Source organism: Fusarium subglutinans (genome assembly GCF_013396075.1).
Source record: "Fusarium subglutinans strain NRRL 66333 chromosome Unknown NRRL66333_c0000265, whole genome shotgun sequence".
Lineage (NCBI taxonomy): Eukaryota > Fungi > Ascomycota > Sordariomycetes > Hypocreales > Nectriaceae > Fusarium > Fusarium subglutinans.
The window spans coordinates 1-59097 of record NW_023502328.1 but is presented as its reverse complement, the minus strand read 5'-3'; the positions used below and the strand labels follow the sequence as shown (position 1 = coordinate 59097).

Sequence of the window (59097 nt, the reverse complement as noted above, 5' to 3'; positions counted from 1 at the left end):
ATAAGTTAAGAAATAATATAAATAATTAATACTTAAGGTTTTATATTTATATTATTACTATCTTACACTCTTAGCTTATTACTATTCCAGGCTACCTAGGTATAAGTAAAAATTCCCATTAACATCTTAATAAACAGGAAAAGGGATTACTGTTCTAGATATCCACCTGTAGCTTATATACTATCTCCTTCAAGGTCCTTACCATTGTAGTTAGAGGTAATATCACACGCTTATCGCATGCGTTGAATGGCTGGAACGCAGACAAGCCGTGTACCTGCATCGTAGCAACCTGAAGATCACGAAGAAGTTGATCAACCACATCCTGGGTGGGATACAGCGGGCCACCAGGCTGAGGTCCTGGGTTGCCGAGGTTGGGATAGTGCTTCTGTAAGTAGTCCAGAGTCTACTGAACCTTTCCAATACTTTCCAATATCACCACAAAGACTTCGTCTCCTAGCCAGTAACCCATCATTGCAGAAAATGGTTGTTCTAATGAGTGAGTCAGTATTGGTGATGTTGTGTCTGGGAAATGAATCTAAGAAGATCTCAGCCTGAATCTATACTACCACTGCTCCTGTAACATAGTATTTCATTCATAATTGTTCACTGTTTAGACTAGAGTCTGCATTTCTCTGCTCTGTTCTGTTCCAGACCTTTGTAATTAATACTTGTGGACTACTCAGTAAGTTATATTCTTAGTTCGTGCAAATGCTCACTGTTTCCGGATAACAAAGACACAAGTTATATAATCATGTACCTATGAAAGCGCAACATAATTCATGTGATTGGAGAACTGCCACCCTTACCATCATTCTATTCTGTCCACCCCTGCGTTGTTCAGTGATCAATAAGAGAAACTCCCATTGCCAAGAACACACATGCTCAAACAATCGTCTTCCAAAGATAAATGACACTATGAAGCTTGTTCCGGCTCTCCTCTTACTTCCCTCATATAGTGTTCTTGCTCTTCGGGGTGTTCATCAAGGATCGAATCCTCAGCTTGTTCACCTTACCTTCCATGGTGATTTGGCTTCTTACTCTATGGCTTTCCCTGCTGATGGCAGTACTCGCAAGACTGGTAGGCGTTTCTGTTAGCACATCCTTTCCGACCGCTTACCCTATGTGCACTCTTCATATCATAATCTCAATGTCGATGTCATCGACAACTCAGACTACAATGCTCTTGAACAGTGTTGCTTCGCCATCGAAGGCCAAGCGAAGTTGATCCCCAAAGTCAGCCCGAAGGATGGCTCCCAGCACATCCTCGTCAACCCCTCTCGAGTGATCACTGCTGTCAATTGCACCGGCAGTTGTGTTCCTACGTACGGTAAGTACACCAGATCTAAATCCCGTGATCCGGCATATCTGACGAGGATCAATGGTAGGCGAGTGCTATGGTACACGCGGGCAGCCTGTAGGACCTTGTTGCAACGGCATGTGCATGGCCAATCGTTGTCGACCGTGGAACTCTACTCTGTCCTAGGCAATTAGCCAACTGGAGATATATATGGCGAGAGTTCTTCGTGGAAAACGGTTATCATCCGATGAGTAACGAGTGTCGTTTTGGTCATTCTTCTGTTGAAACCTTTGAGTTGGTACGTCAGTTATGGACTATCTTTAACGCACGTGGAATCTAAATTGGCCAGACTGAGAAAGATAGTGTAACATAGCTTCGCTGTCACCGACCTCTTCGTATCACGTCAAGCATCAGACCCTAAGTTGCGGACACGATTGAAGCACAAAGTAAATTTCAAGTCTTTAAATCCAGAAAGGTATCTCGTAAATATCGTACAGTTGTCATAATCGTTCTATCATCAACTCCATAGCAATGCACCGGTCCAGTGACTGTCCAAGCTCTCTGGAAAGCCTAGCCTCCGCAATGCGTGAGCATGTTTTTGTAAGGTAATTTGCAATCTTTGTGGAAATGAGTATTAGGTACAATGAAAAAGAGGAATGAAGTGCCGCCAGCCGTTATCGTCTCCGACTAGAGCCGTGGTGCTCAGGAACCCTTGTGGTTTGAGCTGAGGCAAGGTCAATGCCCTCTCTCATCAGTTTCTGTCTGGTACTGTTGGGATGCTTCTGGCCCATGAAGCCGTCCACCAAGGCCGCACCAAGAGCAGCTGTTGCAACTTTGGCGCCCTTGGGGCCGAGCCAGGGACCAGAATCACGACCAGACTTCATCGCAGCCTGAGCACCAGCTGTGAAAGCAGTACGGGCACCAGCCTGGACCATGGGATTCTGCCACCATGCATTTCGTGGCTTAGTGGTAGCGGGCATGGAGCTGCGACGTCCGGTAGGAGCGCCGCCGCGGTTCTTCTGTGTGGTTGGAGGCCGACCTCGATTTGGAGATCGAGCAGGATCTCGCCCACGGCGGTCTCGTGTTTGAGACCGTGGGCGTCGTCGACTGGCAGCAGCAGCAGCAGCACCCGCTCCCGCTCCCGCTCCGGCAGCTCCAAGTTTGGCACCGTAATGATCATCTTCCGAGTCAGAGTCGGAGTCTGGATGTCTTGACTTTCGGCCCCGTCCTTGCGACGTAGACCGAGGGGGCGGTGGCACTGATCTTCCATGGCGCCGAGGCGATTCCGGATCAGTATCGCGATGCTTGGACCTTCGCTGGTCTCGAGGATCATCGGGGTAAGCGCGTGAAGTTGGTTCTCGGGCATATGCATCACGATCGTAGGGATGCACTGGTGGAGCATCGCGTTCGAATCGAGGGTCTCTGTCAGGGCGTGCGTCCCGCTTTCCACGGATTGGTAACTCCCGTTCCCGATCCCGATCCCGCCCTGAGCGAGGCTCGCGTGAAGACTGGCGAAATTCTCGCTCGGGGTAGTGAGAATCGCGATCGGGGCGAGCTGAGCGAGCCTTTCGGCGAGGTGAATCTGGCGGAGGTCCGAAGGGTGGGGGACTGATGTCTCGGCTTCGTCGATCAGGCCCGGCACTCCGTCCGCGGCGCTCCGGCTCGTATCTACGGCGGGGACGGCCTTCGGCTCTCCGATCATCCTCTATCATAGGATCATCAGGGAACCCTGGCCTGCCAGGACTCGGAGGGCGGCGACTCCTTTGTGACTTGTAGCGGCGGGGAGGTGACGCATCTGTCGCCGGCTCTCTTCTGACTTTGCGGGGAGGATGGGCATTTCGGTCGTCGTAAGGGTCATACGACCTCCCGGGATCTGGCGCTACGTAGTCATCGTCATATCCGTATGGGCGCGCTTGTTGTCTGGACGGGCGGTAGTAGGCCATATGTGTAGCAGTGGTACTTGTGTTGAGATCTGTGAGAGCGGAAGATGGAGGCTCTATCCGAAGATCTGTTTGTGTGTCTGAGAGGTGAAAGGGCTGATAGGTTGACGTTGTTGTAAGAGAACAAAGGTTTATGTAACGTAGGTAGGTAGTCAAGAACTTGTGAGTTGCCTAGATGTGCATTTCGATAGTGGAGGGGTAGAATGTTGGGGATAAATCCTTCTTTATGTAAAGAGGTGCCTGCATAAAACACGTAATGAAACAGGTGACAAGCAGTAAGAGGAGGGAGTAAAGGAGAACTCCGTATTCAGGGATCATCAAATAAAGTAGGTCACAACTTGGGTCATGGCGCGGCTTGAATCTGAACCGGAAGTGAGACTGTCAGTGAGTGAGTGACCTTGGCGCGAGGATCAAAGGGCTGAGTCCCTAAGAGGAGGGAGGGGGCGCTAACTAGATCTTCTCTTCCGTCATTGAAGAGGATGCATTAATTTTCGCACATATAATCAACATGTAGCGTTATAATTCGCTGATGTGATGCATAAAACCAAGGCCCGAAATATGGCGTCGAGGTGCATTACCCGGAGAAGAATACCAGCCATCCAGCTCGTAGCTTGACAAGCTTTCGTGGGGAACTCGGCGTGGGTTCCATTGAAGACCCTACATGTTCGACGTCATAAGATCCAACTGCTCAGCTGATTGACGTCACTACTCCAAGGGTCTAGTCTCTCTTTAACCCACGGAAAATGACGGACAAATGATTGGAAAGATGGCGAGCGATTTCTGGTCGACTCCTATCAATCCGCGCATCTAATAGGCACAGAATATCAACCGAAACCCTCTTTTGAGAGGGAGTTGCTAATGTCTCATGAGGCCATCGGTGCGCTGCCTCTCATGACCCCAGCTTCATACGGAGGATGGCCGGACTCTCACCGGCAATCAACCCGCCTTGCGCGACCCTTGGACGAATGTCAGATTGAAACGTGTGCTTCATCCTTCAACGGGAGTCGTAGCAATTGTTGGCCACCGCCTTTCATGCCATCATGACGCTGCTGAGCTTCTCTTCGGCCTCCGAGTCCGTGATATATCTATTGAACCAGACAGTAACATCGATGCTGCTACATCATCAAGTACAATAGTGGCTATAAGAGATCGTGTATCATATGACGCTCCCACACGACGATGACAGTCATAGACACATGTTTAGTCGTAGTGATATTGAGAGACATTGAGAGATCCCATCGCAGACAAGCAGGCACACTGCGAGATTAGGGATTCAGCTCAGATTCCAGACCAGATAGCTCCCGCTTGTCAGAACCAAAATGGCCGCTGTTTGATGGACTGGGGTTGCATGTGTTGTATCGGAAGTTTATCACGGGATCTCATCGGCAATGCCAATCCAGCTGATCCCACTTAGTTAAACTTTCAGTTTGACGCAGAACCAGGGTTCATCCATGCTGTACGGCAATATGCTGGGGGTTTGATGCAGGCAAAAAGCAAGCTGATTGCGTGTATAACTGTGTTACCTGGTTCTCGTCGGTGTCGTATCGTTAGGCGCCTTGTCCAACGCAGTGGCAACCAGCCATTGACCCTTGAAGACGACGGGCTCGGGACTTACAATTTCCGCTCGCAAATGATGGCGGTGAGAGTCGTCGGTCAAATTCATCGTCATACACAAATATGAGATCAACAGAGTTGTGGTTCGAACAAACCTGTATGAAGCTCGGGAGATCGAGAATAGTCATCTGGGGCAGAACAAGGTTGACCAGATCGGGATAAGGACGAGAGGAATGGAGGGTGGGGAACGGAAACCTGCAGACCAAGAATCCATCCTGACCTGGGGAAATGGCGGGAAGAGGTTGAATTGAAGTGCCGGGGACCGGCAGTCACTGAAACTGAGCCATGAGGTCCAGCGCTTTGAGGCCAGAGTTCATGCTGTGCAACTCAGAACGTTCAAAGAACTCCATGTTGAGCCAAAGATGCACGTTTTGTGCTGGGTCTTTTATGAGGCCTGAGTAACTCTAAAAAGACGGCGTTATTTGGGTCAATATCTCTTTGTTGCCTGTCTCATGAACACGTAGCATCGCTCATTTTTCAGCTCGACTGCTGTTGCACGAAGCAAGGGCAAAGTAACGTTATGAGAATAGAGGCACGAGAACACTAGGATAAGTCCGAGGTGCAGTGACTGAGACACCCTGGACGATATCAACAGTCATTTCAATTCAGCTGTGATTGTTTTGGGAGCTTGTGCCTTTACGGCGATCTATTGATGCATTGCATCGTGATTAGCACCATCACCATGACAGTCGCGATAGCATAGCAATCATACAGCGATTCAATTGAGTTTCGGTGAACGGCGCCAACACAGATCGCACACCTCCGGCCCGCCTCTACCGGAACAACTCTCGGCCCCTGGATAGCTCAATTCAAGATCATCAATCTCCAGGCGTTTCGTTCACTAAAAGCTGTTAGCAGGCGAAACTGGGATAGGTGATAAAGCTCGGAGGACGGCGCTTTTCTGGGGCTCTTGGCCCGTTATCTTTTGCGCTTATCACACTTGACATGCCTCAAGGGTCTTTCTTTATCGACGAGTGAGCACAGGCCAATGTTCAATTAGTGAGCTACTTACCCGCACGGTGTATCAGAGTTTCAGCACTAGCCCAGCACGCGACAGTACATCCAAGCTGGGAAAGGTCATCAGCCACAAGCTGAATCGACCGCCCGTTCCGTTAAAAACGGTAAGAGGCTTCTCCAACTTGCTAACAGCGACCGCAAAAGTTCACATCTTGAAGGGAAGCAGTCGCGACAATTCAAGAAGCAACACCAGAACGCCAATATTATAATTCTAAGGCGCAATAGAAGAACACAGCATTGCACCCAGTTTCTAGAAAAAAAGGTGCTTACCGCCCTGTCCTAAAGATGTTCAGCTCCCTCCATCCACATTAACCTCGAACCATTGAAATTGCCATGCTAGCTGTCTCAGCTCGTCCGTGTTGCCATGTGTAACAGACGCAGCAATGCAGATAAGCACAAGATCGATGCTACCTCCTTACACCATTCAAATTGGAACTCCCGACATTGTGATTGTGACTGTGACTGTGCATTGTGTCTTCTGTAAGCTGTGCTCAGCTTTCGAGTCATTTCCATCCTCGTCGCACGAAACAAAGCCCCGCGCGAACTACAGTTGCTGGAGCCGCTTGATCATCATCATTATCATCAAAACAGCGGATGTATGCAGTTGAATACGTTTGAGCTACAACATGGCACCACATGGTCCAAGCCACAACGCGCCCAGGATTCGCTCGCACAGTCCGCTCCACCTCTTTTCGAGGCCCACTAGTGACTTTCAGTGACTCCATACCGTTAGAACGGAGGAGATCAAAGAGCTAAGAGCAAATTCGAGTCTTCTGGATGGGCAGCTCGTCTCTGGGTGGCGTTGTACCCGCGCCGCCGCTGTCGCTATCGAACTCCACCTTACCCGCGCAATGGCTTGCATGCTCTTTTGCAGTTCCTGGGTATCCGTAGCTGTTTCTGACACTGCTCGTTGGCTGCTGGGCCAAGCGGCGGCGACGTTTTGGGTAAGGGTTTAATCGGACGGAAATTCAACAATGGGCAACAAAAAAATTTGAAAGGACGAAAAAACCGGGGTCAAAGGCTCAAAATCGACTGAGATGAATGTAGTGCCTCGGCCGATTCGTTCTTGCCATTCAATTTTTTGCGGAGCATCTTGAGGAAGGAGCTGCCCATTCACTGGAGACTGGGCAACCGTTACTATCACGAATTTGCCATCTGCAAATTTGCTCTCTTCTCTTTTTCCTTCGCGCAACATCGCGAATCACTTCTTGCCTTGGCTGCAACGCTTTGCTTACCTCTCAAGGGTTAGTTGAGCTGTATGTACCACTAATATCTCTCTGCCGTCTTCTTCTTCGCCGTCGTCTCTCCAGGGTCTCTCGCGCAAACTCTCGGGCTTTCACCAGCTGCAAGTCAAGTTCAACGTTGGCTCCGAGGGCATGAAAGAAACATATAGTAGAACTGCTCCGAGCTTTATTTGATCAACCTTGCTAGGGCTTATATCTTTGCTCTGGCTCGAGTATTTCTTTGGACCTCCCATCGGGCCCTTGATATCGGGACGCTATTCTCTTCCCCGATACGGCACCTTCGTCCGTCGGCGCATTACACCCTCTATTACTCGACAGATTGCGATCGGGACTCTATACGTTTCCGTCACATCTTTGGCTACTATTTCAGCCGTCAATTGCATTTACAAGTATATACACCGCGTCCGAATTGCATTGCATTGCATTGCATTGCATTACATTGCTGGCTTGCCTTGCACTACGTACTAGGTATACCAGCCGACGCCTCTTTTGTACTTCCATCGGTAAGCCTCTTGTCCGTTGCCTTCCCTGGGTCTTTTGGCGCCCTTGCGCATCAATGTACAACCTCTTCTATGTATAGTTTTAGACATCGCGCCAATGCACCCTTGTTCACATGCACCCAATTCCTAAAACCCCAGTTCCCAAGTTCCCCAGTCTCTTATCTCCCCCAGTTAAGATATCTGGGCTTGGACCCCATTGCCTATCCCACCACATACATAACCTCCGTTGTCCCTCCATTAGCCTCCTCGGCCGCCTCCGACCCTCTTTATCGGAGACATACCGTTGGCTATCTATCTGTCTAGACTTGGCCAATACAGGAGCTAACTGTAAAAGAGTCTAGGACATTCGTCGAACCCTTGGGATCGCCATTAGTTAAAGACAGCTGCCTCCCGTCTGTCAATTCAGCTTTCAATCTCGAGCCTCGCAGCACGCCGATCACACTTGTCCCGTGGCTTTTGGGTTTTGCTCAATTTTTGAATACCTTTTTGTCACATAGTCGTTGTCAACTCAATCTTCAAGATGGGTTGGATGGATAAGACCAACCGCAAGATTGCGGCCAGTCCTGTTGGACGTTGGTTCCAGCTTGAGGGTTCCGGCCATGTAAGTCAAACCGGCCACCTCCGATATCAACTTCACAGCTAATGCTCTCTCCAATTAGCCTCGTGAGCGCAAGGGCTCTCTCTTCTTCACTGAGATCCGAGCTGGTCTCGCCACCTTCTTCGCCATGGCCTATATTATTGCTGTAAACTCTTCGATTGTTTCTGAATCTGGTGGTCCATGTGTTTGCCCTACTTACAAGGACGGCGCTTGCGTCCCCGACGAAGCTTACCAGCTGTGCGTTGCCGAGGTCAAGCGTGATGCTGTCACTGCTACTGCTGCCATTTCTGCTCTGGCTACTTTCTTTATGGGCCTGCTTGCCAACCTTCCCGTCGGTCTCGCTCCTGGTATGGGTCTCAACGCCTACTTCACCTACACCGTCGTTGGCCCCAGCGGCTCTGGCCCCGTCCCTTATGAGCTTGCCCTTACAGCCATCTTCATCGAAGGTTTCATCTTCTTCGGTCTTGCTCTCTTCGGTATGCGTCAATGGCTTGCTCGCGCTATCCCCCGCTGCATCAAGCTCGCCACCAGTGTCGGTATCGGTCTCTTCTTGACGCTCATCGGTCTCACTTATAGCGAGGGTATCGGTCTGATCGTTGGTGCCGTTTCAACCCCTATGGAACTCGCAGGTTGTGAGTCGCAATATCGGGACCCTGACACCGGTCTGTGCCCTTCTTCGCAGAAGATGAGAAGCCCTACCCTGTGGATCGGTATCTTCTGTGGCGGTATCTTCACCGTGTTGCTCATGATGTACCGCGTTAAGGGTGCCATCATTGCTGGTATTCTGCTTGTCAGCATCATCTCCTGGCCACGAGACACCCCTGTGTCATATTTCCCCTACGACGCCCTTGGTGACGATCGATTCAACTTCTTCAAGAAGGTTGTCGATTTCCATGAGATCAAGAAGACCCTTAACGTCCTCCAGTTCAACATTTCTGGCCACAGTGGCCAGTTCGGTCTTGCGCTCATTACCTTCTTGTACGTCGACATCTTGGACTGTACCGGTACTCTGTATGGTATGGCTCGTTTCGCCAACCTAGTCGATCCCGTTACTCAGGACTTTGAAGGCTCTTCGATTGCCTATATGGTTGACGCCCTTAGCATTTCCATTGGCGCTGTTTTCGGTGTTCCCCCTGTTACTGCCTTTGTCGAGTCTGGTGCCGGTATTTCTGAGGGTGGAAAGACTGGTCTGACTGCCATGGTCGCCGGAATCTGCTTCTTTATTTCCATCTTCTTTGCGCCCATTTTTGCTTCCATCCCTCCTTGGGCCACCGGCTGCGTTCTGATTCTTGTTGGCTCCATGATGGTTGGCGCGGTTACTGAGATCAACTGGCGTTACATGGGTGATGCCGTTCCTGCTTTCCTCACCATTGCCATCATGCCTTTTGCGTACTCGATTGCCGATGGTCTGATTGCTGGTATCTGCACATATATGTTGATCAACACCGTCGTTTTGGTCATCAAGGTTGTTTCCGGTGGCCGTATTGTGCCTCCCAACTATGACGAGAGAGACGGGTGGACTTGGCGCATTCCTGGTGGTTTCTTGCCCCCTTGGTTGAACCGTCTGGTCCACGGAAAGAAGGACTTTTGGCGTGAGGAGTTCCCTCCTGCCGCCAATGACACTACCGTGAACCAAAATGCTGTTCCTGAGGAGACTGGTTCTGATCATGGTGGATCTGAGGGCGGTAAGGTCCCTGAGACTACTCTTCCCCGTGAGAAGGAGACTTGAAAGGATATGGAAGAGATTATGGTTACTTCAAAATGTTAGTCTGTTGAGTGAAACGTAGGAGAATCTGGAAGATATACCCAAGAAAACAATAACACAACGATGTTCTGTTTGATATACTCGACCTGTCCCTGCAAGTGATGTCTCGGAAAGATGTGTCGCCCCGATTTCCGACTGCCCGGCCAAATCAAGGCCCGTCAGTCCCTGGCCCGGTTTCTCGAGGTTGTTGAGATTCGACTTACCTAAGGCGTACATGTCTAGGAAGTGCTGGGTGACACTGGTGTAAGTAGCATGCAATGGTGTACGTGGACGATCCGTTGCATTGTGTTCTGGGAACTGAATGCAGAGCGGACAATATACAATCAGATAAGCACGTATGGTGAAACGAGTAGCACCAAGGCCTTCGTGTTTTCATATCTGAGGAACTGTCAAACAAGGCGTATCTACAGCTGGGTTTCATTCGAGTTCAACACAAATGAGCCTTATCGCACAGCCTGTATCCTGTCCTCATAGCAAGTCGTCTCTGAGATCTTCAAGTCATAAATCATCGCTGTTCGCTAAATAGTTTCGCTCGTTAAGCCATCAAAGCAATGTGCTTCAGTTCCCTAAGACATGGTTAGCATCGATCGTCGGTGGTTGGAGAGGTCAACGTACTCCTGCACTTGGTGTCCAACTTTCATGGGAGGATACTCAACCTCTTGTCCTTCGTCTCTTCCAAGCTCTTTCTGTCGCTCTCTAACTTCCTTTGCCCTGGCCACGAGCTTGGGAACGGGGTTGAGGTCGACGTCACTGCCAAGATGCCAGAATAGGGTACTCGAGATTCTGACCAGAGGTCTTTCAGGGAAGTCCAGCTTCCTCTTCTCAATGGTCTCAATAGTCTTCTCGTTCACAATAACCTCGTGGAAACCAGCTTTGATGAGTCCACCAGTGATGTGCTCAATCTGCTTGCCTGCTTGAACGAGGAGGTAGTTTCCTGGTGGAATCTTGACGGCAATACGGTTTCCGGTGTTGCGTGCCCAGATGTGAAGACCAGGGTAGCGAGAGCGACCATGGATGGTGAGGAAGTTAAGATCTGTATGGAAGCCGGCCAGGATGGTGTTCTTCTCACCGTACTTGACCAGGTCCGAGGCTGTCGGGGCAAGAAGATGAGGTCTATTTACGCATGTGAGCTTTGGGGGCTGCTATGATATCTTGAGGGTACTTACCCGTATTTTCCAGCATCACTGAAGAACTGAGCTGGTAGATCTAGACCAACGGCGGTCATCTCTGCCAACTTAGATACACTATGACATTGATCAGCACTCGAGGGCTCATGAGAGGGAGTATCAGGGACTTACGCGCTCTTCATGGACGTCCCCCACTGGTTCATGGCTGGCTCCCATCGGTCCCTGATATGAGGGGCTTCAGGGACCACGTTTGGGGCGTTCAATCCAGGGAACTCGGTCTCAAAAGGGGGTTGCTCGCTCATCCTCCAGAAGAATCTGCACTTGGGATCAGGTGAGTGAGCTGAGATATCCAACGGTCTTTGTGAAGGGTCGAGTCTCTGAATGACATCAAGGCATGGCTCATCAACAGCACACTTGGGCTTTTCAGTATTCTCTAATGTGACACCGATTTGATAGCTCAACTCAGGCTTCTCATCTTTTCTGAGGACCTCTTCAGGTTGAGCAAAGTAATCTTCAAGGATGTCGAGGAAAGTAGAGTTGTCCTCCTCTGAGACTCTGCTGTCGTGAAGGACGAGAGCACCGTATGTGATGAGGGCGTTGGCTGCTTTTCTGCATTCTTCTTGAACAGCCTCTGAGTCTAGGGGATTGTTTAGGTAGACATCGAGGTCAATCACGGGGAGATCCATGGACTGTTCTGTTGAAGCCATTTTGTGAGGCAGTTCGTCTAAAGTGACTGAGATACGCTGACAGGTAAGATAAGCAAGCAGATGTCGACACCACGATCAGCCCTCAAGCTATCCAGATTTCGCAGCAGAATATATATGAAAAAAAGGAATAAAATGAGGATTCAGTGAAACAACAAAAATTCTTTTCTTGGTGTTCCACTTTGGGAAGCTGTGACGGATTGAATCTGTGTTCTTTGGGAGAAACGTCGATTACACGAGCTTTGATTGGTCGGGAGCTTGTGGTCCAGAGACGGAGTTGGCCGGTCCCCGATAGAAACTGATCATGAGGGACGGACTTGGGCGGATTTAAACGGACTTGTCATGAGATGTTACATCCAGACGCCAATTGTATTATCTATTATATACAGACAATTAATTGAGAATAAGCTCTTGCCGTATTTGTATTCTTGGCCCGTATCCCCGGAGGAGAAGAACAGTGAGCCAGTCAAACTGGCTTACTATCTCTCGCTACCTAGAACAGGCGTTAAGCGGACATGGCATATCTCAACTAACAAACAACCATTTGGGCTTCAAGTTGTGAGGATTATGTGTGTGAAGAGGATGAGACTCTGATAGTGACCGCCCGTAACATAAGACATAGGGTTATGGTTGTTCTGTGCTATATCACAACCTTTCAGTAACAGACATAGACAAGGCGTATCCAGTCTTCTGCCACTCATTCCTTGAAGGACAAGATGCTTGGACTAATCAACTTACTTTCTCTCAAGCCTAGCCTAGATCGTCAAGGCCATTACAAAAACACAAACATGACACAAACAAATGGTTCAAGGAATCTATTTCCATCTCACAAATAAACTCGCCAGGCCGTCGAGGCAATGCCCACCTCCGCTGGTAATATACACCTCTTTTCCCATCCGATCCTCCTCTCGCTCTCCATAAATCTTAATCTCTCTCCCTCCTCTCTTACGAGCGCTCAGCCTCAAGTTCCCGCTCAGCCTGCTGGTAGTACTTGGCTGTGTCGACACCATGCTGGTTATGGTTGACAAAGTTGAACCAAGGAATTGTGCTAAGGAACAGAGCAGAGTATCTGCTCTGTCGGGCAGCAACACCTTGAAGATGAGGGCTTAGCCGGCTGACGCCATATAGAGGCTCGCCCTTCTTAACCTTATCGACCATCTCGCGCATATCCATCTCAATCTCGCGGGCGTTCTCAGTAGCGCCGTAGAATCGAACTATTCAGATTAGTTTACCCGGCCGGTATATCATTCGGCGTTGTAGACGTACGGGCTGATCGCTGGTAGAAGTACAGGAAACCACCCAAGAGACCAACACCACCAGCCAGTCGCATGGCCTTGGGGAAACCACCCTTTCCTACATGCGAGGGAGCGAACTTCTCGAGGGCGTAGAGAGCAGTGGGAGCGAAAGCAGCGGCGACCGTGCCGGCGATGTAATCGGATGTACGGGCATAACCCACGACTCGCTTGAAGTGACTGTCGAGGATCAGCAAAGCTCAACCCAACCCCAATCCAGACGATTCGATCCTCAATAGCATTTCAATCCATTCGTATCGTCGTTGCTGGGTATCGGAGGGGTTCAGGTTACGTACGGATCGTTGTCAATGAGCTATAACATCATCAGTTAGCAACTGCGATTGCTCCATCAATTGAAGCGTCACTTACGGGATACTCGGTCTGAACGACCTTGCTGGTCCCGACAAAGGACGGGGTCGACTGCTTTGTCGCTGTCTCAGCCATTGTGTGATGCGTCGTCCGTGGCAGTCAATTCCTTGAATACTATCACCAAGGCCTTTCGAGGTCGTCGGTTTCGGTACATTCAGAAGCTGGAAACAGAGTGGATGCCTGAGGATGCTAATCACGTGCTTCGGCCAGCTCATCGAAGTTGTTGAGGATTGGTCACGTGGTGGGTAGTGGGGTTGAGGATCAATTAAGCTCTCGACGCGTCTCCCCAGTTCGAGACGCGTTAAGCCATTGAGTTCCCCAGACTTCAGCATACAATCACAATACAGAATGCCTACACTAGACTCGGATCCCGCCAATGGGCTTGATAACTACGATGTTGACGACTTTTCTGACGATCCCTTTGCATCTCCACCACCAGAAGCCGCCAACAAGAAGCGAAAAGAGCCAGATTCTGGTCTCGGTATTGATGAAGAGGTTGATGTCAAGAAGAGGGCGCGAGTTCCCAATGTGAAACTTGACGAAGAGAGGTATAGATCCATAATACTGCGTAGTCTCATGCGATTCTAACATTATTTAGATTGCTTGGACCGAAGGGTATTCCCAAGCTAAGGCAAAGGGCGAAGGATCTCAAAATCAAGGGCAAAGGCCATGAGGTATGCCACTATCTGCCAATAAGCACAGTAGGAAACATGTTGACAGTCAGTCCAGTTCTCTGACGCCTCTCGACTTCTATCCTTCTATCAACTATGGCTAGACGACCTCTTCCCCAAAGCCAAATTCCTCGACGCTCTTACCATGGTCGAAAAAGCCGGCCACAAGAAACGAGTCATGATTGCACGAAACGATTACATAAACGAGAGCAAACCCAAAGACAGAACTGCAGATGACGACGAGGGAGAGGATGACTTGTTTGGTGAAAACGATACATCAAGACCTACAGAGCAGGAGGATACAAGACCAGCAGAACCCGCCAGACCAAAAACGCCAGAGCAAGACACAGGCGTACCAGACGACGATGATCTTTACGATGCTACACCACGAGCCGCACGACGAAGCGCAGGGCCAATTGTTCCCATCCGCAACGACGTTCCAGAAGATGATGATTTCGAGGCTCTTATTGCCGAGGCAGCAAGCCACGACGCTGCTCAAAAAGCGAAAACAAAACCTACACCAGCAGAACCAGATGATGATGACTTGGATGCACTCATGGCTGAGGCAGAAGCCCAAGATACGGCGAAGAAACCAGAAGCAGCACGGGTTGAACCAGATGATGATGATCTGGATGCCCTGATGGCAGAAGCTGAGAGTCATGATCAGACGAGCAAAGAGAAGAGTCAAGGGTCAAAAGACAAGGAGACGAATAATTTTGATGATGATGAGGCAGCTATGCAAGAGATGGATGGGTTATGGTAAAGTTCCAAGAGGGACTATGATGGTTTGGCGTTGGGCGTAGGAGTGAGCACGAGTTTCTACCTCTGGTGGATGTCATTGAACATTAATTGGGTCATATACCAAGGACATTTTGTCTTCCGACTAGCATTATTAGCAATTATGTTGTCAATATCGAGAAACATCGATGTTCGACTTGAATTGGATACTGGAAGCTATCAGACGGATAGATAAAATGATGAAAGAAATCGAAGACCACCAGTATGAACAATTCTAAACGAAGCTGAACTACCAAAGAGCGACCATCATCGATGGTGTCTCCTCTTCATTGCGCCACTATTTAGAAGGCTGAAGGTGAAGGTCTTTACGCTCAACATCAGAGTATAGAATACTAACATGACTGCAGACAGGAATACAGAGGGCCTGGCAACACTCAAATCGGCATTCAAGGCAAAGGCAAGTATCACGAGAATGGAACAGATATTGTAGGTCATATGCTTCTTTGAGCGTTCATTGTATTGTTACACAAAAGATTTAAGTGTTGGGCTTTATTGCCAGTCCCCCCTGGGACGTTGATCCTTTTGCGCCTTGCACCGATTTTTTTCCCAAATCAAAACATTATCACATTACGGTAGATCATCATGGATATAACTCTCATAATGTCCGTGCCCGGTTGTTCTCTTCCTCCAATATCACTGACAAAGCAGCCTTCTTCTTGCTTGGTTGATGTAAACGTAGTGGGGAGCGAGTCTCAGAGTCGAGGACTTGACCAGTTTCACGCTGAATTGGGGCCTCCAGGTAGTGCTTGATAGCCCAGGCGAGTGTCAACAGTAGTTCACGCGACGGCAAAGTAATCACGGACAAGCACCTTACCAACTCGTCTTGGCCGCGCGAATCCTCGGTCTCGCGCTCCGCATCCTCGACCATGGAATCGCGTCCCTCAGACACCAACCGCAATGCCACCAACGTCGCATCCAATAGAGGACGCGCCAGGGAGGGGCTGCTGGATAGGATTTTCCGAAGAGACTTGATTCTCAAGTTCGTAGATGCGGAACTCGTCGCTGAGGATCGCAGCGGCGTCGTCGGTTGGCTTCTGGAGCTCCGCCGTGATACCGTTGTCCGTGTCGTTGATGAAGGTGTTGTACAACTCGTCGTTGAAGCTGTTGTCGAGGGAGAACGGGGACGTGTCAAACTCCAGATAAGGCTCGTCAGAAGCTGAGGAGAAGGGCGAAGAGAGATGCCCGTTTTCGATGAGATAACGATCTGTGTCAAGGGACGTTGACAGAAATTCAGAAGCGCCATAGCTGAAAAGAGTGTCATCTGAAGTGGCAGGAGCCAGGCCAATGTTGGCAGAGTCAAGGTTGTGGGTAACTGGGACTGGGACATCTTCGACACCTCCGCCGACATGTGACACTGCAGGTCGGACAACATCGCAGCAGGACGTTGTGTCAGGTCGGGAGAGGTGTTTTCAGACTGTTCCAGGGTTGTCTCCTTGGCCGGCTCCTGTTGAAGGGTCTCTTCAGATTCTTCGGGAACGGGTGATAGGCAGGGGGATAGTGCCATTGGGTCTACAGTGGCGTTGGGAGATACCATGGTCTCCGCTGGCTGATGTGTTGTTTGGGGGCTGAAGAGCTCCTGGGACAGAGGGGGAAGACCATTGGCCTTTCTCATCTGTGCAAGCTCATCCATGAGCCTGGCGTTCATCTGCTCAGCCTGTTGGATGGCAGCCTCGAGGTCCTTGTTCCTCTTCTCGAGCTGCTCCACCTCCTGCCTCTTGCGTTCACGAGAGGACTGGGCTGCGCGGCGGTTCCGTAGAACGCGCTCAACTCGGCGCTGCTCCTTTTCATCAGCGGTCTTTGCTCGCTTTCTGTGTGGGGAGTTAGTGGAACCGTTGGTGACATTATCTTCAGTTGTCGTTGGTTCATACCTAGGAGGGAGGTTTGTCTTGGGCTCGGGAAGGACTTGACCCCATGACTTCCTCTTCTTGGTGGTCTTCTTCTCAGGGGCTGGAGAAGGGGATGGTGTTGATACAACGCCCTCCTCCTGCTTGATCATTGGTAATAGAGAGTCATCGTTGTAGGACTTTGGTGTCAACATATCCATGGGGTTGACTGTAGAAGCTGCGCTAGGGGTGGTGGCGGCGAAGAGTGATGTGTAGGCGTCTTCAGGAGCTGATATGAGAGACTCGGCTGGAGACTGGAAGAATTGGGAAGCCGGTGACCCTTGTTGCTCCATGTTTGTGTGTAATTAGGTGATGTATGGTTTGGTTGAATGGAGAAGCTGGAGTTGGTTCTATCTGGAATTCAGATACAGCAGCGGATATTATGGGGATAAGTAGCTGTTATCAAAGATGTATGAGGCGCAGGCAGCGATGTTCCACCATCACAAGACTTGGCCAAAGTGTGAGTCAGTGACTAGACTTTGATAACGTCTGCCTTGATCAACTATGAGTCAGGTCAGGTGATGGTTGGAAAGGAGCTTCAAGAGGAATAAGGACAGCGTGTTCACTCTGTATTAGCGACCTTGATTTGCTGGGTGCTTGTCGGTTTGGGAATGGAAAGGACAGCTTGGTAGGAGCGGACAGGCCCTCTTTATCTCTTGAGGACACGTTGAGAGTTTGGAGGGGCACGGCTCGGTAGATGCAACTGCCTGAGGCACCAACCCCTGAGATGGGGTACAAACCAAGACCACCCCCTGAACTCGTTTTGAGAGCCCAAAGAGGGAAGGTGCTCTCGGATAGGACCCTTCTGGTGCCGGGATGCACTCGGGCTGGCTTGGTGCACTGGTACGTACTGTACTTCGGGGGGGCCCCTCCTGGAACAGAACAGGCTTTCAGGGGGCGCAAGTTACGCCACCGAGGGACACGCACCTCGACTGCAGGGGGGCTTAGGAATCTCCCCCACAGCGCATGCCGCAGGTCTCATTGGCGGAATACGATCTGACACAGCGCTGTCCGGGCCTGTACGGAGCCCCATCGACCGTTCGAGTTTCCAAAAAAAGGGGTTGATCAATCGGAGGCCGTGAGACCTTTTGGTTCAGTTCAGTTCAGTTCAGTTCAGTCCGCCCGTTGAGTTAGTTACTTTACAGCAGTCGAGTTGATGGGCCTGCGGTGCCAGAAACGCCGTTCTTTCTTTGTTTAGTAGGTGACGGACCCTGTAGCTCCTTGTGCCTCATTTTGAGGATGGTGCGATGATCGATTTGCCGAGAGACTGTACTCGGTATGTACATAAGGTACTCGTGGGAGGGTGCACGAGAATAATGATGATCAATAGGTAAGGTAGCCAACTCAAAAAGCTGATGAGGCTCGTGTAACAAATAACAACAAACCCCGTGTTGGTGGCTTTTAATTTTAGAGAACGAGAGATGCGCAAGATAAGCACAAACAAAAACAAAAACTGCCGATTCTCATGAATACGCTTCAGCCATTTCTCCCTGTGGGTGGTGCAGCCCGCGCATTCCCATGGAGGAGAAAAGGCTATTGAAATGTCGTGATCCCCTCTTCTTGAGAGCAACCACTGATATGGATCTACACCATCAACTCTATTCCGTAGGTACTAAGTTATTCACACTTTACAGAGTCTAGCATCGCTCTATAGCATGTTTGTTTTCCCCCCAACAAACAAGGCGACTTATTCTGCACAATGACGAGATCTCAAAGAATGGATACTCCAAAGGAAAATGGGCGAAGGAGGTCGAAGGAATGGATCCGACAACCACACAATTCTAGGTGCCTCCTAAGGTACTGTACTGTAATTCCTCTGCCTAGCGCTCACGATATGGAGAAGTCCTAGGCTTTGACCTTGGTTTTCGTACACAGTCAGCTATTGTCAGCTCTCCACCAAACCCACCAATCCACCCAAGCCACGCAGGGAGAAAATCCACAGACTCAAGTCCATTCATGCAGGGCATCATCATTTCTCTCGTTATCGTCGATGATGCCTGTCAAGGGAGAAGAACAAGAAAGAGAGAGAAAGCGGTGTTGAGAAGCCATTAGCTCTTTGGGGTCCGTCCGTAGGAATGTGACCGAAGGAAGCCCAACATAACCCCAAAGGCAAATGGTATTTTGACAATCGACCATTAAACTCAAAGCAAATGATGGACAGGCCAATTAAACAGCTCAGTTATTATCATGACCCCTCCTGTAATGAAAGCCTCGTAAACAACGGAAACAATATCACAGCGCCTCAGGAAAGATTATCGGTGTTACGGCTGCTACGTGACAGACGAGACTCGTAACGAAGCATTTGTCTGCAGCCTTCGTAAGACGACGTCGTCTCTTCTCTTCTCTTGTCTTGTCTTGTATGCATCAGCGGCCATGTCCTAACTTAGAAGCTGGGCTGACGCTGACTGACGGACGCCTCATCGAGTGGAGTGTTGCTTTCTCGTGTGTGTTCCAAGAAAAGAAACTGCCTGAAGCTAATGGTAACTAAGCTGGTGCTGCTGCTGCTGCTGCTATTGTACCGCCGGTCCTACCGGGGACTCATCCGCCATCCACCGAAATACCACCTCCTCCATTTGTTTCGCTGGCTCTGGAATCTCAAGCCTCAAGGCCTCCATATTATCCACCAAATGCCCCATATCGCCATCATCGACGGTCGCTCATCTTGGCTCTGTTTTCTTTGATTGCTGAGATCATTGGGCCCTCAGAGCTTAGGGTTGAGGCTACCAGGTTTCAGAACTATTTTACATATTTTACTTTTCGTAAAGCTTTACATTTTGAGTTCAGCTTACGCAGGGACAAACTGTCGAGCGATGAATGTAACAGGAGAACCTTGATAAGTCGGTCTGATATGCATTGAGATTGGCGATATACTCGCGAATCCCCTCACCAGATTCTCCACTGCTGAGATACCTTGGGATGCGGTGAACAGACTGGTATCTGCACTTTGGGTTTTGTTGAGCTCCTCTGGTTGCTGGAATTGTTAAGTCGGTGAATCAATGTCTCAAGTAAAGTCCAGCTCAGAGTCTTCAAGCCTCAATACCGAATTGAGACGGAACATGCAGATTTTCTCATTCATCGATTCCATTCTCCAAATTCAAATTCAAAATGAAATTCACCGGTTCTTCGGTCGAGCTCCCTTGTAGGTACCTAGTGCTACGGATCGCCTCCCCGCGACCTGGAATGGAACGCTACTTTAGTTCTCTGAGACCTCCCAATGCCAATGCCATGCAGCTGGGACCTCGCTACTAAATGGGGCCCCTTTTGCTTGGCGAAACTTGAACTGAACGAGACAAGACAAGACAAAGATCTCGTTCGTCTCGAGCGGGAAGGGAAGGGGATGGATCTAGGCGAATCTACCAGCCGCCCAACCCATCCCGTCAGCTCAAGGGATTCCCTCTTGGAGACACGGAAGGGAGAGACATACCAACGGTTATAGGTACCTAGCAAGGGGGTGTAATAAAACTTAGGACCTCTATCTTAGGTGACAAAAGTCTTCAGATCAGCTTAGATAAATTTAGTATAGATTTAGTATAGCTTTGGTAAATCTTAGACTAAGTAATTTTGGTACCTCAATTTAACGTCAGAAGTCTTCTTGCACCCCGAGGCCTAGGTAGGTAGGTAGTCGCAGGGAGACAACGTTCAACCTCTTCTGCCTCTGCCGGGTCTGCCCTCGTTTCTGGCATGTCTCAGGAGTACCAGTTTCACTGTAAGTGATCTTCCCGTTCCCTGTCCTGCCCTGACCCGTCAGAGATGTCGTTCGACCCTGATCGTCAAAGAGCCCCCTTTCCTAATCCCTCGAGCCCAAGGATACCGATGGTCTATCCCTTTTTAGCCTGCCCAGCTCGCCTCTTGTCCCTAGCTTCCATGATAGTTCTTCCGCCGGAGACACAGGCCCATACCATAGTCGGACCATAGATTCGCGCGCCAGTGATTGAAGGTCTGGACGTAAGAGCAGTTGGTGGAGACTTCATTCCAAAACGTAGCGTAACCCCTGGTTTGCAATATCGGGCTCATCTGAGCTTAATTGAACCAATTAATTAATCTCAAACTTGTGCTCTATTGCCGGGACCGTATCGAATATTATCTGCATCTGTCACCTAGGTCCTACGCCATGTCCTATCAAAGAATCTCATCTCATATTCGACGCGTTCCCCATTGTGTCAGGTTGGCCGGCCCCGTACTTTTGTTAGTATCGGAAGACGATGGAAGCACAGTGAAACCACTTCCTCTCACTATGATATGAATTGCTCATCTCCAATCTCATATTGTTGCCTGAGTCAAGTCTCATCAGCTAAAACTTCAGCATTGATCACTTTCCAACCACTGTTTCCTCCCAGCCTCTTCGCGTGCGACCGTTACGGCACCACCCGCCGCCCCTTAACCAAGCATTGTTAGGACCACACATTGAGTGAGAAACAGACTCTGATCGCGGCAAGTCCAAGCTTGGGCTCTTCAGATTAATAGCTCGTTTGTTGCGCAACGAAATGTGTAGTACGCTGCGACGCGCAAATCGGCATGTGGGATATTAATGCTCATCACCCAAACCGAACTGCCGATTGACAAAGATATTTGACCCTCGCTACCATGTCTCGATTCTTCCAACAGAAATTCCACATGACGACGGCCCAGAAATTTGCGGCCGCCTACGGGATATCACAACGGCCGCTGCTCTTGAACGGGATCCTGAGTCCTGCGGCCTCTCGTAGAGTTTATGCCCGTTCACTTGAGGTCACTGACGTTTGTTGTATGTTGTTTGTTGTTTCTCTTGAAGTACATGTTTCATATTCGATATTTTTAGACCGATTATATATGCTGTAGCCACTTTTATATCTTGAAACAACTATAGCCCAACGAAGCGTCTAAGTCACCAAAACTGAGGCGAGGTTTCAGCGTCGTTTGAATCGCGAAACCGAAAGTCGTTCGTTCTTGCGACTTGTGAACCTTCTGTAGGTCCTCCCTCTGTGTAAGTATTTGTGTGCGTCGTTCTAGAAGCATGAGGTGCTCGCTTACTGCTTGAGTCATAGTGGCTCTTGGGATGGAATATGATACGAGGGATGGCCAATTCTTTCGGTACTCATACCTTCAGCTGCTGATAATTATCTGTTGAATCGCATAGTACTGGTGCATGCTGTTTCATGAGTGAGCATGTTCTCGAACCTAGTCTGTTTAAAGCCCTTCAACGTTTTCCTCAGAGTCTAGCTATATATTGCCCATTATGTTCATGATCCCACATGATATCAGGGCTAGGTCACTAATAGCATCAGAAAAGGCTATTTGATTGTCCGCTCAAATAAGCAATAAAATAATATTGGCAAAACTGTTATTGTCCATCAGTTCGTCATTGATATTCAGTGATTGACTGACTGTGATCAAAACTACCCTAGATCAATGCAACAAGCCAGCCATCTGGAAGTGGCTGTGCAAAGCCACAACCAGAGCCTTATCAGTTCCGCCAAAATTATCCGTCACCGTTCGTTGCGTCATTCGCCCACTTCTCCAGCCTGTCTTTCGTGGCGCCCCGCATTCAACCATCCCATCGCAAGCCAAATCGAGGTTCCGATTCTAGGCCTTCGGCGCTTCCATGCCTGCTTCACCTAAAGTTTTAACACTCACATGACATTTACAACCTCTGCCAACCTTACTACTCAACAGTAAAAAACTCTTCCTCTACGACTCCTACCATCAACCAACCAACCAACCAACCAAACTCCCACAATGGCGAACCGTCAGATGGCCCGCGACATGCAAGTCGAGTTCCAGGCTCGCTTCCAAGCCAAGCAGGCTCGCCGCGAGGCCCAAAAGGCAGCCAAGCAGGACCCCATCCTGAAGAAGCAGATCCAGGATCTTCTCAAGAAGGGCGAGACGCAGAAGGCTTACCAGAAGGCCAAGATGCTGCTGTCGAAGCAGGCGCTTGCTCAGCAGATGGATCAGATGGCTGATATGGCCGAGTTGTCTGCTGCGCAGATTCAGGCCAACAACTCGATGAACCGCATGACACAGATGATGGCTCAGTCATCACGAACCATGAACGTGGCCCAGAAGAACACCAACCCCGAAAAGGTGAGCACATTTGTTATCCATCCAATATCGACCGAGACTAACAACAGCCTAGACACTCGTTACACTCGAGCAGTTCAAGCAGCAAAACGAAGAATACGCCATGTCCAACGGTATCTACCAGGACGCCATCACCCAGTCCACCTCCACCCAGGTCGGTGAGGATGCTGTTCACGAACTTCTCGGCAAGCTGGCCGACGACGCTGGCCTTGAGCTCAGCAAGGAACTCAACCAGGCGACACCTTCGAACGCTGAACCCCAGCAGACCAACGAGCCTACCGCTGAGGAGGAAGATAAGCTCCAGCAGAGGCTGCGAGCCCTGCGCGCATAGTCTTGTATTCCACAGGAGAGCTTGCTGGGTTCAGGACATTTGAATGTTCCATCATTTCATGCGATAGGGCGGCATGACAGATACATCACAATCAACTTTCGGAGAGGTGCGTTTTCTTGGTTAAGGTTTGGCGTTGGGGTCTTGGTGGCGACATAAATTCATCTTCATCTCCAACTTCGAGAATGAACGCAATTCTTCTTTATTGTTTATCAACATCATACATTAGACATGACATTCGCTCTCGCTTTTCTCCTACATGCTCGTGACGTCCATAGCACGCTCCTTGTAAATGCCAGACCATCAAACCATGCTTGGCTTACACTACATGTAGAGACTTGCCACCGCTGTGATATCCCTCTTGATCATTTCCTGTGCCTGTTGCATCTTCTGATACAGTTCGGGATCACCCACAATTCTCGCCGCGTTCTTCACCTCGCGACATGTCTCATCTAATCGTGTAATCGTCCGTACAATCGTTCCCTCAAGGACGTCGGTCAAGCCCGTGATGTTCTTAAAACTCATACCTCGAGCCCATTCATAGACCACTTCCATGATTCCGAACCGTGGCCGAGAAACAAAGTCATTTGAGTCATCAGCAGACTGAATGACTTGCAGTCGCGTTTGCACATCGTTCACCTTCTCGGATATGGCAACAATCTTTTCCTTTCCTCGCTCGAGGTTGCCGGTCAGGGACGGCTCTATGTCGGTCTTCTCTTGGAATACAAACGCCGAAAGGAGAGCGGCAATCTCGGCAGGTTCGTAGTCGGCGAGGACGTTGTCAAGAATGAGTTCAGTCAGGACTAGTTCATCACCAGAGTGAATCTCACACGCGACCTTGCCCTTGAGCTGGATCCGGGTGGCATCATCGATGAAGCCAAGCTCCTTAAGCACTTGGACTCGTTGCTCGTAATCAGGTAGAAGTTGAAGGTTCTGATCAGATAACGACTGCTTCAGCTGAAAGATATGATCCTTGATGAGCCACTCATCGTGGCACATAGCAAACTGCCCATATCGTTAGTACTAAGATCTTTCAAGGAGGTCGAGGTGAACTTACATGCTTCAGGAAGTCTGGACACTTCTCAGCTGGCGAGTACGATATCGTCTTGACCAATTCCACTCTCTTTTCCACAATCTCCTGTAGTTGCAGTTGCTTGATTCGAGAGAGATCGAGTTCCTCCCATCTATCATCCCACGAACCACAAAGCTCTTGAAGTTTGTCTTTCGCCTGTTGATAGCCATCTCCGCCTTGGAAGATCTCAGGAATAATGCCCTTGGTCACCCATCTCGTGAGACACTCCACGTCGCTCAGAGGAACGTGCAGAGTCTTAGTCTGCACTCGCTTCTTACTCTTGGGAAGTTCGTGGAGGTATTTGCGGAATGCAGGGATGAAGGGAAGCTGATCGGTAGCATCTCGTCGATCTCTAAGTGACTTGATGGCGCATACGTGCAGTGTTGGATCCTCCGTCGTTCCTTTATTACTAACTCCGTCTGCGAGGAGGATGCCAATGGAGCGAATACCGTCCCAGTTGAAGACGACAAGTCGGTGCTGAGAGAACATTCTGCGTCCAATAGGGATAGATAGCAAGCCCTTGTACAGCTCAAATGTCAATCTCTTGAAGTCCTGAGAAGCTTGATGGCATTCGTCCATCGAAACGTCGCAGATCTCGCAAGAGTCTCTCTTGACCTTAGCCAAATCTGCTTGCGCTAGCTTCACGTCCTTCTCGTGTTCGGGGAGCAGCTGTTGAGTGGCATGTTCAGAGAAACTTCGCTTGATCATCTCCTCGATCTTCAACGCCTCCACCCGTAGGAGATTCAGAATCATGTTGTATGTCAGTCGGAACTGTGACCGCAACTTAGACGGCTCTCCCAGAATCATGTTTCGGAGATCTGCAACGGGAGGAGCATCGTCCAAGCCTCCTGGTGGTACAATGATGACTGAACCAACGGTATCCAGACCACGACGGCCAGCGCGACCTGCCATCTGAGTATACTCTCCTGGTAATAAGTTTCGGAACGAATGTCCGTCATGCTTGCGGTACCCAGAGAAGACCACTGTTCGTGTAGGGAGGTTAAGACCCATAGCAAATGTTTCTGTAGCGAACAGAACCTTGACCAATGTCTGGGCGAACAGGATCTCAACCAGCTCCTTGACAATAGGCAATAAACCGCCATGATGAACAGCGATACCTCGACTGAGGAGCTCCCTCAGCCTGATAATCTGTGGAAGCTGCCGGTCGTCAGGCTTTAACCGCGCAACTGACTTTTCGATAATCATGTGAATATGACTCTTCTCAGCAGCAGTGCAAAAGTCTTGGTTACTGAGAGCATCTGCGTTCTCCTCACATCGCTTCTTCGAGAAGACGAAGATACAAGCTGGCAGAAGGGTTGACTTCTTGAGATACTGGACAAGATGAACCCATAGGTTCTTGTCTTGCGCAACAGATGTGAAACCCCCAGCCCGGCCTCCGCGACCCATGTGACCAGGGGCATGGCTTGCTCGAGGTGGCCCGCCCCGACCGCGCTGTTGACTACCTCCTCTCTGCTGTTGGCCTCCTCCACGTCCACCACGCTGAGGACCGCCTCGTTGAGTACCACCACGTTGATTGCCCCGGGGGTTGCCCCCACGAGTGGCGACAGTGGTCTCTGCAGGCTTCGGCTTGTCCTTTCCCTGGATAGCAAAGTGTGCGTCCTTCCAGCCCTTTTCGATGAACTTCTTTTCCGAGTCCACGATCTTGTGGATATTCTTTCCTGCCCAGAGATAATGCTCCAGGGGAACGGGTCGCTTCGGTGTAGAAATAACGTAGATGTCTTTTTGCTTCGTTCGTCCAACCCACGAAGCAAACTCCTTAGTGTTTGGAACCGTAGCGGATAGTAGAATGAGAGATACATGCTCGGGTAACATGATAATGACCTCTTCCCAGACAACACCTCGCTCAAAATCGTTGACGTAGTGGACTTCGTCGAAGATAACAAACTCGACATCGCGAATCAGATCAGCTCCTCTGTAGAGCATACTTCGAAGAATTTCCGTTGTCATGATCAGGCAGCTAGCTTCTGGATTGATCTGGACATCACCAGTGAGAATACCCACCTCGTCAAAGGTCTGTCGAAAGTCGCGGAACTTCTGGTTACTCAGTGCCTTGATTGGCGAAGTGTAAATGGCTTTCGTCATGTGTTTAGCAGCCAGTGCGATGGCGTACTCTGCCACAACAGTCTTGCCGGCTGAAGTATGTGCTGCAACGAACACTGAATCGCCGTTTTCCAGGTGGTACACTGCTTCCTTCTGGAAAGTGTCGAGTTCGAAAGGCCACTCTCTCGCCATATCGGGTACGAGCTCTCTGAAGTTGGACATATCATGGTTGATGTCGACCATATGCGCCCACTCGCGACCAGCCTTGCGAGCACTCGAGGCTGCAAGAACTCCATGAGGTTCCAGGGAGGGGAATTCAACAGGTAGAATGTCGTCGATATCATCACCATCCTCAGCAGTCTCGTCGAGAGTTACATCCGGAGTAGTAACGTCTGTTGAAGCTTCATTACCACCTTCTTCGACCTTGGCATCTTCTGGGTCTTCTTCAAGTACCTCCTTGACAGCATTCGCATCTTCTTGGCTGATACTTGTCCTTTTCTTGGTGAAGTCGATTCCTCTGCTTATCCCAGGGGCATTCTCTAGTAACCCACCCTCGGAGCCAAGCTGAATTACTCGCTCAAGTTTATTGCCTGTACCACTAGTCTCTGTAGCACCCCCTGGAACACCTGTGTGGACTTGATCCTCAAATGCCGCCGTTGCCTCGATGCCCTCGAGACCACCAGGAGCGAAGGGAAAGAAACCCGCGGCGCCTCTCACGAAATCAGCGCGGTTGGCAGGCTTTCGAGACAGACTTGTCGAGTTCTTGGCCGTGGCACTGTTTGCGGGGACAGTGACGTTCTTGTAGCCTGTAACACGCCCTTCAAGTCCATGACGCTGGAATCTGGTGAGAGTTCGAGTATGCGGCGGCGCAACCTTGTAAAGCGAAGTGTAATCGGCTTCATAATCCCATCGCTGCTGAAGTCGGTTGAGCCAGTCTGGTGAGAACTCAGGCGAGGGTGAGAGGAGGAGCTCCTCTAGGTGTCGCTTGAGCTCTTCTGGGTCTTGAGTTGCAGGTTGGCGTTGACCGGTCTCTTTAAGCCCCCTTTCAAGGAGAGCGTCGATACCAGCCATGCCTAATAGTTTTGAGTCAGTTTACAGGCAAAGCTGTGAGGTTGAATTCGCTATGGTGAAATGAATAATGAAGTGATGAAAGCTCCGAGTTAAGACTGCCCCACCATTGACGTTGGTGATTCTGACATTCATAGCGGGACACTCGAGAGTGAGCTTGACTTACAGCTCCACATTGGTTACCCTAAACTTACAAAAAAGTGTCTTTGATCTAAATATTTGACTGACCCAGTCTCTACACCAGTGGAAGGGTCTTGGTGTCTCTCAGGGAGCAAAACAAAAGAATTAGGTTCCTAAGCTCTGGGATCATCATATAGTAGACCCCAAGATTCTCCTGTAGCTACTGAGCCACGACATGGCAAGCTACAAACACAAGTCACGGTGAGGGATGCACAAATGTGAATTGGTAGATCATTAATAAGACGGATGCTATGCCCTGACTATACATGGCAACACGCGGTAAAATTACATTTCCCTTCCCTTCCGCACGTCTATCAAAAAAGTGTCCATCAAATACGCCAATTGGACCAGATTCTCATACGCATCGCAATTCATATGCCACGATGGGTAGCATGAAGCAAGCTCTGTCATACACGATACGTAGGCATGGGCGTCGACCTGACATGCTGGAGCAGGTAAACTATATTTCTCTCTCAACCCTCATTTCTCTTTTTTACAGACGGAGAACCTTGGCAGCGTAGTCCTCAATCAGCTGCTCGGTGGGGAAGGACATCTCCTCGAGCTTCTGGGCGTAAGGGGTAGGGACCTCAGCACCGGTGACACGGGCAGCAGGGGCATCGAGGTAGTCGAAGCCGTACTCCATTGTCAAGGCAAGGATCTCAGATCCGACACCGAAGGCAGGGTAGCCAGACTCGACGGACAGGAGACGACCGGTCTTCTTGACGGACTGGATGATGGTCTCAACATCGAGAGGCTTGACGGATCGCAGGTTGATAACCTCAGCCTCAACACCGTACTTCTTCTTGAGGTTCTCGGCGGCAACAAGAGACTGGCCAACAGTGCGGCCGAGGGAGACAATGGTCAGATCCTTGCCAGAGCGCTCAATCTTGGCCTTGCCGAAAGGAATGACGAAGTCGTCCTTCTGGGCAGCTTCGGACATGGGGAAGCTCTGTCCGTACATCAACTCGTTCTCGAGAACAACGACGGGGTTGGGGTCGCGGATGGCAGCCTTCAGGAGACCCTTGGCATCCTCGGAGTTCCAGGGAGAGACGACCTTGAGACCGGGGATGCTGCCGTACCAGGCGGAGTAGTCCTGGGAGTGCTGAGCGCCGACACCAGCAGCGAAGCCGTTGGGGCCACGGAAGGTGATGTTGCAAGGCTGGATACCACCAGACATGTAGAGGGTCTTGGCAGCAGAGTTGATGATCTGATCGATGGCCTGCATAGCGAAGTTGAAGGTCATGAACTCACACTAGATTGGTGAAGCACAGTGGTTAGAGTCTCGAGCAATCACAATGCGGAAGCTGAAATACTTACGACGGGGTGAAGACCACTGAGGGCAGCACCAACAGCGAGACCACAGAAACCAGACTCAGTAATGGGAGTATCAATAACACGCTTCTCACCGAAGCGGTCGAGAAGACCCTTGGTCACCTTGTAGGCACCGTTGTACTGAGCAACCTCCTCACCAAGAATGAAGACCTTCTCGTTCTGCTCAAGCTCCTCAGCGAGAGCCTCATTGAGCGCATCTCGGACAGTGACCTCCTTGACACCAGAGCTCTGGCCGTCGGCGTAGGATCGGGTCTGGGCGGAACCAAAGACAACAGGTCGAGCAAGAGCAGCGCGAGCGGCGGCGGACTGGGCGAAGGAAGGGGCAGCGGGAGCGCGAAGAGCCCGGGTCGAAGCAGCTAGGCGAGCTGCGGGTCGGAGAATGCGAGACATGATGTGCGGCGGTTTGTTGAACAAGTCAATTGACCGTGGAGTTGGAGAGGACGAGGTCGGAGGGTCGACGGGGAAGAGAGAACAGAACTTGAAAGACAAGAAGCTGCAGTGGACAGGCTTCTCTTAATTCCCTGGTCGTCGACTTTGACGTGGGAATTGAAAATGGTGATGAACTGAAGTTGGTGTTGAGAGATGGAACAGGTCGGGTTGAGAGAGGGAATTTCACCGAACAACGCTTTCGCTGGCCAGCTATCAGTTTTTTTTTGGGGCCAGTCGGTACGTATCGTGCCGGAACTGCGAGGTACTTGAGCCCTCACCAATTTCTGGTGACTAATGTGGTACCCGCTCTCCAAAACCCCGAGTGAGCCTCCGTTAGCTCGGGGCAGCTTTATCCCTCTCTTGCTCCCCGCCTACAGCAACTCTGATGCGACCCCTGCAACTCACTGCAGCACTGTTTTCGCAGGGTAACCTCTAGCGCTGAAGCACCTATCACAGCTCAGGACAGAACCCTCCGACCCATTTCAAAAGTCTGTTGGGGGATCCAGGGGCGTATTGGGGGACCATTTATCTCCACCAAAAAACATAAAACTGAGTGCTTTATCTGCTCGAATACAGTCAGATGACGGTGCCGGAGAAACAAGAAACCGCTAATAAGAGATCACTTCAGTATGGTACCGAATGGTGATATGATTCAATTAATGTTTTATCATGGCCGATCAGGCTATCATTGACAAGAAATTTGAAATTGTATGGTATGTATATTACAATTATAAGCCAGTATTGTCCCCAAACTCCTCTGCCTTCTGGATCCTCTATATCTTGAGGCCGGCCACTTCATATATGTTTGCATCATCAGCCAGCATGATTTGAATGCCCTTTTTGATCTTCATAAGATGTTTTTGTTTTGGAATTTTGTTGTCATAAGCCTGTTGCTTTACGCAGAAGGCTTGCGAGCCACCATGAGGTACATGGGGGTGAAGAGGTGATCCCGACCACCGGCGACCAAGCAGTCGGCAGCGACAGCCAGACTGTCAGCAGTCTTCTTGGTTCCAGCAGGAGCAAGCTTCAATGTCTCCAAAAGACCAGCCAGACTGTGGGCAATGGTTCGTCCCCAGGTGGTCATGCGCACGATGGTGAAGATGTCACCGACGGACTGGATGTAGCGGAGCTCACCAGTCAGGGGCCAGTACCAGGGGAGAGCATCGGGGCGCATGGCGAGATCCTCGTGGTGGAGCATCTCGAAACCAGAGTCCTTGATAGCGTCAAGGCCCTCAGAGACCTTGCACATGTTGGAGATACCATCGCCCAGCTCGATACCCAATCGGATCTCACGGTGGCGGAGGTTATCGTTGTCGTACTCGTCGGTCATGAGCCACTCGTACACACCGAAGACACCACCGGGCTTGAGAACTCGGAAGATCTCACTGTAGATGCCCTTGAGAGTAGGGGCGTGGCAAGTAGCCTCAATGGCATAGACGGCATCGAAGCTGTTGTCAGGGAAGGACATTTGCTAAAAGGGGTATTAGCTGGGGGTCGGAACCCGAGGATGCTGGGCAGCACGAACCATAAAGTCACCCTTGACGAACTTGAGCTGGTCTGACAGGCCCTCCTTGAAAGCGTAGTGGGTAGCACGCTCAATCTGGTAGTCGTTGTTGTTAAGACCGGTGATGTGGGCGCCAGTGAACTTTGCGATCTCACGAGCGGGACCACCAACACCACAACCGACATCAAGAACCTTCATGCCCTCCTTGATGCCAATCTGGTGAGCAAGGTAGTGCTCATGGCGGGCAATGGCCTGGTAAAAGGGCTCGCCCTGGGAGAATCGGCAGAAGTGGAAAGACTGGCCCCAGCCATACTCGTAGAGATCGGTAGCAAGGTTGTAGTAGCTGCGAAACCCAAAGTCAGTCGACAGTCCAAAACGAGACATTCCAAGACAAGAATCAGATCACTTACTGTCGAGTCAAAGTGGCGTATTCGGCAGTACGGGCCTGACCGCTATGTTAGTTCCTCCTATTTGTTGATGGCGGGGCATATCAAGGGATCATACAGCTCGCTCCTCAGGAGTCTCGTCCTCAGCGCGCTTGTTGTCCCAGTGCTTGAAGTACTCGTCGACAGCAGCCTGCTTAGCAGAACCGCCCTTTCGGAACATGGCAGCAACACCACCTCGAGCCTGGGCAGAGGTGCCGTGCATGGCCTTGTTGAAGTCGGCATCGCGCTGGTGATCCTCGCGCTCGAGGTTGGAGGCGGTAGATGAGGCAACCATGTTGAATATGGTGTAAAGTGTTGAAGGTGAAGGTTGGAAGAGAATCGAAGTCAGTCAATGCAAAGAAGAGAAGGACAGCAGGCGAATTGAAGATCGATTGAAAAGTAGAAACCTAAAGGGAGTGGGTTGGTTTTAATGGCTGAAGGTTACGCAGAGGGACTACCTTACGGAGTACCTGTCGCAACAAACAAATTTCAGGGCCCTCCCCTGAACTGCACAAGCCATCCCGTCTATGGCCATCCAATCTCAACCGCGAATTGAGAAGATACAGGACGCTAGTCTTGAACTGCATTAGTTCCCCTGTCTATCGCTAGGGGGTCTAGGGGGGCCAGGTTCTTGGTCTAGGCGACCCGATAGTTTACGACCCGAAGTAATTTACGGATGCTAAATAAGTTAACTCTTCATGACTTTGGCCTTCATGTGAAAGACAAGGACTCGAACGAGTTGTTGATTTCTTTGGGAAAGCTTTGATTTGCTATTGCATTAATTGATTAAATTATCCTTGTAATCATATCTCCTTTCGCCACAATTCGGAATTGTATGGCGGTGAGAGCGCAGCAGCTAATTGATGGATGCTAGGAAGAGGTATCCGGAGGCTCAATTTGCGAGAAATGATACGAATACGAACGCGTCTACGAGAACATTGTCTCTTACAACAAGATAACAATGCAAGTCATGACAACCAACTAAACAACTGAGTGTACTCCGTAGGCTGTAGCCGGACAGCTTCCGTCATGATGATAACTAGTCCATCATATTACCTGCAATGCTGCATCATGTTTCGGACTTCTCCAACTTTTGAATTGCCAAATAGAGAATTTTCGTTTTCGTATCGAACCATTCACATCCACCTCATATCATGAGAAGCCCCCAGATCTACTAAGAGCAGATGACTTCTCCGGAACTTTAGAGTAAGAGAATGACGGAAAATAGATCTGATGACGAAGCTATCAGATTATCGATCTTTCTTGTGCCAATCCTCCAAAATGAATGACCCAGTCACGATTGGGAACTTACATCTGTCCGAGATGTTCTGGAGATGTTATTACTGAGGCTTATCGATAAGACAGCCCCTCTGCCCAATGACGGCCAACTCCGGTTTTAGGTTTGGAATCTGAGGCCATATTTTGTATTACATAAGGTGGCGGATGACCGAATTTCCGCGCCTCAAACTCCAAAAGTCATCACAGTCAACTAGAAGCTTTTCTCTGCGCAAAATCATTACTCTATCTATCCACGATGCCGCCTCAGATCAAGCAGGACCTCAACAGATCAGGATGGGAGACCACCGACTTTCCCTCCGTCTGCGAGACGTGTCTACCTGATAATCCTTATGTCAAGATGCTTAAAGAAGATTATGGTGCTGAATGCAAATTGGTAGGTCTTTCGCGTTGTTTTCCTCCGCGTTTTCGCATAGAGACAATGCTAATATATATCTGAATAGTGTACCAGACCTTTCACCGTATTCGCCTGGAGCGGTACTCGCGCCAACGGTCGCAAGAAGCGAACAAACATTTGCTTGACTTGCGCGCGACTCAAGAATTGCTGCCAATGCTGCATGCTCGATCTTTCCTTCGGTCTCCCCATCGTAGTACGCGATGCTGCCCTCAAGATGGTCGCGCCCGGCCCGCAGTCCGATATCAACCGAGAATACTTTGCGCAAAACAATGAGCAGCTCATCGAGGAGGGAAAGGTTGGGCAGGAGGAATACGAAAAGACGGACGAGAAAGCGCGCGAACTGCTGCGAAGACTCGCCAACAGCAAGCCTTACTTTCGCAAGGGCAGGACTATTGAGGAGGGAGAGAGCTCCAAGGGTGGAAACGTAGCTGTCGGCGCTGGTCTTGGAGGACCTGGCCCAATTCGAACCCGAGACTCAAAGGCAGCCGCTGCTGCGGGAGCTAGAACTGGTGGCAAAGGCCGTCAGGTCTTTCCCAGTGCTGCTCAGCTCCCTCCTAACCCACGCGACTGGGCTCCTCCCGCCGACAAGAACATCATGTCGCTTTTCGTGACGGGTATCGAGGATGATCTCCCAGAGTACAAGCTTCGCGATTTCTTCAAGGCTCACGGCAAGATCAAGAGCTTGGTCTGCTCACACATGTCGCACTGCGCGTTTGTCAACTACGAAACTCGAGAGGCCGCTGAGAGGGCCGCTGAGGCATGCCAGGGTCGAGCCGTTATTGCAGGATGCCCCCTAAGGGTCCGATGGGGACAACCAAAGGCTATTGGTACTATGGACAAGGATGAAAGGACGCAGATGCTGCGAGATGCTAGACAGCGCCAGGGAGGATCTCAAGGCCAGCGATCGATCGAGGGTGGCAGTAGTTCGGCCAATCGTCAGGCTCTGCCAGCTCCTGTGGCAGCACCTCCAGGGGCTTCCGATACACCCGCTTACGCCGCTCTTACTGGAGACTGAATGAAGTAACGACTTGTTTTATGTTCATCATAAGGTAGAAAACCATGACTTCTGGAGTTTGGCGTCGGGAAAAGGACATCATGGATAAGGTGGTCTTCATTAGCGAAAAGGACAATTGATTATGGAGGTTGCAGATTACGTGAGAACAGGAATAGATGGGAAGCAAAGAGCTATTCTAGAGTGATGATCATTTTGGTGCATTTCATTCCTGGAGGGTATCATGACTGTCAGATAATGTTACAAATTGTACAACGGGACTAATAGTCTCCTCTCATTTTTTACCACCACCGCCGCAGCAGCCACCTCCAACTGTGCCTTTGCCAGCTGTCTTGATAGACTCGTTATCTCCTCGCTCAATATCTTCGTGTATTCTGAGCTCTGTAGAAGTTATTAGCTTTCGTTTTCGCCCTCTACCAACCAGTCTCAACTCACTGAAGGTGTCCTTGCCCTCCTCTGTTCTTTGACCCTGAACAACATTCTGACGAAGAACCTTTGCTACGTCTTCGGCATGCTTAATCGCTGCGGAAGCATCGGCAGCATCGACCGATGCTTTTTGGCGGAACTCGTTGCGGATCTGAAGCTGAGCGGCAGTGAGGATAGGGGCGTCGCCTGCAGTGAATTGGTCAGTCAGCATAACCCATTGGACCAGTCTTGAACCTGGAATCGGCTGCATTCGAAATCCGGTTCCGGGACGGCTTCGTACCTTGGAAAGCGATTCGCGCCGCGCGCATTAGGTGTCGGTAAGCATTGAGAGCGGGAGCGGGAGCGGTGGCCATTTTGAGATCTGACAATTCCAACGAATGGGAAGATTTCGAATCAAAAGGAAGGATTGGCGCAACTGTTCGTGGGTAACGTTGTTGTGGTCGAGTTGAAACGGCTTGGAAATCGAAAGTAAAAAAAGTCCAGTTCAAGTTCAGCTGGATTGGATGGTGTCAACGGCCGGGTGGTTCAGCGGATTCCCGGGAGGGCCCGATCACTGAGCCGGGAATACTCAGGCGGATCCGGACACATGAGAACGCTATGGGAGAGCATTCTAGAGCACCCTCCCACTGTAAGTGTCCGATTGTCCACTGGAGCTTTTACCCCGCCAATGATTTCAGTCCGTTCATGGTGGGGGAACTCTTAAGTGCGCCATAGAAAAAAATCATTACAGCCAAAAAAAAACGTCGGGATTTTCTCTCCCTCTCTCCATCACCACCAAATCCACACATCACAAAATGGCTTCCGTGGCTACTGTGACCATCCCCCTCCCCGCTCTTCCCAGCGGCTGGGCTGCCGACAAGGACTTCAAGGCCATCGGCAAGCTCACTGAGGCTACTCAGCGAACCATCGAACCCGTTGGACCTCACTTCCTTGCCCACGCTCGCCGTGCCCGCCACAAGCGCACTTTCTCTGAGGATGACCGTATCCAGGCTCAGGAGAACACCAAGAACGTCGAGGATGGCGACGTCAGCGACGAGAGCGAGCCTGAGGATCCTATGATGCTCCAGCGTGAGGCCAAGGACTGGAAGGTGTGTATTTACGATGATTCAAGTCAATATTCGATACTAACAAGCGTAATCTAGACCCAGGATCACTACAAGATTCTCGGCCTCTCCAAGTACCGATGGAAGGCTACTGAGGACCAGATCAAGAAGGCTCACCGCAAGAAGGTCCTCAAACACCACCCCGATAAGAAGGCCGCTCAGGGCCGTACCGAGGACGATCAGTTCTTCAAGTGTATCCAGAAGGCCACCGACGTCCTCCTTGACCCCACCAAGCGTCGCCAGTTCGACTCCGTCGATGAGGAGGCCGACGTTGAGCCCCCCACCAAGAAGCAACTCCAGAAGACCGACTACTATAAGGCATGGAGCAAGGTCTTCAAGTCTGAGGCTCGCTTCTCCAAGACTCACCCCGTCCCCTCATTCGGCAGTGCCGATGCCACCAAGGAGCAGGTCGAGGAGTTCTACAACTTCTGGTACAACTTCGACAGCTGGAGAACTTTCGAGTACCTCGACGAGGATGTCCCTGATGACAACGAGAACCGTGATCAGAAGCGACACCAGGAACGCAAGAACACCAACGCTCGCAAGAAGAAGAAGGCTGACGACAACGCCCGTCTCCGCAAGCTGCTAGACGACGCTTCCGCCGGTGATGAGCGTATTAAGCGATTCCGACAGGAGGCCAGCGCCGCCAAGAACAAGAAGCGCTTCGAACGTGAGGCTGCTGAGAAGAAGGCGAAGGAGGATGCTGAGGCTGCTAAGCTCGCCGAGGAGAAGGCCCGCCAGGAGGCCGAGATTGCTGCTAAGGCTGACCGTGAGTCCTCCAAGAAGGCAAAGGAGGCTGCCAAGAACGCCGTCAAGAAGAACAAGCGTGTCCTCAAGGGTTCCGTCAAGGACGCCAACTACTTCGCTGCCGGCGAGCCCACGCCCGCCGACATCGACTCCGTTCTTGGCGATGTCGAGACCATTCAGGGCAAGATTGACCCCGATGAGATTGCTGCTCTTGCTGCTAAGCTCAACGGTCTCAAGGTTGCTGATGAGATCAAGGCTGTCTGGACTGGCGAGACCAAGAGACTGGTCGAGGCTGGTAAGCTCAAGGAGGGAGATGTTAAGGTCTTGGCTTAAGCGATGCGTGCGTGTTACGTGGTTAGGAAAAGTGTATGTTGAGTTATTATGATGGGTTCTAGATAAAAGTAGACACGATGATATGTTTTCTAGATCAGAATAGAACAAACTAGACTTTGTTCAGGCTATGTTTTGATCCCATTATCCCGTCTCCAACCCTGTAAATGTGATATTGACAAGTGACATTGTTCTTGCAATGGGCTGTATCTGTTTGACCGTGAAGTTTTTGCTCCAGTTGTTCAAGATACAAGATGAAAAGGAAGAGTTACATTGGCCATGCCAATTTTATGCCAAATTCAACTGCTAATATGTGAAAATTGAAAGTCTACTTGCGTACGTCTCTTGTGCCTGCTCTATATTACAAAAGTATTCATGATAAATGCATACAAAGAGTAGAAAGATTGGTCGTCCTGATCCTGGACTCAACCATGAGCAGATGAGTAGAGAATCCCAAACCAGAAACATCCCAAGCTCCAAGTGCCTTTTGGCCCTGATATCCTAAGGGCAACTCCCTTGAACGCCAGTTCCGTCTAGTGCTTATGCCTCCCTATCCAAAGACTGACCCAACACCATCTCATAGTAAAGTCCCCTTTTCGCAACAAGCTCATCGTGTCGTCCCCTCTCGACAATCTTTCCACCTGCAAAAACACAGATGACATCAGCGTCTCGAATCGTGCTCAGTCGATGAGCTACAGCAACTGTTGTCCTTCCTTCGGCTGCTCTATCCAACGCTTCTTTGACGACCTTCTCGCTTTCCGTGTCGAGGGCGCTGGTGGCTTCGTCGAGGAGAAGAAGACGTGGCTTGCGGATGAGAGCTCGAGCGATGGCAATACGTTGACGCTGGCCTCCTGAGAGTGAGAGACCTTGGTTTCCGCATGGTGTAGTGAGGCCTTCAGGAAGGGATGAAACAAACTCGTAGACGTTGGCTTGTTTGCAAGCCTCGATGATCTCGTCGTCAGAGGGAACGCCTTCTTCGATGCCGAGAGAGATGTTGTCCCTGATAGAGCCCTGATACAAAACTGGTTCTTGCTGAACAAGAGCAATGTCCCTCCTGTGCAGGCGTCTGTCCTTTGTCTTGATATCCTGCCCATCCGCAAGTAATATACCCGAAGTAGGATCATAGAAACGCTCAAGGAGCGCTATCATGGTCGATTTACCACAACCTGATGCACCAACAAGTGCAACCATCTTTCCTGATTCGATGCTGATATCGACGCCCTTGAGGACCTGCAACTTTGGTCGACGCGGGTAAGCGAAGGTGATTTCCTCGCAAGACACATCAATACCCTTCTCCGATGACTTCTCACTTCCTAAAGCCCCTGGACCGTTGTCTGTATTATCATGAAGAGCCTTTTGACGACGCTGTTGGAAGATGTAGTTGATGGCAGTTCGTGCTTTGGTGATACTCGTGGTGTATTGGAAGAGCATGGCTGATGTTTCTCCGGAGAAGACGACGGCGATGAAGATGACGTAGAACTGATCTGTGGTATACTCGCCGAAAGAAACAAGACGACCGCCGTACCTGTCACTTGTTAGTGCTGTCTTTATGCTACATGAGACTGAACCTACCAGAAACCCAGCGCCATAGCTAGGAAAGACGCCGACTGACTGAACGAGTAGAACAGCATCTTCCACCCCAGACTAGCAATTGCTTCTTTAGCAAGTCCTTCGAGGGCACTGCTATATCTCTCAATGACAGCTCGTTCCAGAGCCAGCGAGGACACAGTCCTGATTCCCAGCACAGCTTCAGAAGCCAAGCTGCTACTCTTGGCAAACCGTCCAGCAGTATCATCGTCGAACTTGTACTCCAGACGAATTCGGACATATCCTGAGCCAACAAGAACCGGTAGAGCGCAAAGTGTCAGAACAAGACCGAGCTTCCAGCCGTAGGCAATGGCGAGAATGGAACTAGATAGAACGGTGACGATGTTGATCATGATGAGTGATAGGTTCATGGACAGAAGTTCCTGGAGACTGGTAGGTTCAGCAGCTAGTCGAGAGACAAGAGCACCAGTTCCGCGGTTGGGATCGTCGAAGAATACCATGTCTTGTCGAAGGGTGTTGTCGAACAGCTCGCCACGATATACAGTCATGACATGCTGAGAAGAGTTAGCCTTGTATACCTCAATGGGGTGAAGACACTTACCTGACCGATCTCGTTGCAAACCCAGCCAGCTACAGCATAAATGACAAAGTTGGCGAGGGCAACGACGAAGAACATGAGTGAGAAGAAGTTGGCCTCGCTGACATCGATGGTCTCGAAAGCCTTCATCGTCTTGGAAAAGAGAATCGCCAGTGCTGGGTAAGTACCGCCTAGTTCTTGTGAGTTTTGCCCCCTTTCTAAAGTCGCTTGTGATGAGACTTACCTCCCAATAATGAGATGATGACCAGAATAAACCCAGAGAACCATAGCGACCGTTGTTCCTTGATGACAAGCCAAAGGCCTTTCAAAAGACTATAGTTGATTCCGTCATCCTGAGAGATATCGGCCGTAGCATGCTGAGAAGCTCTGGACAAGACGGGATCGAGACCAGCAACTGGCTCCTCTTTATCCGTCTCACTATCCTCATCATCCGATGAAGCACTTCCCTTTCCAAGATCCTGTAGGCGAACAAGACGGGAGTATGTGCCACCACGCTCAATCAGAGAATCGTGAGAACCTTGCTCGATAGTTTCGCCCTTGGCCATAACAATGATGTTGTCGGCATCTCGAATCGTAGAGAGTCTGTGAGCGATGACGATCATGGTTCGACCCTTGGCAACATTGTTGAGAGCTTGTTGCACAATCTTTTCGGCGTTGGGGTCTAGAGCGCTGGTAGCTTCGTCGAGCATGAGGACTTTGGGGTTTGAGATAATGCTGCGAGCAATAACCACACGTTGCTTCTGTCCACCAGACAAAGAGGCACCTCGCTCGCCGATCCAAGTATCGTAGCCCTGAAAAGGGGTTGGTCAAAGACACCTATGACGGGACAAGGAGAGACTTACGTTTGGCAATGTTTCGATAAAGTCATGGGCATAAGCCGATTTACAGGCATTGATAACCATGCGTTTCTTTTCTTCTTCTGAAAGGTCCACCATAGAGGTACCAGTCAAACCGTCGACAACATTTTGATAGATAGTGCCGCTGAACAGAGTCGGTTCCTGATGAGAAGTCAGTATGAATATAACTTACAGGGACCGTAGATCGTTGTACATACCTGCTGAACCATCCTGATATTTGTTCGTAGCCATTGTAAGTTCAAGCTTTCAACAGGATGTCCATCGAGAGTGATAGAACCAGCACTTGGCATATACCATCGCTCCAAAAGTCCAAAGATAGTACTCTTTCCTGATCCACTAGCACCAACTAAAGCGGTCGTTTGATCGGCGGGAATGTCGAGGTTGAGTGAGTGAAGAATTTCGACGTTGGCTCGTGAAGGGTATGCAAAGCGAACGCCACGGAACTGTATGTCGCCCTTAAAATCAGGGATTATGCCTCCTTCCTGTGACAAGGCGTCTATTTGAGACTTTCGATCGATCATCTCAAACATCTCTTGTGCAGCTGCAGTGGCTTTGGAGATTGCGATTGTCTGGGGTGCGATTTGAGTGAGAGCTGTGGCAGCAACAAGAACTGCAAAGATGACACTAGGTCAATCAAGTTAGTCAAGTCATCGAAGTATGAGTTAGAGACAGAAGACTCACGTAACAACCGTACCGGGCTGAGTGATCTCGCCCTCAGAGTACATCCTCATACCCTGCCAAAAGGCCAATCCATAACCCGCAAAGATACAAAAGAACTCGGTTGGGAACAAGACCATATAAACCCAAGACTTCTTGTGTCCAATTCTCCTCGCCTCCTCAAGCGTATTAGTGAACCTCTTTGACAGCTTAGGGAACGCCCAGAAAGCATGAGCAGTTCGAATAGTCGAGAAAGCCTCTTCCGCCAAAGAACTCGATCGCGAGTAGACATCAAACATGGCATATTCATAGCCAGTATCGATAGCGACGCAAATTATTGTTACAACGAGGTTGACGGGAATGATGGCGAGGACAATGAGTGTCAATTTCCATTGCACAGCGAATGCGACGACAAAGGCTGAGACGAAAGTTGAAAGAGCCGCGATGGTGATGCCAAACTTTTCAGAGATTCCTTGGTTGATGAGGTTTCCATTTGTTGTGATCTGCCCAGGAATTGATGAGGATGGAGAGTCGAAGAAGGCGACTTCTTGACGAAGAGTGCTTCGTACAAAGTCGACGCGCAGTGCTTTTGTGGTGTTGATAGCAGCAATAGAGACGAGAATCTACCTACACCTTTAGTATCATCCCTGTATGAGAACATTGTGAATAAGTGACTTACCGTCCACAGATATGTCAAAGCAAACTTTGCGATAAAGAGATAGATAAAGTACAAGCTACCAATGGTCAGTATCTGAATGCAAACAGTGGCTAACTAGGTAGGTTAGTTAGTACTTAGCAAACATACCTATACTTGCTGACTTCGCTTCGATACCCAGCAGGCGATAGCACTCCAGTTGCAAAGTCGGTGAAAACATTGATGAATTTTCCAAAAACAAGGTCCATCAGGGGTAATATCGTCCCAGCGGCGATCATGGCCACGAATGCGATGCTGTTGAGGGTCCATCCTAAACGATCGTTGTAAGTAAAGACGCGCTGTGAATATTGTTAGCAGAGGCTCATAATTGTCACGACTGTGATACTTACAAGGTAGTACTTGAAGCTCGTATCCTTCTTTTCTTCGTTTTCTTCCTTTGTGTCACCCTTTTCATCTCCGTTGTGTTCAATAGTAACCGCCATGTCCTGGTTATTCGATACAGCAGAGCCTGACTGTGAACCGCCAGTCGGCGTATCCTTTTCTTTAGTTTCAGCCATACTGACTTGATCTAGAGGTGCAGTTTGTTGTAGGTAGTCAAAATAAACTGCAGATCAAGATCGTTTTAAACAATGATGCTCGCTCTTGGCGTTGACGACTAGACGCAACCCGCAAACCCCGGGGGCCATTACGAACTGACCAATTAGCTTATACAGCCACAAGATCGACGGGGCTTGCTATGTAACTACGACCTAGTTTTGGAAGGTGTCCTAGAATGGCTCATTATTACCCCCGGGGTAATTATTGAGCCGCCTGCTTAATCTTGACAGCCCGAGAGTCCTTTTCTACTAAGTTAGATTTCGTATACCTCGTTTAAGAGACCTACATAAGTTACAGAGCACAACAGACTGTAACCTCCCTCAGTCCTACATGAAACTCAGTTACAATTGGTGAGCAGCACCAATGCTACCATATCCTTAGCTAGTCAATTCTATTCCTTGTTTCTCCAATTGTTACGACGACAGGGTCAATCAATTTCTCATTAGAGCGACAAAACAGCCACACTCAATGCTGGCCAGATCCGGGACGCACGCCACATGCTACTCTAATTCATGCAAGCCAAAGCCACAGTCTGGCGCCCTCAACTGCCGCCAATCGGTCTCCGCGGCTCCCGCTTCCACTCTCCTTCACCCTTCACATCCGCGATACTTACCGGAATACGCACGTCGTCATTTTATCTGAGGGCCTAATCGCTTTCACCGATTACCAGAGCAGAAAAACTTGTTGCTTTATTGATCCTGAGCTTACTGCTGCAGCCTCAATTCCTTGGCTGCAAGTGAATACCCAAAAGAAGGTTGCCGCATCGCATATCTATCTCTATCAACTATCAAGAACTCGATATGGATCCCGGGCAAGCAAACAACGGACCCGCGGCTTCCGATGACTCTGCTCGGAGAGCGGTAAGTACCAGTTTTCCGATTTAGCCAATTCCAGCGTTGGTATTATTCAGAATGTGGTCTCCTCCCCGGCCGGCTTGCATATCGTATCGTGTCGCTTACACGGCAACCCCAAAGCGATCAATCGCGAAAATGGTGTGCCGTGCCAGTGTGGCCTTGTTAGCTGCATCGGCCCGCTGCGAGTTTCGCCCATCAACAATATCTTGTGTTATGTAACAATCCCTTTGCATGTCAGGACTGACAAGAACTCTTGTGAGCACAGTGTGATCAGTGTCGTACGAGAAAGGTAAGCATCACCCATGAATGCCTTCAGAAACACCCCATAATCAGAACGTTTCTGTAAACAAAGGCTGTCCAACATTGATGGTATTAATGACACCTGCATGATATAGATCCGATGCGACAAAGACTGGCCATGCTCTAACTGTCGTACGGCCAAGCGCTCTTGTACATCCACAGGTATTGGCCAGAGGCCTAAAGAGCCCCGGCAGCGAGTTCTCATCTCGTCCCAATAGTTCGTGACCCCATATCATCTTTTACCCCAGACGCTGTATCTGAACATGGTGCCGCTTTGTCCCCTCCATGAAGCTTCGCCGATAGCCGTTCGCCAACCAGATAAGGCAGTTCATCTACTAACCACCGGCATGCGTGCCTCGCAGTGAACGAAAGATCGACCAGATTGAGGTCCGCTTAGGCAATATAGAAAGCCTCCTCCGGGATCTCTCCCAACGCCCCGTCTCCACTCCAGGAAGTAACATTCATTTTCCTGTCACCCCTGCAGCCTTCCCAGGTCTCGATCCAGCCTCTGCATCTACAGCGGCTTTTGACACTTCCGATGAGGAGTCTGTTCTGGGTGGTGATTCGGTCATTGCCCAGCAAACCACCTTGGCTAGCGACCTTCTCGAGCATGCCGTCGAGCGCACATCGTTAAACGATGTCAGCCCCAAGATGTGGGAAGCTCTCGCAAACTTGCGACAGTTGGCCGAGCTTCAGAGTCGGCAGTCCATCAGCCATGGTCCCCGTTTTCCACTCCAGCAGCCCATCCCAAAGGGAGGCTTGGGTCAACTGCCAATGCCTCCTATGGAAATTGTTGTGAACTTACTCAAGAGAGTCAGAGGTAGCAGTGACCACATCGTTTGTGCAACCATTCGCTGACTTTTGTCTAGCTTCTCCGCCAGGTCTCTTCACGTTTGTCTGCTACTTCATTGGAATAAACGACTTTTCCAACCTTTGTCGAATGGTCTACTTTCCCACAGACGACTTTAGCGATTCCACCTTCATCATCGTCAACGTCGGCCTGTATTACTTGTTTCTTGAACAGCACCACCTGACCATTGACAACAAGCCTCTAAAGGATGAGTTTGCCTCACACCTTTACACAAGTCGCGTCAACCTGGAAACGGCGCTGGCAAACATGTCTCTCTTCATGTCGACCAAGATAGAAACAGTCCAGGCTCTCCTCATGGGTGTAAGCACAAGTCAGTTTGGTGTAACAAGTGCTGGGCACTGACAAAGGCATAGACATTATACACCATCGACGTCTGCCGACCCTCCGTGGCTTGGCATCTCAACTGTGCCGCCGCTCAAATTTGCCAGACTGCTGGTTTTCATCGCAGGGATCTCTCAACGCGCAACCCCGAGGAAGCTGACATCAAGGCGATCCTTTTCTGGTACACGTATACAACGGACAAAGCACTGGCACTTCGACTTGGCCGTGCTCCTGCTATCCAGGATTGGGAAATCACCATTCCACGTACTTTCGGCTTCGATGGCATCTTGAGTCTTGAAACCAAAGCTGTTGCGGGTACTTGGCTTAATGCTGCAACGCTGCAGGGTCAGGTTTATGAGCAACTGTAAGTTTAAAATCTGCATCAATGTTCCCAAGTCCTCGCAGCTAACGGAGACAGGTTCTGTCCAGCAGCATTAAGCCAACCACCGGCTGTCCTCGCCGAACGAGCCCGTCTGCTGGCAGCTGAGTGCCGTCGTGTCGAGGCAGAGTCGTTTCAGAGCCGAGAAATGGCCATCTCATCGCTCGAGAAAATCGGTGCTTCCCCTCTCGTGGATGTCCACCTGAAGGGTGATGAAGTGCAGTTGCTGTCAACCATGACTCTCATTTACAGAGCAGTTCCCGCTCCTGAAGGATCACCCACAAGGTTCTGTCAAGACTGTATAGACACTGCACGAAAGGCTTGTCACGCACATTTCGCATGCATGGATTTGGTGCGGAAAGACCCCCACGCGAGAGCAATATATGTCCATTGGTAGGTTCATCGTTACAGTACCTTGGATTTTGAGTGAATCTAACGAGGTCTAGGAACCTGGTGCTGACTCCATTTGCCCCCTTCTTTGTTCTGTTCGGATATGTCATCGAGACGTCATCACAAGATGATCTCCAACTGTTAAAGCAGTTCAGTGCGTCCATTGAAGAAACCAGTGATGCGTCGGAGACCATGCAAAAGCTATCGCGACTATGCAGCATCATGAGCAACGTCGCGGCTCTATATGTCGAAGCCAAGTCTCAACAAGTTGAAGATCAGGCAATGGTGCCAATTAATGACGAGTTCGACGTGTATTTGAGCCAGCTCGGACTCATGCCTGTTATGGACTCGACCATGGGCAATGCAGGTGATCCAAATGCAGAGTTTGGTGAGAACGCCCAAGTCAACCAAATGGCGGACTGGATGTCTGGAAGTCGAAATTTGCTGGGATTGTTGGAACAGGATATATCGCAGATCGGAGGTGTACAGTGGCCGCCCATGTAGAATAGAATGATAGATAGGACCCGGATAGATACTCGCAAATAGAATTTTGGTTTGATGTTTGTAAATTAAGACGAGTCCGATGCAGCTCAGTTGGTGGGAAACTGAGGATCATAGACTTCATAGCCCTCATCTTCAGTATCGCTCTCCGGGGACAAGTTCTTCTGGAGACCAGGATTGACTGGTGCAGGCTCAAGTGTACTAGCCGGCTTGGGTTTCTCAGTCGTCGTTGCTGCTGATCCGCTACCCTCAACTTTGGTGAAAGCACTCTTGAAGCCACTCTTCTTGAAGCCGCCTTTCTTGAATCCTCCTCCGCCAGTGGCAGTCTCTTGGCCAGGGAGCTTGATGCTGATGAGACCGTCGGCTTTGGCCTCGGCCTTGCGCGCACGAGAGCCCGCAGTGGGGTCACGAACCATGGCCTTCATGTCTTTGAGGCGCTGCTTGTGACTGTGATCATAGCTGCTGAGATGAGCTTCATAGTCATTCATGCGTGAGTAGCCTTTTGAGCAGAGCTGGCAGTAGAAGGACTTTTGGGCTTCACGTGCCGAAGCAGTCTGCGCCGAGGGAAGAGTTAGGTGTCGCTAGTGACGCGTTAGTCAAGGAATGGGCACCAGAGTATTCTGGTCTTTCTGGAGGCATTTTTTTTTTTTTTTTTTTTGTGCTCTCGTTAGTATAGTTGTAAGGTGTCCTCTGATAGTGTAGGTTGATGAAAGTGCCGTGACTATTGTGAGCTGCTGATGTTTGATGAAGGAAGTTTGAGCAGTGACCACGATCCAGATAAGAGTGCGGGCACTAACTCGGTTCGGCTAGAGCCTATAGCCTCGACACATCACCAATTAAAACGTATCATGTCTTGCTGACCGGGCTCCCAGAACCTCAACGTCATTTTCCCAGGGGGTTCTTCGACAGGGGGCTTCCAGAACCACCTGCCCCAGAGTCTCGAAAGCTTCCCCCGTTAATCCAGCACGTTGAGGCGCTAATCCCAACTGGAAAAACTTCCAGTCCCTTCCCTGTCACGAGCCCGCGCTGTCATCTCTTGTTTTCTGTCCCCCTCCAGATATTATTTCTTTGTCCTTTTGTTTTTGTAGTCATAATTACAGATTGAAACGCGCTGGGCGTGGTATCGTTATGGATTTCGACCAATACCCAGATCGTCGAGCCTCACAGGCAAGCTTCTTGTCTTTACAGCAGCTTGACCCTTCCCCGATCGATTCTCCCCCAGCAGATCCGTCTATTGACCGCCGGGACCTCGGGCCTCCGCCGAGAGGAAGTGATGATGGTTATGAGATGGTTGATGCCGATGATATGGAGAGGAGCTCAGCATCTATCAAGGCTCCTTCGACTGGTGCTCCCGGGCTGAGCGCAAGTACAAACCTCACAAATGGAGCTACAGGTCCAGGCCCAATCTTCTATCGTGAGTATCTAATGCCTACACGTGCTTGGATGGCACAGTAAGCTCACACTTCATTAGTTATGCGAATCCAGAAGTTCTCGAGTTACGCAATGGGTCTATTTACCTCCCTCCATCTCGCCAACGTATCCCTTATCCCCGCTGTTACTCGCTCAGTCCCTGGCTCCGAGACGTACCTCCTCATGACTCGTGAAATCTACCAGACCTCCCTTACGGAACCAATTCTCGTCGCTCTCCCTGTTATTGCACATATTGGATCAGGAATCGCTCTTCGACTGTTGCGGAGGTCACAGAACATGAAACGTTACGGTGCGGCGACCCCTGGAATGTACGCTCTCCATCGTTCAAGGACGGAACTCGAGGATAAAAGAAGGGCTTCTTCGCCATGGCCACCGCTGAGCTATATCTCGATATCCGGTTACGCTTTTTCTGTCTTCTTCGCCGCCCATGTCTTTGTCAATCGTGTTCTGCCCTTGCAAGTTGAGGGTGACAGCTCCAATATCGGTCTCGCCTACGTCGCACATGCTTTTGCTCGACATCCTATTACTTGTTGGGCTTCTTACGTTGGTCTTCTTGCCGCTGGCTGCGGACATATGATCTGGGGCCAGGCCAAGTGGTTTGGTCTATCGCCTACGACGAAATACATCTGGGGCACGAGCACCGTACCCGCAGAGAAGAGAGCCAGGAAGCAAAGGAGAAGGAGATGGGTCGCTCTCCACGGAGCTTCAGTGGCTTTTGCTGCTCTTTGGGCAGTTGGAGGCCTAGGAGTTGTTGCGAGGGGAGGTCTCATGGAAGGCTGGATTGGAAAGGTGTATGATGATATCTTCGCAGCGGTGGGGTTGTGAGGACATGATTGATCTAGCATCATTGGAGTTTGGGTTCGTTTACATGGGAGATGCTGAATCCCTCTCTTACACGCATTATGGAAATACCCTACGTCTATACGTTGGAGAATGAAGTAGATACGCATGAATACACCGGGAAGCTAAGCCATTACGATAATCCGCTCGCAATTGATGTACATAACATGGAGTGATGGGTACTTTTCACAAAAGTGAATGTTCCACCCACCATTGTGCGATGGCTTTGACCTGTGAACCACGAAGTGCTCAGCTGTGTAAAACCACCGTGAGCAATATCTTGCAACCCACTTGCTAATCCGTGTCGCAATCATATCGACGAGTGAAGCAATTCGGTGCCAAAACTCCAAATGCTGTACAGGGTAAGCACACAATCAAGCTCCGGTCAACCGCCGACCTTGATCGCCACCGACATTTTATTTCTTTATCCTACCAACCTCTGAACTTTATCAACACCTCTCCGGACCCTCCTTATCATTCTCCTCTAGTTTCTATATAGCTGATCGCAGGCTCGTCCTGCGCAGCGCACGATCTACGCACAAAATGCCGAAACGTAAGCTCCCTCCGACCGAAGAACTCTCCGAACCACAAGAAGTATCTCAGCCTCGGCCTTCAAAACGTTTACGTTTCGCAAACGTGGCATATAACCCACCTTCCCGCGATATCCTCACCACTATATCCTCCGAGCTTCTACTGCGGATATTATCCTTCTTGTCGTCGTCAGAGTTGCTGGATATCTCCCCCACTTCACAGCGTCTTTACCGCCTTGCGTCGGATCCTCATCTCTGGCGCGAACATTACTACGAGCGCTTTGTTCTGCCGCGCGCTTTACGCATACCTGGATTTAGACTCGGTGGAGCTGGCGGAACTAAGCTACAATATTCCTCGCGACGAGCTGTATGGGCAGATGGACGGAAAGGAAGAGCGCCGGAGGATGAGGTTCTAAGGGAGAGCAATAAGACCGAGAGTGTCGACTGGAAGAGACAGTATAAGTTACGTCACAACTGGGCCAGAGGAAAATGCGCCGTGGAGGAGGTCAGCGTGCGAGATGCGCCAGATGAGAACGGAGGACAGAAGAGGACGTTAGTCAAGGTCGTGGAGGGCATTGCAATAACGGCCGATTCGGCATCTGGACTGCGCGCGTGGGATCTTCGAACGCGGCGACCAATTGCGCAGCTCGACTTACATGAGGAAAACGAAAGCGACGATAATGCGCCGACGTCACTTGCGGTGGACGAAAGCGGTTCTGGAACAGTTGTGGATATCGTGGTGGGATTCGCGGATGGTGGCTTTGGACTTTGGCACTTGAACCTCGAGCGACAAGAACTATTACGGAGATATCGGCACGAGGAAAGTTGCAACGGAGAACTCGTCGCCGTTGCTTGTGGATATCCTTATGTCCTAACAGCGACGACAGCGGGTTTAATATCGCTATACACGTTCAACCGCCCAGATGACAAAGCCTCGGACGACACTGTAAATAGTGTCAATGACGAATCGCCATCGAAAGCGACAGAGAAACCACCGAACGCGATCCTGCCGTCTCCATATCTCCTCACATCGCTCAAGTCGCACACTACCCACTTACCACTCGCTCTATCGATACGGCGCATGTCGTCCTCTGTGAGCGCCTCCATCGCCTACACCTTCTCCGTCCGAGAAGGCTGGTGTATCGGCATTCAGGACTTGCTGATAACACCGTCAGCCGATGGCTCCGGCGTCGACACAATAACCTCCCGCCTCGCATCGACACTCCCCATTACAGCCTCTGGCGGTGCTGACTCTCCTCAAACCAATGAGTCACGGTCAGGGCTTACGACTCTTTGCTACAGCCACCCGTATCTTCTCGCCACACTGCCCGACAACACTCTCGTCCTATACCTTTGCACGTCGACCGCGACATTCCTATCGTTATCCCTGGGTATCCGCCTCTGGGGCCACACATCAGGCATCTCAGATGCGGAGATCACACCGCGGGGTAAGGCCGTGAGCATTAGCACGCGAGGAGACGAGATCCGCGTATGGGAGCTGGAGGGCCGCGGCGGAGGCAGCAGCATCGAGGTACGACCTACGAGCAGGCAGCCAGCCGATGACGCGGGCAGCCCTACATCCGCGCCAAGGGCTGAGTGGGAAGACCGCAGGAACTGGGTTGGCTTCGATGATGAGATGGTCATCGTCCTCAAAGAGGCGCGAGACGGTCGCGAGAGCCTGATGGTCTATGACTTTACATGATCCCATTTGCCTCACGCGGTCATATTAGACGTGCCAGAAGAAGCATCACCATGACCACATTGGGACACGCGCAACAGGAGACTGTGTCGCGACTTTGCCGGCAAAGGCAATCGCCGCCGCCTCCAGTTCGCGCCACGCTCCAGGGGAGAAATTCCGGCCACCCGTGGCATGCTGAGAATCGCGGCGCTCTGGAACTCACACCATCCGGGAGCGTGGGAAGAACCTCTCCGATAGTCCTGTAAGCCACCACCACAAACCAATCGTCTTCCGTTGAGGCTCCTGGGATCAAGGCAGCACGGCTGAAAAGTCCTAGCAAGCCTGGCTGACGAAAAAGCAAATACAAACTTGGCCGACACCACGATACGAGCAAGGGCACGAAATGAATCGATTGGCTCTGAGATGGCAATTGCAGCAATTGATAGCCTATTGCCTGGGCGTTACAATTAAACTCTGAGCGACATTCCCGCCGACAGATGGTCCTTCGTGGCGACTAGTTAGCACGACGCCTCAAGGCTGAAGCAGCGACAGGCACGTCCCTTTGCTAGCTGGAGTTTATCGAACGGCATGAAAAGCCAATTCAATTTAAAAAACAAGGCAACTCCAAAACCAAGGTCATACAAAAGCCGCATCCGCATCTCGTCCGTCAGGGGATGGCTGTAAGTAGCCAAACTTTCTCCGGCATAGCATCTTAACCTGAGGCCAGCTGGGATGACTTGTCAAAAAGCTTAGAGTATGTACGGAGTAGCGACTATCCCAACGCCGCAAATAGAAATCGTCCCTTGAAAGAGGAGATCTTCAAGGGCCCCTCGTTTCTGAAACGATATCCATTGAGTTGAGTCAATAAAACGCCGGAAGTTTACTGGGAGAAGCCCCAGCTAAATTGGCGTTGCATGTCATGTTATGCATTATGTGGCTCCACGGCATGAAACAAAACCAAGGTCATACTGACAGCGCATCAGAGGAAACAAGGGAAGGGACGGGAAGGGAAGAGAAGAGAAGAGAAGAGGCGAGGCGAGAGGCCTACGGAGCAGACAGTACATACCGACCGGTAGCTATCAATTGCACTGCACCTTGCCATTCAAAACGGTAGACGCGTTACACAAGACCATTGGTTCACTGCGCCCAAGCAGAAGCTGACACGCTGAGTTGCTGGATAGACCAAGGATGCTTGCTTTTGCCAGCGTATCAGCTGCGCCAATTGCATCCCGCTCGAATTGACAGGATAACGCCTCAAATGCAGTGCTACTGTTTACCTGGCAGCCTCTCCTTTTCTTTTCCAGTCCTGAGTCCTCACTCCAGAATCAGTGTACGCCACACTGGCTGCCCGCATCTTCACCGTACATTTATCTGCTCTCAATATTCAGAGGCAAAAAATAGAAGACGATAGATGGCCAGAGGCGAATGCCCGGTCCCATTGGGTAGTATCAAAAATGTCCGTACGATATTTGTATGTAGAAACTGCACTGCACGTTGCCGCTGTTCGTAACCGCGTAAAGTGAGTGATACCCCCACCAGACGCGAGGGGTCGACTTTCACATGGCAAAGATAGAGGGGGTTTGCTGTGTCTAGTCAAGTCTAGGAACCAGACACAGACCCAGAAGACGGGGAGGGATTTGAGGTACCTCAGTGGGGCCGTCCGTTATGGAGTTGAGTTGTCTTGTGGCTATGGATCATAGTGGAGATTCTTCTTTCCAGGAGGAGAAGTCGAGTGAAGGGAGGGAGTGTGACTATCATGGACTTTGATATGCGGAGCAGCGTACTTGTTCGGTGCCATTGAAGTCAACAGAAGCAATCATCAAGTGATCAGTATCTTGATTGAAGTGATACCTGAGCATGGAGCTATTAGAACCTTGTTTTTGACCGCCGAAATACCTACTCATAACCGAGGAAGAGCTGAAGTGAATCGAATTGAATTTGACAAAACCACCCATGCACGCGGCCCGAATCTGCCTTAGCCGCTCAACAAGGCGGGCGATATATCAACCACGGCCTGAGATTGGCCGAACCGAAGGACGGCACGTTGTAAAAAAGGGAAACGGAGGGCCGAATTCGAGGGGCACAACGGACGGGGACGGTGTAAGCAGACGGACTGCAGTTGGCGTCTAGAACTAAGACGGTGGATCAATCCCTCTCACCGTTTTTTTGCCTTACAAATGCCGAAGGGTCAAAAGAAAATAACGCTGCAAAGTTCCATTGCTCGATTCAACCCATCTCAAGCAAGCCAAGAGGTGGAGGCCCGAAGCCGAGGCATGATATGCCGTCGCGTGGGTGTCAATCAAATTGGAGAGCAAGACAAGACAGTTGATACTCTCTGTTTGTTGTTGACGCTGTAGGCGCCTGAATAAAGAGTTGTGAGCCCAATGATATAGACACTCCAGTCATGGCAACCATTTCAAGAAAGTCGATAAGTGAGGCATAATATCTCAATTGTTGATTAGAAGAAGTTGAGTCAATTTGACTTGACCCCTCTATCGCGGGGTCGCGCCGGGCATCAAAGAGCCATGGAAGCGAACCAACAGTTCATTCGAAAGCCAGCACTAGAGTGGAAGGAGTCCCTCCACTAACACGCCCGTCAAAGACTGACCCCTGTGACGAGCATTTGGATGACGTCTTTCGCCCAGCATTTGATGATGCTCGAGGTAGTCTAGATCGCATTGGATCCCAAATGTCGTGAGCTTCAACTGCACGACTCGCCGATTTCCTTGGTTTGATGCATCCGTTGCTATCCCTTCTCTGTCACTTGAGAAGTGAGATGGCTAAAAGATGCCTCAATGTTGACCGCCCTTGCAGTCAATGAATGACATTGGTCTTCACCGTCGCACAACCCTATGTCCTTGGCGCCTCCAACTATGTTCCGTCGGTCACCAGCATTAGCCTCGTATGTGGAGTTGATAGACAGTTAGTTAGACACTGAGACAGTGCTGATGACTTGCCGACGCGCGCAGCACGCTGAGTCCTTCATTAACTTCCCGACTTGATCCAGGATGTTGGGATAGACTACGCCGTTTCATTTCTCCGATCCTGCGAAGTGATGTGGGTGCCAGAATTGCTTCTGCCCGAAGATTCATGCGCAACACACACACAGAATCGCCCACTGTATTGTCTCAGACCAAAGCGGTCAAATGATATATGGTAGTATGGCAGCAACACGATATGGGACGGGTGACGCTTCACGAGACATGCCTCGTGAGCCTCTTGACTCCAGCCTCCGGACTCAGACGCACCCTTCCTTGAGCCTATGGTCCTCTCACATCCAAGAGCAGCCCTCATAGGTGAGCCTTCGGAGTGAGGGCGGCCACCACTACGACGGATGTTGATCAGCCACCACCGATTAAGAAGACGGAATGGATGGTACGGAGGATACACGCGCCGAGCGGGCCGTTTCACAACCATCCATGCCATTAGAGATTGAAGCGCGGTAGGCCGTCGTTCCGACTCTGTTACCAGCCTTTACGAGCAGAAATGGATGGCAGATGCCATCAACCATTGCAAATCTCATCAACTTCCTTGCTTGTTGCAACGCATGTCTTGCATTTGGACCCTTCACATTTGAATCAGTGATAAACCAGCGTTTCGTTATCAGAAGAACTGATAAGCCAATCCCACCATGACTTGTCATGTGCTCCCACCACTTGCTCACCTGGCAGAGGACGCCGGTTGACGATTCAAGGCCCAATGGTGGGGAACCTGGTTAGTTCATCTGTAACACCCGCTGCCAAACTCTGGGGAATATCCATTTGCTATCGATAAATATTCGGAAGCGGGTATCAATTGTACTTCCCGCCTTGTCTCTGATTGAGAATCGCAGTAAAGGGAGATGTGCAGCTCGTTTATTTCGATAGCAGCAACGTGATGCCAAGGTTGCCGACCATCAAGCTAGATACGCATGTCCCACCTCGGTATTGATGGTTCGCTTGGTTGCTCGGCTCGGGCTTCCTCCGTCGTTGCTGATGTGATCAAATTCCAAATTGAATTGAGCTCAGACATAGCGTCCTTGTATCATAGTTCCTCTGATTGCTTTACGACTCCCTCATGGTGATGGCTTTGCCTCAGGCTTAAACCTTAGAGTGGCAATGCGTTTCGTTTCGGCTTTACTATAGTAACTGTCCAGCTCCGTTCGGAGTTTGCCAGGCTTTACTCCGTTAATTAGGCCACGCAATTGTGCTGTCTTGGGGTAATGCTGATATGAAGCGTCCGGCTCACCCGATGGAGCACTCTGCTTCTGTCTCAAGCTGACCAAAGTGTTGTATAAATTTGCCCATAACCCTGACTGTGTCGTTGTTGGGAATTGCCACGACAAGCCAACATACCTCATGCTACTTTCGTATCCAACAAAGAAAACCATCTCATGTCATCGAGAGAGATGACGTTAATATTTGACCATGATGCAAATGCCATCATGCCATCATCTCCTTCAACAACTCAATCCATCGTTGAACGCTACAGTTCACCAATCAGCAATCCTTCCAGAAGCCCAAACGTACCAGGGCCTCAAACTCCTTATCGATAATTCACTCCCCCCTGGTCTGGGTCGCCCCCAAACCAGCCAAGACACTAGACCAGACATGACTTGGTGGCAGGTCTCGTTTTGGTTTCTCTAGTCTGCTCCTGCGGGAGTCCAAGCCTGTTTCTCCATATCCTGTGACTCACATCAATTCGGTGTGGGGGGAAGTGAAGCCTAAAGCCTGAGGAAGTAATATAGCGATATGTATGTACACAATTGTGTGAATAATGAACATTGAATTAGCATTCAATTGTAAAATTGGGGCAATTGTTGGTAGAACGAACGATGGTCGTCTGATACTGCCATCTGCCGAGAGCCACGTAATTTGAAGACAACAGTTGTGAGGCCGCCAGTTGGTATCTTGGCTAATACCCAACGACTTACACAAAATAGTCCTTGATGACAGCGTAAGAGGGAGTTGTGCTGCATATCCAATTATGAAGCCGATGACCGTTCACCGATCGCCAACTCAATGGCTGGCTCTATTGATATTTCTTTCTTGCGCTGCAATGTTTACGTCGGTCAGAGACTAAGTGAATCATGAGCGGGCATCAATTAAGGACAATGAACACTCGGTCAGAAAAGTTGCGACTCTGTTGCATGGTGGGGCTGATTGCTGGGTTTCCCCAACAAGCAATCTTCAGGGCCCTCCAGGGCCGAAACAAAGGGTCTGGATATGGGAATCCGGATGCGGGAACGATTGACGAGATGCAGAGTGCCAAGCGGGTAGCCACGAGAGTTGAAGACGACACATGTTCCGCGAATGCGCGCGAACTGACCGGTTGTATCCTTGAATATCCACAAACGCGAATACAGTCGCCGTAGATTGCGAGGTATGCATATCAGCTCAGAGTGCCACCTCGCTCGCGAGCAGGAGCCTGTTACGGTAGGCAGTGGGCTGAGGCAGAGTGATTTGGGTAGGTAGGCAAGACTGATCAAGCCAGACCGCAATTCAAGACAGCCGGTGAGATAACAGCCTGTTGGTCTGGTACTCACAAACAAAAAAGTCATAGCCAGCGGAACCAGAGTTGGTGCTCAACATTCTTGGTTAATTGGGCGTCGGGCAGCGAGCAAGAGGAGGGCTGATTCAAGACATGAACCGTCACACGCAGAAACCACACGCCCCTCAGACATTAGGCGCTCTGTAGGCACTATCGCGATCGTGATTTGCCTAGGGAGGTGAGAGGAAGGAAGGAGGGGTCATGTATGAGTGAGTTTGGCTCTTGGATGAGAAGCAGAAGTGCAAATGAGTACATTGCAGTGTAGTGGCTACTACCCAGGGAGGTGAGGAACGTGGGAGTTAGCGTACCTAGTTGAAGACAATGAGTGATGGTGTCGCAAAGGCCCTCGTGTGATCTTCCAAAGTTCAGATGGCATCATGATCGACCAGATATGAGCATGTGTTAATGTAGGGACGCGCATCTGCCGCCAAACAAACGCAGGCCAGATCTCCTGCCCGGAGACTTCTGTAGGAACAGGAAGATGGACCATACCAAGCTCGGAACTAGCTGGGTTTGGGAGATTTGGCGCCGGGCCTCGTGGACGTTACCAGTTCTGACCAAGCCACTCAGCGCCTCCCAGGACATGATGGATGGCTAAATAGGTTAGGTGGGATGTGTACCTACATGCTGCATACCAAGGCTGTAATGGCGCACGAACTCCTGGCATCACCACTTCCTTGGCCAACAGAGACAGCCAGCCAGCCTCATACATTGAGACTGCGGTTTAGGTTGAGGCAGGACGAGCGAGAACGCAGCGTCTCGCTTGCGTATACCATGAGAAAACACAGTGAGATATCGCATCTTTGTGACCACTAATGACCCGTTAGGGATGCTCGTTTTGTGGAGACGCTGGACTGATTGATTAACGTATCCGTGAAACTGGGGGAACTGGCGCCTGTCTGTTCCCGTTGCTCGCCTCGCGCACCCGCGACATGGTTCTTTGACATTGCTTCCGTTATTGAATCTCGGTTGGGTAGGGGCTGTTGGTTGAAGCAAATTGTCTATTCTTCGTTCAAATTAAGTTGAGATTTTCTCTTGCCTCCTACCTCATTCTTCTCCACTCGCCCTATTTCAGAATTCCTTGGTGGAATTGACTTCATCGACCAATTCCTGGCTGGAGCTCTGGGATCGGATGTCAGTGAGGGAAATGACCGAGTCAAAATGGCGAATCGCCAATTGCACTGACTAAGGTAGGTAGGTAGCAATGGATTGGACAATGGCATGAGTCAGAGGGCAAAGCAGGCCAAGCAGAAAAGGACGGGATGAGAAGCGGTTTGTAATTGAGAGCTTGCCTTTCCTTTTCTTTCCTTTACCTTGCTCAAACTAACACAAGAAAAGGCAAGGCACTCAGTCTGATGGAAGAGAAGGAGGAGGAGAACGGCGCTCACTCACACCTTCCCCCCCGTGATACAGTTTCCAGACGGTGGGATATTTTGGGAAGGGTCAGCCCGTCACCGTCCGTCAATCACCACTAGCGGTATTCAAGTTCCAGTGAGGTCACACCCCCCCGTGGCTAATGAGAGGTCCCTGATGACCTGTGCACGATCACGCATGACTGCTGAGTACGGAGCACAAGATGGGTGATTGGGGACTGCGACATTGGGGGAAATGTAGGTAACTGTGTGATTCAATTGATACGAGCAGTTGTCAATTGGCAAACTTTTTGTGAATTGAAGCACCTCCAACCCGTTCAGGCTCTCTCAATAGGCTATGCTTCCAGAATAATGCCCCTCGCAAAGTCTATCTGAGCTCGGATCCACTTCTAATCATGGATCCCAAATGTTTGGCATCTGAGGTGAGTCTGAGTGAGCTGCAGCTAAAACCCGCGCGAGTGCAGCCTGCAGGCAGGCAGTCACTCACCGGGGTGCCCTGAAAGGGTAAGGCAATGAAGTGAACTTGTAGCCAGTGAAATGTAAATGGAGGGCTGAAAGAAGGCTGCTGCATTGAGATATCCATTGGACGATACAAAGCGTCCATTTTCAGGCATTGATGAAAGCCATTGAAACAAAGGAGACTGGCCATGCATGAATAGAGGTGTGTCTCCAGTCAGTTTTGCATCGTTGCATTGTCACATTTGATTGTGGCTGCGTCAAAATTCACGTTTGTTTACTAATCACACTCCTAAGTGATCATCCACTCCCTGTCCTGACACCCTCGTCCCGTCCATCTCTCCTTCTGTTTCCACAAGACGCCACCCGACTGTGTTAGGTGTGAGTGTGAGTGTGAGTGAGAGTGAGACTGTCTATGAGTGAGTGAGTAGGAGCCATTGATTGCGAGCATTTGGGCGTATTGTGTTAGTAGCAGTCCAATTCATATCAACCATGGCACGCGCCTCTCCAATGCGATTCGCTTTCTCTCATTCTTTTCTTCTTGTTTCCCTCTTTCTTGACTTCTGCGCCTTCAGCAATATCGCACGAGCTGGTAATTGGCTAATGGACCCTTTGCACTCTGTTACCCACACTGCAACATCTAAGCCAGGCTCTAATAATCGTCTCTGAGCTTCACCTCAATCAATCCATCAATCAATCGACATCCCGTTCCACTGGCCCCCCACTCGCGCCCACTCTCCTAAAGACTTTGAGTCTGAGCTGCTTGTCAATAAACCAATCAAGTCCCCCCAACCCGAGATACTACTTTGTCAAGCGCACAGTCGTCACAGTGGTTCTTGCTTTGACGCCTTCACCAACGGAAAGGAACTTGACTTCCAACTCATTACGACGAGTGTGTAGCAATTGAATCAATTGCGACCCAATCTATCCCCAATTGGACTTCCATTGAAAGCACGGGAAAGAGTCCGTCATTGATGCTAGTGCTGGTTTGTTACCGAGCCGAGACAGAGGCGACTCGTTTCTTTGCTTTGCCTGCTCCATCTTGAACTCTTCTCTTCATGCTTAGCATTGCTGCGCGCACATAATTGGGCGAACTGCATCCCCTCAGTTGTGAATTTACGCGAGGTATACTTTTATTATAAGAGTATCAACATACTCTGACCTCTAATTGACGCTTGTTGTTTGGCGCGTGTCGTTTTTGCCTTTTGCATGCGCACACGCGCGCAAACTGTCGTCGATCCAGTCTAAGTATATATGTCCTGTGTTTTACCCAAGAGAGCATTCTACCATTGTTTTCCTCAAGCAGATATCTTCAAGCCAGTTCGCACACTTGCGGACTCGCCCTGAAATCTGTCTGTTTCTGCCCACTGCGCCCCAGGCCATCCAGTGATCCCCGTCTTCAGCAGGCATAGGCTGCTTTTGCTTCTCTGCCTGCCACATCATCAACCCAAGTCAAGCTCTCGGCCGACCCTCAAAAGTCGTCAGGTCGCGGCCAAACTAATTGCCCATTCGACTGGATCGAGAGTCATTGCTCTCAAAAGTCATACGGTCTGGTACGGTGCCCGTCCCACAGATCGAACAACCCGCGGCCCTATTACTGTTTATTGGAGCCTTGTATCTAACTTGGGATTCTCTGTTGAGGCCCCATTGCTTTGCGCCTCGCACTCTACCCTACTCTACCTACTTATTCGCCCATATCGTCAATCTCATGTCGACTTGCAACAATTGAATTGCACTGCACTTTTACCGTCATACGGTTGTCCCCTATTGAGTGTACCCCTGGCCCTGCCTGTTGAGTGCCCAGACACTCCTATCACCCCATAACCATACCCATATCAGCATTGACAGATAATTGCACCTACGTGCACTTACACACTCGAATCACTCTGGGCCCAGCGTTCTCATAAGAACTGCCCTTTCCACATTCTCCCTTATTATTATTCTTCTTCCTTTCTTAAAAGAAGGAACCATCCCTGACACTCTTCAATCCGTCTCGGAGGTAAACACAATTCGTCACCAAACGCCGAAGCAAACTCCGCTGCCTTTGGGTCGACAGGACAGTCACAGTCCTGCGCTATAACTCCTCACATCTTACTCACAAGCACCAAGGGACTAGGAGGGTCTCGTCAAGATCTCACAAATCACA

At 50.2% G+C, this 59097-nt stretch overlaps 18 protein-coding genes across 18 annotated transcripts; 8 read left to right on the top strand and 10 right to left on the bottom strand.

Moving 5' to 3' along the window:
* Positions 1–1971: 1971 nt before the first annotated feature.
* On the bottom strand, positions 1972–3240 carry FSUBG_12386 (uncharacterized protein; the record flags this gene model as incomplete). Its single annotated transcript, XM_036677168.1, has 1 exon — positions 1972–3240. The coding sequence occupies one exon, from the start codon at positions 3238–3240 to the stop codon at positions 1972–1974; it is 1269 nt and encodes a 422-aa protein (XP_036532157.1).
* A 4892-nt stretch (positions 3241–8132) lies between these two features.
* FSUBG_12385 (major facilitator superfamily transporter) lies at positions 8133–9939 on the top strand (the record flags this gene model as incomplete). Its single annotated transcript, XM_036677167.1, has 2 exons — positions 8133–8213; positions 8272–9939. The coding sequence occupies 2 exons, from the start codon at positions 8133–8135 to the stop codon at positions 9937–9939; spliced, it is 1749 nt and encodes a 582-aa protein (XP_036532156.1).
* Positions 9940–10510: 571 nt separating this feature from the next.
* FSUBG_12384 (clavaminate synthase) lies at positions 10511–11809 on the bottom strand (the record flags this gene model as incomplete). The annotated part of the gene is made up of 4 exons (XM_036677166.1): positions 10511–10541; positions 10591–11088; positions 11142–11219; positions 11274–11809. 4 exons carry the CDS (start codon positions 11807–11809, stop codon positions 10511–10513), a joined length of 1143 nt encoding a protein of 380 aa, XP_036532155.1.
* A 942-nt stretch (positions 11810–12751) lies between these two features.
* On the bottom strand, positions 12752–13542 carry FSUBG_12383 (NADH-ubiquinone oxidoreductase 21 kDa subunit; the record flags this gene model as incomplete). Its single annotated transcript, XM_036677165.1, has 4 exons — positions 12752–13020; positions 13073–13278; positions 13395–13411; positions 13468–13542. The coding sequence occupies 4 exons, from the start codon at positions 13540–13542 to the stop codon at positions 12752–12754; spliced, it is 567 nt and encodes a 188-aa protein (XP_036532154.1).
* Positions 13543–13815: 273 nt separating this feature from the next.
* On the top strand, positions 13816–14901 carry FSUBG_12382 (replication fork protection complex subunit Csm3 Swi3; the record flags this gene model as incomplete). Its single annotated transcript, XM_036677164.1, has 3 exons — positions 13816–14015; positions 14066–14141; positions 14188–14901. The coding sequence occupies 3 exons, from the start codon at positions 13816–13818 to the stop codon at positions 14899–14901; spliced, it is 990 nt and encodes a 329-aa protein (XP_036532153.1).
* A 916-nt stretch (positions 14902–15817) lies between these two features.
* On the bottom strand, positions 15818–17112 carry FSUBG_12381 (transcriptional activator hac1; the record flags this gene model as incomplete). Its single annotated transcript, XM_036677163.1, has 3 exons — positions 15818–16272; positions 16320–16744; positions 16805–17112. The coding sequence occupies 3 exons, from the start codon at positions 17110–17112 to the stop codon at positions 15818–15820; spliced, it is 1188 nt and encodes a 395-aa protein (XP_036532152.1).
* Positions 17113–22534: 5422 nt separating this feature from the next.
* FSUBG_12380 (vacuolar sorting-associated 46) lies at positions 22535–23207 on the top strand (the record flags this gene model as incomplete). Its single annotated transcript, XM_036677162.1, has 2 exons — positions 22535–22879; positions 22932–23207. 2 exons carry the CDS (start codon positions 22535–22537, stop codon positions 23205–23207), a joined length of 621 nt encoding a protein of 206 aa, XP_036532151.1.
* A 321-nt stretch (positions 23208–23528) lies between these two features.
* On the bottom strand, positions 23529–27408 carry FSUBG_12379 (SKI2-antiviral and helicase; the record flags this gene model as incomplete). Its single annotated transcript, XM_036677160.1, has 2 exons — positions 23529–24209; positions 24262–27408. The coding sequence occupies 2 exons, from the start codon at positions 27406–27408 to the stop codon at positions 23529–23531; spliced, it is 3828 nt and encodes a 1275-aa protein (XP_036532150.1).
* Positions 27409–28078: 670 nt separating this feature from the next.
* FSUBG_12378 (pyruvate dehydrogenase E1 component beta subunit) lies at positions 28079–29307 on the bottom strand (the record flags this gene model as incomplete). Its single annotated transcript, XM_036677159.1, has 2 exons — positions 28079–28837; positions 28903–29307. The coding sequence occupies 2 exons, from the start codon at positions 29305–29307 to the stop codon at positions 28079–28081; spliced, it is 1164 nt and encodes a 387-aa protein (XP_036532149.1).
* A 934-nt stretch (positions 29308–30241) lies between these two features.
* FSUBG_12377 (sterol 24-C-methyltransferase) lies at positions 30242–31570 on the bottom strand (the record flags this gene model as incomplete). Its single annotated transcript, XM_036677158.1, has 4 exons — positions 30242–30817; positions 30872–31193; positions 31261–31295; positions 31355–31570. The coding sequence occupies 4 exons, from the start codon at positions 31568–31570 to the stop codon at positions 30242–30244; spliced, it is 1149 nt and encodes a 382-aa protein (XP_036532148.1).
* A 1239-nt stretch (positions 31571–32809) lies between these two features.
* On the top strand, positions 32810–33983 carry FSUBG_12376 (pre-mrna splicing factor slt11; the record flags this gene model as incomplete). Its single annotated transcript, XM_036677157.1, has 2 exons — positions 32810–32947; positions 33015–33983. The coding sequence occupies 2 exons, from the start codon at positions 32810–32812 to the stop codon at positions 33981–33983; spliced, it is 1107 nt and encodes a 368-aa protein (XP_036532147.1).
* A 271-nt stretch (positions 33984–34254) lies between these two features.
* FSUBG_12375 (mitochondrial zinc maintenance 1 mitochondrial) lies at positions 34255–34759 on the bottom strand (the record flags this gene model as incomplete). Its single annotated transcript, XM_036677156.1, has 3 exons — positions 34255–34361; positions 34416–34640; positions 34687–34759. 3 exons carry the CDS (start codon positions 34757–34759, stop codon positions 34255–34257), a joined length of 405 nt encoding a protein of 134 aa, XP_036532146.1.
* Positions 34760–35200: 441 nt separating this feature from the next.
* FSUBG_12374 (ribosome associated chaperone Zuotin) lies at positions 35201–36589 on the top strand (the record flags this gene model as incomplete). The annotated part of the gene is made up of 2 exons (XM_036677155.1): positions 35201–35494; positions 35549–36589. 2 exons carry the CDS (start codon positions 35201–35203, stop codon positions 36587–36589), a joined length of 1335 nt encoding a protein of 444 aa, XP_036532145.1.
* Positions 36590–37126: 537 nt separating this feature from the next.
* On the bottom strand, positions 37127–41458 carry FSUBG_12373 (multidrug resistance; the record flags this gene model as incomplete). Its single annotated transcript, XM_036677154.1, has 10 exons — positions 37127–38111; positions 38159–38688; positions 38736–38902; positions 38956–39523; positions 39575–39730; positions 39787–40213; positions 40271–40869; positions 40926–40980; positions 41052–41239; positions 41291–41458. The coding sequence occupies 10 exons, from the start codon at positions 41456–41458 to the stop codon at positions 37127–37129; spliced, it is 3843 nt and encodes a 1280-aa protein (XP_036532144.1).
* Positions 41459–42298: 840 nt separating this feature from the next.
* On the top strand, positions 42299–45117 carry FSUBG_12372 (transcriptional regulatory; the record flags this gene model as incomplete). Its single annotated transcript, XM_036677153.1, has 6 exons — positions 42299–42358; positions 43034–43472; positions 43522–43823; positions 43877–44208; positions 44263–44616; positions 44670–45117. The coding sequence occupies 6 exons, from the start codon at positions 42299–42301 to the stop codon at positions 45115–45117; spliced, it is 1935 nt and encodes a 644-aa protein (XP_036532143.1).
* An 86-nt stretch (positions 45118–45203) lies between these two features.
* Positions 45204–45602, bottom strand: FSUBG_12371 (c2h2 type zinc finger containing protein; the record flags this gene model as incomplete). Its single annotated transcript, XM_036677152.1, has 1 exon — positions 45204–45602. The coding sequence occupies one exon, from the start codon at positions 45600–45602 to the stop codon at positions 45204–45206; it is 399 nt and encodes a 132-aa protein (XP_036532142.1).
* Positions 45603–46242: 640 nt separating this feature from the next.
* Positions 46243–47370, top strand: FSUBG_12370 (N2 N2-dimethylguanosine tRNA methyltransferase; the record flags this gene model as incomplete). The annotated part of the gene is made up of 2 exons (XM_036677151.1): positions 46243–46528; positions 46586–47370. 2 exons carry the CDS (start codon positions 46243–46245, stop codon positions 47368–47370), a joined length of 1071 nt encoding a protein of 356 aa, XP_036532141.1.
* Positions 47371–47928: 558 nt separating this feature from the next.
* FSUBG_12369 (f-box domain protein) lies at positions 47929–49617 on the top strand (the record flags this gene model as incomplete). Its single annotated transcript, XM_036677149.1, has 1 exon — positions 47929–49617. One exon carries the CDS (start codon positions 47929–47931, stop codon positions 49615–49617), a length of 1689 nt encoding a protein of 562 aa, XP_036532140.1.
* Between the last annotated feature and the right edge of the window lie 9480 nt (positions 49618–59097).